This window comes from Nicotiana tabacum, chromosome 6, assembly GCF_000715075.1.
Source record: "Nicotiana tabacum cultivar K326 chromosome 6, ASM71507v2, whole genome shotgun sequence".
Lineage (NCBI taxonomy): Eukaryota > Viridiplantae > Streptophyta > Magnoliopsida > Solanales > Solanaceae > Nicotiana > Nicotiana tabacum.
The window spans coordinates 92,341,867-92,413,955 of record NC_134085.1 but is presented as its reverse complement, the minus strand read 5'-3'; the positions used below and the strand labels follow the sequence as shown (position 1 = coordinate 92,413,955).

The 72,089-nt window shown below is 39.7% G+C and overlaps 1 long non-coding RNA gene across 1 annotated transcript; it reads left to right on the top strand.

Moving 5' to 3' along the window:
• Positions 1 to 27,007: 27,007 nt before the first annotated feature.
• On the top strand, positions 27,008 to 44,798 carry LOC142181479 (uncharacterized). The gene is made up of 3 exons (XR_012710134.1): positions 27,008 to 27,244; positions 27,944 to 28,011; positions 44,582 to 44,798. It is a non-coding gene; the product is annotated as an uncharacterized LOC142181479 (long non-coding RNA).
• The last annotated feature ends 27,291 nt before the right edge of the window (positions 44,799 to 72,089 follow it).

The window sequence follows — 72,089 nt, the reverse complement described above, 5'->3', positions numbered from 1 at the left end:
GGGTGGTTGGACGTGGGGTTTTTCGTTGGTTCGTGGGGATGGCGATGCAGCGAGCAGCAGCTCGACGGAGCTGGTACGTGGGGGGGTTATCGGAGGGGATGAGGGAGCCGATGGGGGAGCTGGTCAGGTGGCGGAGAGGGAGCTGGGGAAGGTGACGGGGGAAGTAGGGTTTTTCCTTCTTCTCCTGAAGAAGATGATCAAACAGTACTTCTTCAGAATTTTTCAAAAAAAGGGTCCCCCTTCCTTTGGCTTTCTGTCCGTGTTTTGTAATGCTTTGCCAAGAAAAATGAGCCCCACGCGTGGTGGGGTTCGAGGCATATGTCCCCCATGCGTGGTGGGGTTCCCCACGTGTCCTGGACACGGTTTATTATGGGCTAGGTCCGAAAATTAGGCCTAAAACCGGGTAGTTTGCACCCGAATATTATTCTTTTGCCCGGACCCGAGAAATAGGAACACGTTGCTTAACTAGTCCTATGTAAGTAAAATAACTACCAAAAATAAGACTAGAATTTAAAAAAAACTATATTTTTTTTTAAATATTTTTCAAGGTTTTAAAATAGCTACAAAATATTAATAAAACTATTTTTTTGTAATTTTCGTTTTTCAATATTAAGATAAAATATGAAGTAATATTTTTTGTATTTTCAAAGTTAAAATGACTATAAAACCTTAATAGAACTATATTTTATTTATTTTTCTGTAATTTTCGAAATTATATAAAGTACAAAAATAAAGTGCAATTTTTGTATTTTTTCAAGCTTATGAGAGATACATAAACTAAAATTTATATATATATATATTTTGAAATTTTCTTTTTGCAACGAAATAAAGTAAAATAGTTAAAATAGCTATACTAGGCCCAATTTCACATATTCACGCTAACAATGTGAAAATTCTCGGGGAGGGTCAAAAATCACGTGCTTACAAACACCACCAGCGTCATTGGGAAAGGTTCGGCCTCAACAAAACCAAACCAAAATCCAAGAAAAAGGAAAAAACCTTTGAAAAACAATCTCGAGCCAAATATGAAAATAAAGATCCTTCAATTGGCTCATTAAGCCGTCCAGGTAAATATGAATTTCTTGTCAGTTACAAACCCCATAAATTGCCAAAATTACCAGAAATATTCACTCCAAGATGGGAGGATAGTGAAACCATACCCAAACCCAAATCACCATCAGCTCATACCCCATAATCCAAATAGCCACCTGAACCTAAAACTTCACCAACTCAAAAAACCACAAATCCCTCACAACCACAGATATTCATGCTAAGTCTTTTAAGCTCCAGTCATACCCAAGACATTCCTTCACTTCAACCTTTTAAAAAGGAGGGTATAAGCCATGCTCCAAAAATCCCCAAGAAAAACATAGTGCTACCTACTGGAGAAAAACCCCCAACAAGTGATAACGAAGCAACAATGAACTGGCAATCAGAAAACTCCATCTGCCGAAACAAGGTGCTGAACAACATTGGCAACACCATAAAGAACGTGGCCCATACACAAAACAAAATGATGAGCAAAGTGGAAACAATTGAGAAAAAGATGGAGCAGACATGGTCTCACCATGCTGGACTAATCAAAGCCTTGAAACTAAGATTGGCAAATTTACAATAAGAGATTTGTCCGCCAGGAACTTCACTTTTCCAATTCTTCCAACAACAATAAAAGGAGACGATTTCCATCAAAGAGCAAATTCAACTTCTGAGAAATGACCACTTTGAGCCACGAAAAACCCCAATTTTCCCCTCAAAACCTACCTTCTTCCCCTATGTCTCTACAAGCATATTCCCCACCTAAATTAGACTACACCTTTTCTACTTTTCCATCTACCTCACAAAATCCAATCTCTTTCACCCAACCCTTAAAAGAAGAACATGATTTTGATATCACAAAAATGGTTTGGGAAAGGAAATATGCCCTTGCAGCACAGAAACAAACCAAGAAAAGGTGAGACCAAGGAGAAAGTTCAAAAGGGTCCAACCCCGAAAATCTGATGATTTCTGACCAGAAGGCTCCAGACCTCTATGTCTCCCAGCCAAGATACATATCATAAGAAGATACTCCATGGTCGGAATCTCTGAATTCATCAAACGATGAAACAATGGAAGATAGCTCTCAATCAAGTAATGAATCCACAATGAACTCTTCCGAAGACGACAATCCCCCAATATTTGTAAACCAGCCATGAGACCCAGAAGTATCTGAAGTAGATGAGGAACAAAAAGGCATGACATATGAGCCAATCCCAGAAAGACGATATGAGCCCATGTCGTCAAAACCAGTTGGAACTGACTTCCACACTTTCACCTTAGATGACGTCAAGGTTTCAAAATGGCCTCAAAGGATCCAAGACTTCTATACTTGGATGGTGACCAAAAATTTGGTGGAATGAGAAAAGTATATCATCCTGTCAGAACTCACTTACCGGTTGTCAGGAATCCTCAGAGATTGGTGGAACTCACTTGGAATTCAAGACAAAAATACTTTTCTTACTTCCCAATATTTTGCCTTCAACATCAGGATCCTACATGAAGTTTTCTGCAGAGATACTGGGCAAAGACAGGAGAAAATGCGAAGACAACTCTTCGAGATGAAGTGTGTCTCATTTGACAGAAATGACATTGACAGGCATTTTAAAAAAATGGAAAAAATATACTTTGAAATCGACGGAGACATCAATTTGAAGCAAGCCTTTGTCTCTTCCATTCCAAAGTTGTTGGCAAGCCGAACCATGACCATCATTGAAGAATTTTTAGTCCATAACAATCCCACAAATTGGTTACATCAGATAAGCTATTTTCGTCGCATTGGATGGCATTTGTACAAAGTGCTCAGCCCTAAAGCAAATTATCCAGCACAATCCAGCGCTTGACAAAGCATGCCACAAATCTGATCTTATCACCAGATCAGGATGTTCCTGCCACATCTAGGCGACGGAGAGAATTTAGGAGGTTCAGATGGCCAAGAATTCCAGATGGAAATCAAGGACCAAGAGACGCACAAAATATTTGAGACGAAGAAAACCAGGAAATTTTCACAAGAAAAACGAATGTTTTATTTGTCATAAGATTGGACATTTCGCAAAAAATTGTCCACAATCAAGAAGATCTGTCAAACTCATTGAAGAGATTGAATATTACACTGGCATACATCTCGGAAAGGAAGAGGACCTTGAATCCATATTCTCTGTGGATGATGAACCTAATGAAGAAACTTTATTCTCTCTTGATATCTATGAAGATCAAGGCAATGATCAATACCAAATTTCAGATCCAGTGATCGAAGCCCGAGAGGAGATCAACGCCCTCGCAGCCATTCCTCAAGTTGAACTCAAAGTTTATTCATCCAAATGGGATAAACCAACTCGAGTTATTACTTTCATCGACACCGGAGTTGCTTCTTCACTCATAAATCCTGTTGTTCTCCCTGAAGATCAATGGGTACCACATTTTAAGGATTTCAACACTGCATCAAATGCAATCTTGACCACAACTGTCGTTACAAAGCACCCGATCACAATTGAGTTCTTTCCAAGATTGAAGTACAGAACCAAGCTGCTAGGGTCTGATGTACCAGGAAAGGATCTTATTATTGGGTTCGACATTTACAAACAACTTAGAGATCAGCTCCTGATCAAGGCTAACGAGATAGCTTTTAAAAAGCAGTTCAGACCTTATTCTGAGATTCCAAGGCTATTCCAAATCACCAACGACGAACAAATCAAAGAGATTGAGCAAAATCTCATTGAACATTCATGTGCTGAACCCCACAAGGATTTCGTGAAGAAAGGGAAATGCCCGTTATGGAAAAATGAAGAGTTTTTTTCAAGCTCCCTTTCAAGAAGAATGAATATATCAATCCAACAAAAGTCATCCATTCAAGCATGAATCCAGATCATCTTCAGCTTGCAAAGAAAGAATGCGAAGAACTTCTGGAATTTAATCTAATAGAGCCGTCGGATTCACAATGGGCATGCAAGGCATTTTATGTCAACAAAAGAGCTAAGCAGAAAAGAGGAAAACTCAGGTTAGTCATTAATTACCAGCCACTCAACCATTTTCTCTAAGATGATAAACTCCCCATCCCAAATAAACTCACTCTTTTCTCACGCTTAGCCAAGGCCAAATATTTTTCCAAGTTTGATTTAAAATATGGATTTTGGAAATTGAGAATCCACCCTGAAGAAAGACCCAAAAAGGGATTTTACATCCCCGATCATCACTTCCAATGGAAAGTCATGCCCCTCGGGTTGAAAACTGCACCCTCCTTGTTCCAAAAAGCCATGATAAAAATCTTCCAACCCATCCTTCATACCTCCTTAGTTTACATTGATGACATCCTATTATTTAATGATACATTGGAGGAATATGTCAACTTGCTTCGTAAATTTGAGGCATTGGTAACACAGTACGGGATCATGCTTTCTGCAAAAAAGATGGTTCTTGCTTAAAAGGAGATCGATTTTCTCGGAATGCATTTTAGCAAATGGGAATACAGTCCAGGACAACATATATGTCAGGAATTACTCAAATTTCCAGATACCAACTTCACAACAAAGAAGATCCAACAGTTCTTGGGTCTAATAAATTATGTAAGAGATTTCATCCCAAATATCTCTACATACATTTCACCGCTCACAGAAATGCTCAAGAAAAATTCCCCATCATGGGGAGGTAAACAGGATGAAGTAGTCAGAAAAATAAAGGAGATATCTAAAAATGTCAAGTCTCTCTACATCCCTTCAGATGGAGAGAAGATACTGCAAACTGATGCCAGCCATGAATATTAGAGTGCTGTTCTATTTGAAGAAAAAGAAGGCCAGAGGAAAATATTTGGATACGCCAGTGGAAAGTTCAAAGATGTCGAGCAACATTATCACTCCACTTTCAAGGAAATTCTTGCAGTAAAGAATGGAATCAAGAAATTCAATTTCTTCCTTATCCATACAGAATTTCTAATAGAGATGGATATGAAGGCCTTCCCAAAGATAATCTGGATAAATTCAAAAATTATTCCCAATCCTCAGATTCTCAGATGGGCTCAATGTTTCTCTCCATACAAGTTTCAAGTCAAGCACCTGAAAGGAAAGTATAATATTCTCGCAGATTTTCTGTCTCGACCGGAAGAATTCTCAAAAAGATTTTCCCCAGCAAAATTGAAGTTAAAGCAATAGCTAATTAGCCACGTCTTCATGCTTTCAAATATACCAGGAACAAGTTCATTAAAGCCAATAGATCATCCACCGGAGTTGTTCAACCTCATGGATCCCTTTGATCCGTCAATTATTATGGAAAGAAAAATTTATTATGAGCTCCAAGTTTTCCGGCAATATGGAGGATCCATTCCCAAGCCTTATGGTGTCAATCCAGAATATCCGTTCTGCCATATATTCATATCTCAAGCCTAGGATTTTCACAAGAACTATTATAGTTTTTCTGGTACCTATGCCATCAGTATTATATTTTCATGGAATTTAAATGCAACGTCTTCAAGGATTTTGATAACATTGCACCAGCTCTTAAAGTATTTTTACTATGGTTCAAGCCTAAACGATATTGGATAAAATGTTTCAGCGATTCCTATGCAGTAAAGATATTCATGTTCCATAGGCCAGTGAAGATCATTATTGGAAAAGTCCAGGCGCAAGCAGAGGCATCATTCTGGTGGAAATTTCCCGTGTCCATTCTATCAATGGAGGAAGAATATAGTGAGGCACAAAGAATCATTTTCCAGTAAAATAGGTGCATCCCGAGAGAGATATGGCCAAAAGATTGGGCAAGATGGAATTATACCAACACTCATCCTCACTGGAAAAGAGTCCAAGAAGCAGCAAAAGAATATCAAACCCCATACGAAGTCATCCAAAAAATGATCACTCACGACATTTCCAGATTAAAGTTACGGATTACATCTCTCAATCCAAAGGAGAAAGAACATAGCGGAGAAGGACCATCAAGTTCTAGGCATTACTACACAAGGTCTTTGAAAAGATGCCTAGAAGACAACCCTAGAATCAATGAAGGATAATTATCTAAATCGCTACTAATCCCTCCATAATCCTACATTACCCACCAAAAAATCCTCAAAAATCATCTACCCATGTCAAGACAAATTTCCACATCTTTCCATACTATCCGGGTGCCACTTCTACTTGTTTTCACATGCTTTGTCACTTGCAGCACCCTACTTTCACATGTAGTCACATGCTCCCTCATACTTTCACATGCTACACCATGTATATTCTACCACTTTCACATGTTTTCAGGAGCTTTTTAGTTGTTTTGCCTAAAGTCCTTCACATTCCAAGAAGGACCCATATGAAGATAAGTTTGCCATGTAAGATAAGTTTATTTTATTATGTAAGTTTGTCTTGTAATAACCTCTTAGTCCTATATAAAGGAGGCCTTGTAGTAGTTGGAAGATCATCTTGTAACCTTTGTAAATCTTTTGTGATATATTACATATGAGTGTTTTCTAAATTTCCCTCTTGTTCTTTCTTTCGAATGGATGGAAAGGCCGGTCCATGTATGAAAATATAGTAAGAATACTCTTTGAAAGTTAGCTTATTGTAGTACGAAAGTTTTTTGAGTTATAAATAGCTAACGTTGGTTATAGTACAAAAGTTTTTTGAGTTGTGTAGCTTGGAAAACCGTCCCTTATGGGTTGTCGAATCCAGCCTCTTTGTAGGAAAACTTTTGCGACTATAAACAAATTAACTGTTTGTGTAGCTTGGCAAGGTATCCCTTATGAGTTGTTGAAGCCAGCCCTTTTGTAAGGAAACTTTCGTATCTATGATTTAGTTTACTTTCTTGGAGTCTCTTACTTTGTTCCTTATACTGTGAACCTGTTAGTATCCGCTAAGCAGTGCTTCCTTAATTAAAGGGAATCACTTGTGTTAATTGATTCTGATTGTGATTATTTCCATGTTTGTGTTAAGACTTCACTCGTTTTAAAAACTATAAATACCTACCATCTCTTCTTTAAAAACACACGAACAATTTGAGTTCAGAACACACACTTATACCTCAAACTTTCTCTCTTTTCTCTACTATTACTTGTGCTACTACTTTGTCTAGCCGGCTGAAAGCCAAGGCTAGACTGTGGAATCTTGCTTACTTTTCTTTCTGCACTTTGCTTCTCTACTGGTATGTCCTAGTTAATTTTTAAAGTCTCAACAACAACATGTTCCTTTGATTTTTCCAACTCCTTTTATTCTTGTCTATTCATGCTTATGTTTCTGCAGTTAAGTTATATTACTAGCATGCTGTAATATGTCCCTTCCCTTTAAGACTAATGCTTCCCTATGTGTGTACTCTGTCAGTCACTTGTTATGTGTTTGCTGACTTATGAATCCCAAACCCCCATGTCCCCTCTATGTGTTTGTATCCTCTGGCTGGTTTGTGTGCATGCCAGCATCAGCTATTGCTGTGCATGACCAAACCTGACCCTTTCTGGGGTCATATGTTGCATACAATGTATTCCAAAAACCCCTTGGCCCCTTTGTGTAACTAGTGATTCTGTGTAGTTTGAGTTTTACTACTACTGTTTTCAAACCACCCTTACCACTTACTATTTTCAACCCAGTTTTTAATACATCTCTTCCAACTATGTTCTCCACTTCCACTATATTCTTAGAACCTAGGTTCTGCCCCTCTTGTGTGAGCCTTGCCTTGGGACCCTTGAGCTCCCTCTAAACTTGGACACATAAGGGCTAGCCCTTCCACACTGCACTCATTTCTGTCTGGTTATGCAAACCTGGGTGTAAGCACTGCCCGGGGTCCCTTGAGACCCTTAGGGAACTTTGACACACCCAGGTATGAGAAAGGCTTTGAAACCACAAATGGCATTTGAGGTGGTTTATTCCATAATTCATAGAGGAAGTCAATATCAAGCTTCCTATGGTTGTAACTTCTTATTTTACACTTTTTTTTATGTAATTCAGTAATTGGTCTGTAATAATTTGTAACTAATATTGGGGTTGGCTATTGAAAGGGATGGGGTGATTATGCATGTTTTAGCTATTAGAAGGGTAGATAACATGCCTATAGGACGTATTTCGATATGATCTGTTAGAGAACATGCCTATACGATCTGCTCTGTTTTAATTAAGTTCTGCATGCTTAGCTTTCACATGAACAGAAACCATGCCTATAGGATCTAAACGGTTCTAATAGAGATCATGCCTATAGGATCTAAATGGTTCTGATAGAAGCCATGACTATAGGAACTTCGCTTTGATCAAACAAATCATGCCTACTTCACTGAATGTTCAATTAGATACCATGCCTATAGGACCAAATCAGCCTTTAATACTTAGAGATCATGCCTATAGGATCTAAAATCAGCTTAGTTAAAATCAGTTTGACTCATGCCTATCTTAATCAAATTAAATAGCTCACTTTTTTCATGTTAATTAATATGGTTTAGAAAGCATGCCTATAGGATCCAAATCGCCTGTTTAAAATTAACCACTGCTCTACTGTATTCCTAATCAGTAATAGACATCATGCTCATAGAACATCACTATTATGCTTAGGCAAGCCTTAAGTAATAATAATAGTAAAACTGAACTCGCCTTTGATTAATTAGCACTGCTACAACCAGCAGACAAGCCTGATTCAGACTTCTTATCTGAGTTATGTAATAAATTTAGTCTGCTTCAACAATCTAAACAACCTGCTTTAGTGTTTTAAAATTCAGACCCCAATTATGTTTAAGTCATGCGGTTTATATGCATTGTCTACGGAAGTGTACATGAGCCTTTTAATTGTTTACATGTTTCCCCTTTAAATGCAGTCCTACATGTTTTGTGTGTCGCCTTAGCTTTTTTACCTTTTAAAACCTAACAGTCAGCCTAAAACCCTCCCTCTTATAGGAATAGAGTCTTAAAATCCTCCAGAATTGATAGGAATGAGGCGGGTAATAGCATGCAATAGAGGTCGAGACTAATCCACGCTCTAATACCTTAACGTGGTGGGAATGGTAGATATGGATATGATGACCGGTGCGCTTGTTGATACCAAATTTCCCCCCATATATTTTTAATATGAAAAATACTTTCAAAATAGCATGTATATGCATATATAAGTATGTCCCAAAGTTTTAATATTTTCCTCTCAATTTTTAAGGATTTTTAAATCAATTTATTGCCCTATTTTATCAAGAAAAACCCAATAATTATTCCCAGAATTATCTTTTTGGTAATTCATTTATTGGATTCTCATATTTGTGCTAAAATATAGCTAACATAATTTTTGCGTATTTTTACAAATTTATTTGACATTTTTAAAGCTAAATTGCATATAATTGCAATATTGGCCTCTTTTAAAATACAAATCGTATTTATGTTTATAAAATTGACTACAGTATTTTTCATTTGATAATTATGTATTATTAATCATTTTAGTGCTTTTAATTTATATCCAGAAATTATTTTACTATTTTTTATAAAGAAAATAAAGAAACAATGGCTATTTAAATGTTAGACCATTTGCATTTCAATTTTAGCCAGATTTGGCACCCAAATTAAACCCAACCTAATGACCCAATTACCCAGCCCAAATCCTAAATCTACCCGACCCACAACCCATTTTAATAACCTGCTCGGATCCCCCTTCTAATCCCAACCGTTGATCACTTAGATCAACGGCTCATATTCACCCCTTCCTTTTTTAACCCGATCTACCCCTAAAACCCTTTGTCATTTTGCTTTTGTATCCGCCCTTGAATCCCCCCCCCCTTTCTCTCAATTCTCTCTCAAAGCTTCTCGAACCCTAGCCGCCTCCCTCCATTTCCACCCTAAAATCACCGGAATCCATGGCTTCCAAGGTTATTGAAGTCCTATACCGGCCTTCTATAACTCCTGCACGCCTGGTTACTAAAGTTTCAAGGCCTAACCATGAAAAAGCAGGGTCCAAACGTTGTTCGATTCGAGTTCCATGGCTGTCTCCGACCTTGCTCCGACCAGCCATGGTTGTTCGAGCCTGATATTGACTTCTCTTGCTTAGATCGATGTTTTCCAAGCCTTTCTCACTCTCTAGGTTTCTTCTGAAACCCTAACTTTAGAGGTTCTTCTGATTCTTTTAGATTCGTTGTATATCTGTGCTTACCCTAAACTTGCAAACGTTTTCTCAAAACTTTCTTTCAAAAACTCTACTTTCAAACCTTCATCTTTTCATATTTAGGATTTTTCTGATCTTTAACATGTTCTACTGTGTTTCTCATGAGTTTCTTCTACTGGTTTCCTTATGTGTACCTTCTACTATGTTTCTTATGTGGTTCTTCTACTATGTTTCTTATGAGTTTCTTCTACTGTGTCTCTTTATGTGCTCTTCTACTGTGTTTATTATGTTTTTTTACTATGTTTCTCATGAGTTTCTTCTAAAGAAAAAGGAAGCTAAGAGTCTTAGTTCTCTTTTGGGATTTTTGAACTCATTTCGTTAGTATTTCTGCCTGATTTACTTGTTTTCGTCTCTATACTCGATTAATGGTAAAAACCCTAGAATTTGGGGGTTCATCCGAGTTATGAGGCTATTTGCTACGTGATTTGTTGGTTGCTCATCTCTGAACTTGTTTGGTTTCAAAACCCTAATCTCTTTAGACCTATTTGGGTTTCTGAAGTTGCTTCATCTGTTGCTCGACTAAGTTTCGAAATCTCTGCTTCAACTTTTGTGCTTTATGTGATTTCGATTTCCTGTTCTCATTGGACCTGGATTACAGTTTTCAGAAAAGCTTTCTACTTGACACTTTTGCATGCTTCTGATACACTCCCCTTTTCTATTACTAAGATGGTGAATTTAACCTATGTGACTGTCGTGTGATTATTCTCTTTTCCATGAGTTCAGCCTTGCATGCCTAAGTTATACACTCCTTTATATGCAAAATTTCCCTGTCAAAATAACCTTTGATTGTGGATTGATTTCAAATCTCTTTGTGTAATTCTGATTGCACTCCTGTCATTGATTCTTTCTGACTTCCTTGCTTCTTGGATTTATTTGAATATTTTCCTTTGAACCTTCGACCCCTACCTTTTCTACTTAAGTCGATTTGATCCCCTTACCTTGATTACATTGGTATGGGATTCTTTCAGGACTTTCCTTGATTAGAGTCTGATGAACCTAGCCTCTATTACCTACTGTGTACTTGTACTATGTTGGAAATTTTTCCTTATTGGTCATATTCAACCCTATATGATTTCTTCCTTTATTTAGCACTTGCATGCTACCGTTTGATTTAATTCCTTAATTAAAGGAAGACTTTGATACTGTTTGATTATAATTGATATATATTTCCTTAATTATTTCTGAACTATAATCCTTACCTTATTTTCTGTCTGTTTTCACAATATAAATACCTGACTCTTTCATTAACACAAGGACACTAGCACTCGTAGCTTTTTCTGAACTCACACTTACACTCAAAAGTATTCTCTCTTGTTACTTGTACTGTGGCCTGTTTGCAAGTTCTGCTGCCTGCTTTTTCTCTATTTTCTTCTTTAAACTGGTATGTTCTGATTAAGATTTTCAGCAATCAAAACAATGTGTTTATTTACTACCTTTACTTGCATGTCTTCCTACTACTTAGGTATAGTTCAATGCACTTACTCTAACATGCTGAAATTTATTTTTGCATGTTCTACTATGAATCCAAAACCCCTACTCCTATGTGTTCATGCTATGGTTTGAGGCATGACAATACTGCAAATTATTGTCCATGAATCAAACTTGATCCCCTGGGATCCTAGCCTCTAATAGTGTGTGTTCTGACAGGCTTATAAGTAAGCTAGCATCCTCCATTGCAGGGCATGCCTAAAGCCTGCCCTTGCCTCAGTAATAGGCTCTTTACAATCTCCCTATTCCCCCTGAACCCCTTTTTTGTGTACTTATTTGTAGTTGCTTCCCTCTCCTTTCCCCCTTTTAGAATTATGTTCTTCACTTGCACACTTTCTTAGTCCTTAAGTTCTGCCCCCCCCCCCCTCTTGTGAGCCTTGCCTTGGGACTCCTTTTGAGATCCCTCTGAACTTGGACACTTGAGGGCTGGCCCTTCCACACTGCACTTGCCCCATTCTAATAACACATTCGGGTGTGAGCATTTTCCGGAGTCCCATTGAGGCTCTTAGGGAACTTTGACACACTCAAATGGGAGAAAGGCTTTGGATCAATGGTCTCTTGAGTTGGTCTATCTCATAACTCAGAGGAAGTCAAGAATCAAGCTTCATCTGGTTGTATTTTTTTTTGTTTCTGATGTATTTTTATTTATTCTAGGTTTTAATAATTTGTAATAAATACTTGGGGATAGTTAGTGAAAAAGAGTGGGTAACTATGTATGCAAAGGGTAGAAATCATGACTATAGGATTACTCTATTCCTGCATATCCAACTTTCATATAGAAACCATGTCTATAGGTGTTCTGAATTCTGCATATTCAAAATGCATATAGAAATCATTCCTATAGGTCCATTCTAAATTCTGCCTATTCAACATCATATAGAAATCATGCCTATAGGTCCATTCTGAATTCTGCGTACTCATCTTCATTTAGAAATCATGCCTATAGGATTGTCAATTCTGCCTATTCAATTACATCAAGATACCATGCTCATAGGTCTTAAACAAATTCTGCAAGCTAGATACCATGTTTCTAGGTTTAAAACCAGTCTTATGCATTTAGATACTATGTCTATAAGGCTTCTGCATTTTTACACCATGTCTACAAGGTTTAAAATCAGCAACACATAGAAAGCATGCCTATAGGAATTCCTAATCGAATCTGATCCACTTCACTTAATCATAAATCTAAAATCAGTAATAATGGGTATTGTCAATTGTAGAGCTTTTAATCAATTCGCTTAAATCCTGCCTCTCTTTAATAATCTGATTCTATCATTTAGCAAGTTTAACGAGTATGCATTCAAACAGTTCATTTGAGCCTTACTGTTTCATTATTTTTTTTTTTCTGAATCCAGTAGATGTCATGCCTATAGGATCCTTGTCTAAAACTTAGGTAGATCTTAGAGTATAATTATAAACTTAATCTGCTTCTGTTAGTTGTTACAACCAGCTGGCATGCCTGATTCGGACTTCTTATCTGAGTTATGTAATAAACTAAAACTGCCTCAGCAACCGCCCTTCTTCGTATATAATACTTATAATCAGACCTAAACAGTATGTGTAATTCATACTGATTACGTGTTTCTTTGTTTAAGGAGGTATATCTGAGCCTCTGCTTGTTATATGCTTTCCCCCAATTTGTAATACGTGTTTTGTATGTCGCTTTAGAGTTTGTACCTTTGTAACTACAAATAAGCCTAATATCCCTCCCTTTTAGTATTAGTAGTCCTAAATGCCTCCGGGACTGATAGGATTGGGACGGGTAATAGGATGCCATAAGTAAACGAGACTAATTTGCTCTTTAAATACCTTAATGGGGTGGGAAGGGTAGATATGGATATGATGACCAGTGCGCTAATACCACGTGTAACCCCTATTTTGAGGAGTGATTACCGGGTATTGAATTGATGTGATCTATATTTTTAATAAACCTAGTATCCCCCCTCCCTTTATTCTTATTTCCTTAGCATTTTTTTACTCCTTATTTTCTAAAATCAGCCTTCTTAAGTGCTCTTCCAAACTTTGTTTATTTTCAAACTTTTATATGTGAAATCCCCTCGTATTTGAGCCTTATTTGTCTATATGTTATTTGCACCCAAATTCACAATAATAGTTTGGCCGGTAACCACACTAGTGGATTCTGAGGGGTGCTTAACACCTTCCCCTTGGAATAATTTCAAGCCCTTACCCAATCTCTGGTTGTTCAAATCAAATTCTTTTGGTGTCCGAACGCACCCTAATCATTAGGTGGCGACTCTTCAAATGCAAACCCAATTTCCAAAAGGAATGAGTTTTCCTCCCAAATGTCATAAACTCGATTTCACGAGAAAAAGGGGGCGCGACTACGTGGCGACTTTGCTGGGGAGTTTTAGGCTTTTACCATTTCAGACTATTATTGTGAATTTATGCTTCTTTATGCATAATTACCTATTATTTCTTTCAATTATTCAATTTTCTTTTCGATTGCAAAACTAACTTGTCTTTTTGTTTATTTCCTTTATTACCTTCCTTTACTGCTTTCCTTTGTTACCGCTTTAAATTATGAAAAACTGTTGTATTTACTGCTATCCTAATGTGCAAATACATGACAACATGCTTTAATTGTTGCATAATCATGCTCAACATCATATTCCACTCGTGTCAAACAAAATACCATAGCAACGCTTATAATGAGTGGTTGCTCTCTTCCGATATTATCACCCCCTAAATTCGGAAAAGGCGTATTTGCGGTAAAACCAGTCGATCAACGGTGTAGTCGATGGTTCTGTGCCTTTCCTCCTTGAGTTGTCCGCTCAAGGGTACCAGTCTAAAACCCCATAAAAACCTTACTTTATTTAACTGTGCATGCATCATGGTCAAACCTAGCCGAGTCAATTATGTTGTCCGCATAATGACTCTTTAAGATAGCCTTGTCCAAAGTCTACTGGGTTTCCCTAAAACCCAAACGAACATCATCACGTTCTGTGCATTTATTTGGAGAACTAGATGCATTTATGCTAATGGTTGATATTAAATAGTCAAGTTTGGTGGGGGTAAGGGCCTAACCCTTTTGTCTTGCAGAAATATGAGGCACGAAGTCCCCAGATTTGGCATGGTCACCAACATCCACCCAAAATTGCTAAGCTGGTGGGAGGATCTTCACTCTAGTGATCAAACCCTTGTCCGTAAATATCTGGGAAACCTACCTTCTCTTATGGAAATCCAACCCGAAAACAAGATGATAGAAGCTGCCACTTTATACTGGGATTGTGAGAGGCCCGTGTTTCGCTTCGGGGACATTGAAATGACACCCTTGCTAGAAGAAATAGGAGGATTGGCTGGTATACCATGGGAAACACCGGGATTGTTAATGCTTGAGAATCGCAAGGGTAGGGGTTTTCTCAAAATGATGGGTCTGAAGAAGAATCCAGAACTGACATGTCTGAAGGAATCTTATATCCCCTTCGACTATTTGTATGAGAGGTACGGTCACAACAAGTCCTACCGTACCTATCCTGACGAATTTGCCATCATATCATTAGGGCATATTCACCAAAGGGTCTTTGTATTTATGTTTTGTTTCCTAGGGTTGATAGTGTTTCCAATGAAGAAAGCAAGGATCCATACTAGGCTGGCTATGGTAACTAAAACTATGATGGAGGACATTGGTGGGCAACCTTTCACCATTGTGCCCATGATTATTGCGGAGATATATCGAGCCTTGGAGAAGTGTCAACCGAGGAGCCAAACACTTCGAGGGCTGCAATTTGCTACTTCAGCTCTGGCTCATAGAGCATCTCCAAAGAGGTGAATACCGACAGGAAATTCAGCGAAGAGACTTGGACGATCATATCTCTATCCATCATCTGAAGCGAATGAATTATATGCCCAACAGGTTCGCCTAGGCGGAAGATGCCAGAGGATGGGTAGAGTTATTTGATAACCTTACCGAAGACTGGGTACAATGGATGTTCAAATGGTTCCCTACTGAGGAGATCATCGCCCGATTCAGGGATGCGCCGTTTCTGATATTAATCGGTCTGAGAGGAACCTACCCTTATGTCCCTCTCCGAGTTATGAGACAGGCTGGTAGGAAGCAGGTTATACCAAGGGTCGACAAGATGAGTCACTTCCGGGCTGACTTCCAAGCTGATGACAGTCCTTATTAGTGCCAAGCTCAGCATATGTGGCATTGCACGATCATCATGGGAAGAGATACTATCGAGCCAGACAGATACCATGCTAGTTGCGCTACCTACTATTCAGGCTGGTTAGAATCTAATCACGATGGTCTGGGTCAGCCAGGACTTGCTAGGGGCCACAAGATCATAGATGAGAGGGCCGAGGCACAGGTCAAATACAATCAACTACGCAAGATGATCCGGGAATTTGAAAGCGAGCACCGTGAGATACAAGAAGCCAACCAAAAGCTGATCGAGGAGTAGAAAGTCATGGCTGTCAGTGCCAACAAATGACTGGGGTACTTGGAGCGCGGCATAGTAGAGTTGGAAAGGAAATTTCTCAAAAGAATCGAGGATTGCCAGAATGCTGAGGGAAATGAGGGCGGACATCTAGCTAGAGCCTACCTATTGCTAGGACTTCACGAGTTGGGAAAGCTGTTCGACGGAGCCAAAGATGCCGAGCCTGGGGAAGTTCCTTCTGGGATCAAGTAGATAGGAATTTACTTTTTTCATTTTATGAATGTAATAAGGCCAACGGCCACTAGTGATATTTTATTTCCTGTTATTTAGTGTCGAATTGGGACTTGTCTACTTTTTATCGATAAATGAGGCATTTAACATTCTAAGTTCTCCAAATCAACTTGTCTCTAGGCCTACCTCGGGTACAAAGAGGTTCCCAAAAAGGACACGATTCACATTCTTGCACTATGTGTTTAAATATCGCAACATTTTCTTATAATCCTCACTAACTTGTTATCTTTTTTTGTTTCTACTTTTATTTTATTATCCCCCTCCCCAAAGGTTAGTTCGTGCACTCTGACAATATCATCTTATTCCACGAGATCCAGGGGCCCTCCACCCACTCCTCCTCTTAGTCCTGTCAAAACAAGAACAAAGGAAAATAGAAGATTCGAACAACGCCAGAAAGGAGAACTCAACTGAATGGGTAGAGGTCACTCATGGTCATGGTGCTCTGGTTCCTAAGGAAAGTGCATCCCAACTTGAACAAAAGCTGCTGAAATTCCAAGAAGAACTTGATCAGGTTCGGAATCGGCGAATCTATCATTTTCCCTCACCACTCCGGATGTTAATTTCCCAAATGCTCAGAACCCCACACCTCCACAAAATATCCCAAAGCCACAAAACCATCCTGCTCCTCACCACCACTACAACACCTGTCATACTTCCAACAAAACTCCGCTGCTCATCCTGAACCTCAAAACTCCACAAATGACCATTTCCACACACCAGGCCACCATAACACTCCTACCTACGTGGGATATGAGTACACCTGGAAATAATTCAACAACTGGAGCAGACCTTCCAACCGGCTGATATTATTTATGTGTCAGATGTAGAGGAAGCACTGGCAGCGGTGAAGAACTTGTTCTTAGAAGACAATGACATGGACTGTTGTGTTGTTCTCGAGGAGGAGGGGGAGGAAGGCCCTTCCATACAGGCTGTAAGCAGAGTAGCACGCCTCAATAACTGGACCATTAGGGCAACCAATGCCCGACGAGCCTCGGGGTAGCAAGGCTAAAACAAGCATCATGCACTATTTTTATTTACTAAATGATTTTCCTTTCGCATTTTAATTCCCGCAATAAGATCTACAATGTTTAAAATGATCATGCAATTTATCAAAGAATTTTGACTTTCCTTATGAATCAACACTTATTACTATTATTTTCTCTCATTACTTTACTTATACAGCATTACTATTACATATATTGATGAACCGATGACTGTGACGTGTGATGAGACAACGCAACAAACGGACACAGATTCAGAGGAAGATGAAATACCAGAAGAGGTTGTTAAGGAAGTTGAGAATTTTGAGAACAGACCTAAGTCCAACCTGGACAAGACCAAGATTTTTAACCTGGGAGATGCAGAGAACGTCAAAGAAACGAGAATCAGTGTCCACTTATCGCCATTAGAAAAGAAGGAATACACAGAATTTCTAAGGTAATATGAAGATATATTCGCTTGGTCGTATGATGACATGACTGGTCTGAGTACATCTATTGTGGCTTACAAACTGCCAACCGATCCAACATGTCCGCCGATAAAGCAAAAGCTCAGAAAGTTTAAGCCTGACATGAGTCTGAAAATCAAGGAAGAAGTCACTAAGCAAGTCAAAGCCAAGGTTCTCAGGGTAGTAGAATACCCAACATAGTTAGCCAACATTGTGCCAGTACCAAAGAAGGACGGGAAGGTCAGAGTCTGTGTCGACTACCGGGATCTCAACCGGGCTAGTCCGAAAGATGACTTCCCCTTGCCAAACATACACATCCTGATCGACAATTGTGCCAAGCATGAATTGCAGTCATTTGTGGATTGTTTTGCTAGGTATCATCAGATCTGGATGGATGAAGAAGATGCTAAGAAAACGGCTTTAGATGGAGCATTCGGTTGTGTTTTGGGGCAGCATGAAGAAACGAGGAGGAAGGAGCAGGCCAATTATTACCTCAGTAAGAAGTTCACCCCGTACGAGGCTCAGCATTCTCTGTTAGAGCGCACCTGCTGTGCTTTGACTTGGGTAACTCAGAAGTTGAGGCATTACTTCTATGCCTATACTACATACCTCATATCGAGGATGAACCACTTGAAGTACATCTTTCAGAAGCCCATGCCCATTGGCAAGCTAGCCAAGTGGCAAATCCTGTTAAGTGAGTTCGACATTGTTCACGTAACTCAGAAAGCGATCAAGGGACAGGCATTGACAGATCACCTTGCTGAAAATCCTGTGGATAGAGAGTACGAACCCCTGAAAACTTATTTTCTTGACGAAGAGGTATCGTTCATAAGAGAGGACATTGTAGAATCCTATGATGGTTGGAGAATGTTTTTCGATGGAGCAACAAATTTCAAAGGAGTTGGCGTAGGAGCGGTCCTAGTATCAGAAACTGGTTAGCATTATCCGATGTCTCCCAAACTCAAGTTCCCGTGCACCAACAACATGGCTGAGTATGAAGCCTGCATCTTAGGGCTCAAGATGGCCATTGACATGAACATTCAAGAGTTACTAGTGATCGAAGATTCGGACCTACTTATGCATCAGGTCCGAGAAGAATGGGCAACGAAAAACTCCAAGATACTCCCGTATCTGCATCATGTATAGGAATTAAGAAAGAGGTTCACAAAGACAGGATTCCAACATGTTCCTAGAATCTAGAATGAGTTCACCGATGCATTGGCTACCCTATTATCCATGATACAACATCCAGACAAGAACTTCGTTGACCCTATTCCAATAAAGATCCATGATCAGCCAGCTTATTGTGCTCATGTTGAGGAAGAAGAAGATGGAAAACCTTGGTTTCATGATATCAAGGAATATTTGACGAAAGGAGAATTCCCAAAGCTCGCAAATCCTACTCAGAAGCGCACACTTCGGAGGTTATCCAACAATTTCTTTCGCAGTGGAGGAATCCTGTATATGAGGACTCATGATTTAGGATTTCTAAGGTGTGTCGACGCAAAAGAAGCATCCAGGTTACTCGAGAAAATTCATGCCGGGATCTGCGGTCCACATATGAACGGTTTCGTCTAAGTAAAGAAAATACTCCGTCCTGGTTACTTTTGGATGACTATGGATTCAGACTGCATCTAGTATGTCCGAAAATGCCACCGCTGTCAAATACATGTAGACATGATCAAGGTACCTCCAAGTGAGCTTAATGCAACAAGCTCACCATGGTCGTTCGCCGCTTGGGTAATGGATGTTATTGGACCAATCGAGCCCACTGCTTCCAACGGGCACAAGTTTATCTTGGTAGCAATTGACTATTTCACCAAATGGGTTGAATCAACATCTTACAGAGCAGTAACCAAGAAGGTCGTGGCAGACTTTATCCGCGACCACATTGTTTGCCGATTCTGGATTCTAGAGTCAATCATTACCGATAATGGCTCCAACCTCAACAGTGACGTGATGAAAGCCATGTGTGAAACCTTCAATATCAGACACAAGAATTCCACAACCTACAGACCTTAGATGAACGGAGCAGTAGAAGCTACTAATAAGAATATCAAGAAGATATTGAGGAAAATGATAGAAGAGCATCAACAGTGGCGCGAGAAGTTATCGTATGCTTTACTGGGATATTGCATTATAGTCTGCACATCGATCGGGGCAACCCCCTATAGGCTGGTTTACGGTATAGAGGCAGTCATTCCCGCCAAAATGGAAATTACCTCCCTAAAGATCATACAAGAAGCTGAGCTCGACGATGCAGAGTGGGTAAAGAGTCATTACGAGCAGCTGGCTCTTATCGAGGGAAAAAGAATTAATGCAGTTTTTCATGGTCAACTTTATCAGAATAGAATGTCCAGAGCCTTCAACAAAAGAGTCAAGCCGAGACAGTTCACACCGAGGCAGCTGGTGTTAAAGAAAATCTTTCCACATCAAGATGAAGCCAAAGGGAAATTCTCTTCCAACTGGCAGGGTCCGTATATGGTTCACCGGTTTCTAACAAAAGGAGCCCTCATATTCGCAGAAATGGACCGAGAAGTCTGGCCGAAGCCGATCAATTCAGATGCAGTCAAGCGTTACTATGTGTAATCTTTATGCTTTCCTCATATGATGTAATTTGAACTATGCTTGACCTGATTCCTGTTTAAGAGGGGATACGTAGGCAGCCCTATGCATTTTGTCACAATTCAATAAAACTTTTATCCCCCCCCCCTCCCCCGCAATTGGAAATTGGGGCAAATTTTGAGGACGACCCTCAAAATTTCGAAGTTAATTTCAGCCAATCATCGCTAGTAGCAGTCAAAAGCATCAATCCATTAAACTGGGGTAGAATTTTGAGGAGGACTTTCAAAATTCCGTAACAAGAAGGGTTGCAATGTCTTGAACTATGTCGCAGTCGTTGGTTCATCAAAAGAAAATAATTCTTAATTATGTATTTATATATGCCTTTACTAAATCATGCATTACCTTGTTTGGCAACGCTACCCCAATGATACATGCAGTATCACCAGATCAAATCCAAGCTGGTCAAGCAGAGCCAGCGGGAATACGAACTAATCTCCCTCTTTACAAAACTCACAATTTTTCTTTGGATGCAGGCACTTGAGTTGCAAAATCATCAAATATACTATACACTCACGAGACTCACATTGCTCAAAACTACAACTCTCAGAATCGTTGCACTTACTCACAGCTGCTATCCGCACGCAGTGTCCCCAGCAGACACAGTATCCCCAGCAGTCACAATATCACAATCCACTATCAGCTAAGAAAGCTCCATTACCATTTGCTATCCTATTTTTTTCATAAGGATACCATTCTACCTTCCGAGACTAAGCTCTGTCTCCATCTGCATTTTCGGATTGCGTAAGGCTACCATTCTACCTTCCGAGACTAAGCTCTGTCTCCATCTGCATTTCTGCATTACATAAGGCTACCATTCTGCCTTCCGAGACTAAGCACTATCTCCATCTGCATTCTTACATTGCATAAGGCTACCATTCTACCTTTCGAGATTAAGGGTTGTCTCCATCTGCATTTCTGTACTGCATAAGGCTACCATTCTGCCTTCTGAGACTAAGCTCTATCTCCATCTGTATTCTTGCATTGCATAACGCTACCATTCTGCCTTCCGAGACTAAGCGTTGTCTCCATCTGCATTTCTGCACTGCATAAGGCTACCATTCTGCCTTCCGAGGTTAAGATCTACCTCCATCTGCATGGCTGAAAGATCACCACCTTGTTTACATTTGCATTAGCTGAAAGATCGCCACTTTATTTTTGCATCGACTGAAAGATCACCACCTTATTTACATTTGCATGGCTGAAAGATCGCCACTTTATTTTTGCATCGGCTGAAAGATCGCCACCTTATTTGCATGGCTAAAAGATCGCCTTATTTACATTTGCATTGGCTGAAAGATCACCGCCTTATTTACATTTGCATTTGCTGAAAGATCGCAACCATATCCGCATTTGCATGGCTGAAAGATCACTGCCTCATTTACATTTTCATGGATGAAAGATCACTGCCTCATTTACATTTGCATTGGCTGAAGATCACCTCCTTATTTACATTTGCATTGGCTGAAAGATCGCCACCTTATTTACATTTGCATGGCTGAAAGATCGCCTCCTCTACATTTGCATGGCTGAAAGATCGCCACTCATTGCATCTCATCGGCTAAAAGATCGCCACCTACTGCATCTCATCGGCTGAAAGATCGCCACCTACTGCATCGTATGGGCTGAAAGATCGCCAAATCATCCGAAGGCATCATTGTTCGGAGGCACCATTTTCATAGCCCGGGAACACCATATCATGGCCTGAGGACCCCTTTTAATCTTTTTGCATATCATTATTCAATGACATCATGGTTCGGAGGCATCATCGTCATAGCCCGAGAGCATTATTTCATGGCTTGTGAATCCTTTATACGCCTCATGGCCCAGGACATCATGATCTAAGGACGTCATCCTAACCATCCGAGGACAACCATTCATGGTCCGACGAGAATTTGCATCATGTTTAAATTTATGCACAATATATGTTTGTGTTGCTTATTTGCAAGTAAATCGGCGAGAAACGGCCATCTCAGCAGGAGCGATCCGGCTCCAGTTCCCGCAGCCATGTTAGACTTTGACCATTCACCTCGTCCTCAATATCGCGTCCGTCTTTGAAAAGTCTCCATCGGCATACTCCGCCGGTGGATCCTGAACAATATATGGCTTGATTCTTGTAAGACCAGGGATATGTAGGCAGCTCAGGAGCTAGAACATGGCCAAACCTCTTCAAACCATTTCGTTCAGTCAAAATTGGCCATCATATCTTTACCCGACAACTCTTTCATCCTTTCCGGGTAAAGAGGGGCAGCTGTTGATACCCAATTTTTTTAGTATATTTTTAATATGAAAAATACTTTTAAAATAGCATGTATATACATATATAAGTATGTCCCAAGATTTTAATATTTTTCTCTCAATTTTTAAGGATTTTAAACCAATTTATTGCCCTATTTTATAAAGAAAACCCCAATAATTATTCCCAAAATTATCTTTTTGGTAATTCATTTATTGGATTCTCATATTTGTGCTAAAATATAGCTAACATAATTTTTGCGTATTTTTACAAATTTATTTGGCATTTTTAAAACTAAATTGCATATAATTGCAATATTGGCCTCTTTAAAAATATAAATCATATTTATGTTTATAAAATTAACTCCAGTATATTTCATTTGATAATTATGTATTACCAATCATTTTAGTGCTTTTAATTTATGTCCTGAAATCATTTTACTATTTTTTATAAAGAAAATAAGGGAAAATGACTATTTAAATGTTAGCCCATTTGCATTTCAATTTTAGCCAGATTTGGCACCCCAATTAAACCCAACCTAATGACCCAATTACCCAGCCCAAATCCTAAATCTACCCGACCCATAACCCATTTTAATAACCCGCCTAGATCCCCCTTTTAATCCTAGCCATTGATCACTTAGATCAACGGCGCATATTCACCCCTTCCTTTTTAACCTGACCTACCCCCCAAACCCTATGTCATTTTGCTTCTGTAACCACCCTTGAATCCCTCCCCCTTCTCTCAATTCTCTCTTAAAGCTTCTCGAACCCTAGCCGCCTCCCTCCACTTCACTCTAAAATCACCGGAATTCATGGCTTTCAAGGCCATTGAAGTCCTATACCGGTCTTCTATAACTTCTACACGCCTGGTTACTGAAGTTTCAAGGCCTAACCGTGAAAAAGCGGTGTTCTCTTGAGGGTACCAGTCTAGACACCCATAGTAACCTTACTCTGATTAAAATTGTGCATGCATCATGGTCAAACCTAGCCGGGTTAATATGTTGTCCACATAATAACCCTTTAAGACAAGCCTTGTCCAAAGTCCGCTGGAATTTTCATAATCCCAATGGACACAATCACCTTATTTGCATTATTTGGAGAAAGATTTGTTAATATGCTAACCGTTGTCTTAAATTTTCAGATTTAGGAGTGGTAGGGCTAAATCAACCTTATCTCTTTTGCCATCCCCATAAAGGCTTATTTACACATTATTAGGTGTATTTATATTCTCTCTTACATATCTCTATTTATTCATTTGCTATTTATTTCAAAGTACTCATGACATATTCTTTTAAAATCACTATATGCCTAATACAATCAATTTTAGGGCATTTCTTTGATTTCTATTCTTAGGTTCAAATCACACGAATCTTGGGTCTGAACAAACTATCTTCCCATCCTAGGGGCATAATCTCCTATTTTGCCTAACGGGAGTATTTCATCCATTGATTACATAATATGACTGACCATCATTATCACCAGCTTTAGTTAATGATGCAATTTCTTTTTCAAATAATGTTGCATCTCAATTTTGCTCATATGGGTATAACTTTTTCAAAATGAGATGTTTTACCCTTCAGTTGATGTTATCTTTTATTCAAGTTAGTCCAGATCATGCTTAGGGCTATTGTCCAACTAATATTATTTTAGGGTTTTTATTTTGTATCCCAACTTATGCAATACTAGAGTCTTCTAGTGACTTTCGCCAAACTGGCATAATATTCTATTTTTTAAAAGATAGGACATTTTCCACGCTCATACAATCAATCTTCCCTCTATCCGATTAATTCAATTCTGTCTTAGCAGCCAAATGTGACCTAATCTTGTTCAGACATTATGGTCTTGTGTCTTTCTCATCTTGCGCCTTTTACATCCATGCCATAAGACTTGAAATCCAAGTATGTTAGACCCTTGTGTTTGCTTCTGGTACTTTATTTGCTCAATTCTAAAATACTCTCACAAGTGTTAGTAATAATCTCCAAGTACCTGTTGAATCATAGAGACCTTCTCGAGAACTGCACTCAATGGTCAATACGACTGAAGCAATACGTGTTACTCTACCAATCTACACCCACCCACCCGTGATACTCTTCTAAAAATTTTATGTTTAAGCTCGATCTTCTAGTCACACTCTATTCTTTTGGAGCATCCACATGAACTTTCAATAGGGGACTACTCGATTACATCAATCTTGCACTCTCTAGCAATTCTATAAGCTTCAAATACGATCTATGTTTTTTTCTGATTTTTGTTTAAAAGGGATACATATGTAACCCATTATTTGGTTCAGTATTATTATAACAAAAACTCTATTTCCCTCCAAACACGAAACTGGGGAAATTTTTTTGAGGAAGTTTCCTCAAAATTTAAGATTGTATCATCAGAGTCTTCAAAAAGGAATGATAGGTACAACAACATCAAGAATTTCTCAACAGACATGCACTGCAAAGCACGAAGATCACCGCCTACATAGGTCCATACACCGCAAAGCGCAAAGTCTTCATCTTCAAAAGGCTAAGAATTGCTTTGTCTTATTTACACAAGGCCAACCACTGCCTTCTTCTCCTTGTATGAGGCTAAGCTCTACCTCCATTCATCGCATGAGGCTAGACTTTGCCTCTATTACATGTATAAGGCTAAACTCTGTCTCCATTACTTGTATAAGGCTAAGCACTGTCTTCATCTCTTACACAAGGCTAAACATTGCCTTCATCTCTTATAAAGGGATAAACGTTGCTTTCATCCCTGCATAAGCCTAAACACTACCTTATATCATCTGCATGGCTAAAAGATCGCCCCATACTGCATATGCATGGCTGAAAGATTGCCTCATACTGCATTGCATAGCTGAAAGATCGCCCCATACTGCATTGCTTGGCTGAAAGATTGTCTCATACTGCATCTGCATGGTTTGAACATCACCCCATACTGCATTGCATGACTGAAAGATTGCCTCATACTGCATTGCATGGCTGAAAAATCGCCTCATACTGCATTGCATCATATTACATCTGCATGGCTAAAAGTTTGCCCCATACTGCATCTGCATGGTTGAAAGATAGTCTGATACTGCATTGCATCATATTGCATTTGCATGGCTAAAAGATTGCCCCATACCACATTGCTTGGCTGAAAGATCGCCTCATATTGCATTGCATGGCTGAAAGATCGCCACATACTGCATTGCATGGCTGAAAAATCGCCACATACTGCATCTGCATGGCTGAAAGATCGCCACATACTGCATTTCACGGCTGAAAGATCGCCACATACTGCATTGCATGGCTGAAAGATCGCTACATACTGCATTTCATGGGCTAAAAGATCGCCTCATACTGCATCTCATGGGCTGGAAGATTGCTCCATACTGGATTTCATGGGCTAAAAGATCGCCAAATTATCCAAAGGCGTCATACTCTAAAGGCACCACTTTCATGGCCGAGGACACCATTTCATGGCCTAAGGATCCGAATTTGCACATCATTATTCAAAGGTGTCATAGTTCAAAGGAATCATCTTCATGGCCTAAGAACACCATTTCATTGCCTGCAAATCCCTTATCATACGCTTCATGGCCCAGGACATCATCCTTATCGTCCGAAGACAACTTTCATAGTCCAAAGGGAATTTGCATCATGTTTAAATATTTTCAGTAAATTACATTCACCCTATTAAGGCTTACATGTGCTCACATAATAATTATCTTTTGTAGCAATACTTGAAGTTTGCAGGTACAAGACGGAAAATATCGTAACAAGTTCTTGTTATCAAACTAGGGCAATTTTCGCATCCAGTATCTCTCTATTTTTGATTTCTACTCAATTCCAACGTCACCGCCACTTGAGATTGGAATAATTTCTATAATTAACATCTCCTTGAAGTAGTAAGTGCGCGTTTATCCTCTTTATAATATTAGTTTTCACTACTTACTTCTCTTTCCTCAATTTTTGCAACCATCTCTACCTTACTCATAACCACATTACTTCCCAGTTCTATTTTCACCGCACAACCTTTCATTTTTATATGATCATAATATCCAGTATGATCATAATTCAATACTGGGCAAATTTTTAGGGATTCATGTCCTTCCCTAATCTAGAACTATATACGGCCTGATTCTCGTAAAGCCCAGGATATGTAGGCAACTCAAAAACCAGAGTTCGGCCACAATATTTTTTGAAAAAACTCTTAGTCCCTTTTGTTCTTAGACAACTATCTCATTAGTCAGACAAAATTGGCTACTACGTTAATTTCTTTGCCCGACAACTCTTTTATCATTTTCGGGCAAAGAGGGGAAACTGTTGCCGGCACATATGCCCCTTTTTGTCAACTTTTTAGTAGTACTTTCATCTAAAATCTTCCGCCAACTTTGTTGCCGGCACATATACCCCTTATCTCGTTCATCAAATCTTTATTTTTAGCCACTTCAATAATTTTTTCTTCTTTTCCTTTTCTATGTTATTTTGTTTCCTTGACTAATTCTCCTATTAAAGTCCTAAGGAAATATTTATTTACCTTGATTTGGAACCGAAATGTTAGCTCTATTTTAGAGATGCTTGAGGATTCTCATACTCTTCTTCCTATTTCGGCATCCGTAGATTCGAACTTATCAGTGAATGTGGACAGGTTTGAGGTAGACATTTCATTTGCTACTGATTGGATTATAATTTTGGAAGTTCAATTACATATGTTTCTCTCATGATTTTCGGTTCAATTACATATAAGTAAGTATTTAGTCCTTTTCTGTTAAAATAGGCACCACCGGCTCTTCTTCCCTATTTTAATACTCAAATCTCGCCCCAATCCTTGAGTTCCTTTTTGACAGAAATTTTGTTTTTATATTCTAAATATTTCTTTATTTGATTCGGGGTTTTTATAATTCTTTTCCATTATAGTGACACGACTTAAGTTTAATTCACTAGTATAAATACCACTAGTTCTATACATTGATGGGGGGGGGGGGGGGGGCTTCAGAATTACTTATTCACAACCATTATAACATTCTTATTAAGATTCATTATACGAGTGGCTTTTTCTATTCTTGCTTTGACGGTTGTAAGTCGAGGCAAAACTTGTTGCTTTTCATTCCTCTCGGCATTCAGATTCTTTCTTGTTGTTATTGTTCAAGTTCATCGCTACAGTTATTGGGTTTATTCTACTGTTGAACTCTATCCGCTAGCTATTTATTTGGATTTATGGTTTTCTTATTTCGGTACTTCGCGAAATGGTTAGTTTTCATGAACAACGCATTATGATTCTTTCATGTGCTAGTTGTTGTTAGAATAGATAGTAATCTTCTTTAATCTTTGTCCCTTTTTACTTTCTTTTGCAGGTTATTTACTTGGTTATGCTGAATGCCGTGCGACATTCCTTTGAAATGCATACCAAGTTGAAGCCCAGGTACGTCTCTTAAACTCTGTATGTGCATAATCTGGTGTGCTTAAACATGTTAACTTTCATAAGCGATTAATGTTTAATTGTCTAGGAGCATATCTATAGGATATTAATCTTTAGATATCATGACAATTCGCAATCAATAACCTGCAATGTTTGAAGCCCTGTTACAGCTATCCTTTGTTTTGGTTGAATGATTAAAGAACCTTAGTTAATTGCTAGAGATCCCACCTTTAGGAATCAATGGCAAATGAAGTCGACAATCTGTTTGTGGAAAAATCTATCTAGATCTATGTTCCTAATGTGCTCTTATATGCGTGATTGGCAAATGTCCTGAATTGTATCTTAGAGATCATGCAATTGAGGGTAATAAAATGGAGACCTTGTTTCTATCCAAGATATATATATATATTTCCTTGTAGTCTGTAAAGATATATGAACTACTTTGTAATAGTGAAGAAAGACTGCTTGGGATGGGGATATTGTGTGCTAAATGCCTATTTGAAGATTTTACTTATATGATTAGAATCTAACAGATAGGTATTGCATATAAGTAATATAAAATTATATTTCTTTACCAATCTTTATGACTTATGAGTAGTTGGGTTTTTAAGTAGACCGAGTCTTTTGTAACTCAATGCTCAAACTTACAAAAGGATTGACATGTTATTGGTAACTAATAAAAGGGTAAGGTATTCTAGATCTACTGAAAGTTAGTACCTAATTGGTTTTTGTCTACTTGAATCTATTCTAGTATTAAAATTATTTTATTAGCATTTGGTTCCATTCTAAAATCATCTGCAACTATTTGTATTTCGTTTTAAACTCATTCCGAAGTTTCAACATTCTCTGTGTGAGTAGCGTTGTCTTTCCTGATACCACTCATATCATCCAATTTGGTTTTTCCTTTGTTTTTGGGATCACTTGGAGGAGGAGGAGGTGGAGGACCTCGGGATCTGGTATGATATGCTGATAATGCAAGTATGCACGAACCAACCTTGGGGAATGGGAATAATCAAAAGAAAAAACAAAAGGTAACCAAGTCAGTAAGGAGTATTAAAAGGATGTTTGCGGTATTGCGGAATTATAAATTCGTGTCCTAATTTTGGGGACCTCATTATTCTCGAGGTAGGCCTAGCGATGCATAAACTTGGAGAAAATTGATGCCAATAATTATGTCATTCCATTAATGTGAAAATAAATCAAATCTTTGCCAAAACGACAAAAATAAGAGAGTTACTAATGGCATGTGCGTTATTACAATTGAAATCTAAACTAAACTAGAAAGCAATAAAACAACATTCTCCTAATCTACTCTGTCTCAGAAAGACCTTTCCCGTGCTTGGCTCGTTTGACTCCATCGATCAGATTCCCCAAATCGCTCATATCCAGGAATAGATAAGCCTTTGCTAGGAGCCCTCCTTCATTGCCATCCATGTTTTGATAGCCTGCAATCCTTTTCCTCATTTTCCCTTCAAGCTTCATCAATCCTTGCTCCAGATATTCCAGTCTTTCTGTTGACTTGGTGGCAATTTGCTTCCATTCGTTGATTGCTTCCATATTCAATTTGTGTTGCTCAAGATGCATAGCTTCAAATTCAAACACTCTCTTGTGTAACCTCCTATACTTAGCTTGTGCTTTAGCAACGTCATTTATGATCTTGTTTTTCAAATTAGTTCTCGGCTTGACGTCTCTTGCTATATCATCCACTAGCCATGATGGGTAGAAATACACATGACTAGCGTGATATTAGTCTGGCTCAATAGTATCCTTTTCCACAATGATTTTCTGGTTCCACATATGTTGTGCCTCAAACTTGAATGGTATAATGTCGCCTTTAAAGTCTATTTTGTACTGGACCATGTTGGAAACTCGAGGTATAACCTGTTTTCTTCCCGCTTTTCTCATTACCCTTATGGGAGCATAAGGATAAATTCCCCTTAACCCGATCAGTACTAGATGAGTAGTCTCTCTTGACCTGATGATGAACTCACAGCTAGGAAACCATTTGAACATCTAATGTACCTGCTTGTCCGTCAGATTGCTGAAGAAGCACACCCAACTCACAGCATTTCCAGGTTGTGCAAACTTGTCTGGGATAAATGTCATTCTCTTTGGGTGATGGTAAGTTTTGTAGTCATTCAATGTTCGACTCAAGATCTCCTGGCGATACTCTCCTCTTTGAAAATGTTCTAGTAACCAAACTTGCAGTAGCAGATTACAACCCTCGAATTGCCCGAACCCCTGCTTGCACCAATCTAGAGTACAGTACATTTTAGCCAAGATCATGGGGATAATAGTGTAGGTTTGCCCTCAATGCCTTCCATTAAGGTTCTAGCAACCATGGCTAGACGAGTATGGATCCTTCCCCCTTTCATTGGAAATATCAGAAACCCCAAGAAGCATATTATGAACATGTAGACTTGACGGTGCATCCAACCTAAGGAATTAATGGCGAGTTCATCATGATAAAGGCGGTATGACTTGATGTGCACATATCGTTCATAAAGAAATTCAAATGGAATGTACGACTTCTTCAGACAAAGCAGTTCATCATTTTTCTTGAAACCTAACATTTTCACAAAACCGCGAGGGGTGCGATTATCTGGCACCAGTAATCCGGGACTATCCCATGGAAAATTAGTGAAACCTCTTATTTCCTCCAAGAAAGGAGTTAGATATGGAAAAATTACCCAGGACCCTTCTTACGTGATTCTTGTTGCAAGGTGCGAGATTTTTCCACCAATCTAGCAGCAAAGGTGGGATGTTTTGGACCATGCCGAATTTAGGGACTTCGTTCTTCATTTTCTACAAACAAATAGAGTTAGCTTTCCCCCCCTTCAGATTTGACTATTTACATACTAATGATCAAAATTTTGGCATATTTTCTCCAAGTAATACATATAACGTGATAGTGTCCACTGGGATTATGGAAATCTCGGCGGACATTGGACAAGGCTTGCCTTAGAGGATTATCACGGGGACAACATTTTAACCCATACTAAGTTTGACATGATGCATGCACAGTTGATATTAGAGTGAGGTTTCTAGAAGAGTCTAGAATGGTACCCTCAAGCGGACAACTTGAGAGGAAAAGGCACGGAACCGTCGACTGCACCGCCGATCGACTAATTTTACCGCAAATAAGCCTTTCCAAATTTAAAGGATGATTTTGGAAGAGTGCTGACACTCATCAAGCGTCGCTATGGTATTAATTAGGCACGAGTGGAATATGATGTGGAGCATGCTTTATGCGAAAATAATTAACACATTGTCAAGTATTTGCATAATAAATAGAAAGCGATAAAGACAATATTAAGGTAAAACATAAAAAATATAAAAGAAAGACAAAGGAAAGAAGTTAGTTTGTGGGATATATGAGAAGGTAATAAAGCAAGCAAGGGAGTAGGGACGGGAGAGGCATAATGTAGCAATCTTTAAACGAATGAAGAGCAATTATAGTAATAAAGGTGAATAGGAGAGAGATATGCATGTTGTAACCAATTTAAGCAAGGAAGGGTGGAGAAGGGAAGGGATTTGCATATTGCCACAAATTCAAATGAAGGGAGAATAGGGAAGGGATGTGTATGCAACAATGAGTTAGACAAATAAGAGGAAAAATGGGAGCGGGATGTGCATGTAGCAACAAATAAAAGAATCACGTTTATCAGAGGAGACTAATTCATATAAGCCAAGTTTGTTATGGTAAGAGCCTAAATATATCCCTGGTAGAGTCGTCATGCTATTGCACCCCGTTTTCTCGCGAAAGCAGGTTTTGATGTGTGACAACTCTTATAAAGGAAGGGTTAAAAGAGAAGAGTCGCCACCTAACAATTTTTAAGGTATGTTAGGGCACTTATTTGCATATGACTCAGGTTTGACTAAATTGCATCACCAAAAATCGGGGTAAGAGCTCAAAATTACCTCGAAGAGAAGGTGTTAGGCACTCTTCGAGGTCCACAACTATGGGTCCCAACCGAACTTGAGTTACAAGAATTAGTCAGATAAACAAAGGTATAGAGAGCAACAAGTTTAAGAAACTTTATTATTATAAAAGACTTTGAATAACTGAGTACAATCACTTGATTAAAAAATAATGGGGAAATAAAATGGGGGTACCTAAGTTTTTTAGCCTAAAGGATCACCCCATGCAACATAAATAATACTTCGTAACTCCCTCAAGATGGGGTGTTACTCGTATTATTCAGCGGGCACATACTATCATCTCCTGTTACCCAATTACTATCTTTAAGTTATTACCTAAAACACATTAGTTAATTCTAAATTGTGAATTAGGCGTACACTACACGTCTCATACCTATGATCCAAAAGGCATTGGACCTCTGCTTTTTAAAGGCTCAAGTTAGCCTCTACAATTACACAAAAATGCACGTGGAAAACAAGTTTTCATGCTAGGAAATTTGAGACTAATGAGCTTAACTCCCTATGGGCATGATTTCTATGTGATAGGCATCAAGGCACGCAAGCAGATTCTGGCACCAGCGAGATTCATAGATGGGATTGCATAGGTTATTACACACTAATCATTGAGAAGGCAAATTCCTCAATTATTAATCCTATAATTGTTGCGACGAGGTGATTATGCAATAGAGAGAGTGGAAAATTAGAATTACTCAGACACTTGATAATGGCCTAGATGAGATACAAACAATGTTAAAGGGGCGTCATTACTAGTTATTAAGACACAGTGGCATCCTACAAGCAGGATTTTTAATGATTAACAATTGGGATTCTGATTTTATTGTTAAACCTTATAGGCATATTCTCTAGATGAAATATGAAATTCCATAATAAATGAAATGATTAGAGTCCTATAGGCATGATCTCTAGTGGATATGTTGTAGTAATGCAAATTAACGGAAAATTCAATACATATATTTCCTACGGGCATGGTTCTCTAATAACACATAGCAACAAAGATATTGGGACATTTGAGCTCATGCTTTACTAATAAACAAATAGTGCAAGTGTGTGTGTTTTCCTAATGGCGTGCTTTCTATAGTGTTCATAGAGAATGGACCATATAAGCAAACGCATCATTCAATCCAATAGATATATTTCCTACCCATTATACATTAATATTAGAATCTACCCCATCTCCTTTTACTACCACCCCAATCGTTTATACAAAGATTGTTATTACATACCCAAATTAATAATACAGTAATAATATTACATGGCAATAGATAGGCCTATAGCAGGCCCAAATAGAATAACTAAATACCCAGCCTTACTAGGCCTTCAAAACTTCTGGCATTGCAGACTTAGGCCTTTATCAAAAGAACCATAAGATCACAGGTCCATAGGGGATTCAGACCCCTTTCAAGGAGCTATAACACCAAGTATTGCATAACTTTGAACAACCAACATGAAACACAACACATGATAGGGAAGTAGAGCATTAGGGATAGTTTGGGCGTTAGAGGAATGACTAAAGCCAAACCCCTAGCATGTCAGAGTTCACAAGGGCCTCAAAATGGACCCTGATTAGTGCTCACACTAGGGGGAAACAAAGAACTTAGGTAGCCTTGGCTTTTAGCCGGCTAAGAATAGGAGTTCAGAATACCAGAGTAACAGGTAGGTAGGATGGATAAAAATTCCCAGAATTATCATACAACACAACTGGTCAAGTAGACCAGCAAATACAAGCCAGGTTCACATAGTCAAAGTACCACATAAACAATCATCATAGGAATTAGAATAAGAAACAGGTTTGCAAAACATAGGTTGCACTAGTTGAAGATTAAATGTCTAAATTAGGTTAAGCCTAACCTAATGTCATATTACTCCATACTTAGACATAATGGAGGGATACATATTTTGATAATTACATAAAGGAGAGAATGGAAAATGAACCAAAGCATACTGAAAACATGTTAACACAGGAGTAAGGTCCCAGTTATCAAAATATAGTGTTTGTCTTTTTAAAAAACCAGAATGGCATGAAACTAGTTTAGAACAATTTTTTAAGCAGCATTAAAGAGCATTCCACAGGACTTAGTAAAAAGTTCATTAAAGTAAAAGGGGATCTCCATATAGTTAAAGTATTATATAAACACAATATGCAGAAACAACATACAACCATAATAGTCAGGCTCATGTTGAAGTGATCCAAAACTAAACATGTTAAAATGCTATAGGGTACAAAACTAGTCTTAGGAGATAAGAGACCACCGAGTGCGAATCATAGTAAAGCATACCACAAGCAGTAGACGGAAAAGCAGATTACCATGACTGGTGAAAAAAGGATTGGGTTAAATATGCTAAAGGGCATGCTGATAGAGAGCAGGGTCAAAACATGTCAGATAATCAAACTATAATAGAAATCTAGAATTGGTTTAGCCATACGGTGAGTGAATACATTCATGCTTTGCACTTAATCCACTAGTTGACTAAAAGAAGTGCAAATTATGTGAGTAAGGCATATTCAAACAAAACACTAAATCAAACACATGAAGAGCCCTAAATAGTAGTAATTTTAACAAATTGAGTAGTCATAATTCAATAGAACCAGGCGTGCTTGAAACTAAAATTAAAGAGACCTAAAGAAGTAAAAAAAATTACACACAAACACAGCCCAGGAAAACATATTAAGTTGACTAATTTCAGGAATGAAAACATGTACAAACCATAGATGCTTAGGACTGAAATTGCAAAGTCTAGTAACTCAACGGTTAAGGGAAGAACAATAAAGAATAAATTTCCCCAGAAAACCCAGAATCCCTAATGCGTCAAAGTTCCCAAGATCTTCGATGAAACCAGGGTAGTGCTCGCAGCAGGAACGAGTTTAAGATGTTAATGGCCTTGGCTTTCAGCCAACCAGTACATTATAGCAAATAACAAAATAGAAAACCTCAAATTTTAGTAAAGGATCAATTTCAAAAGCTGTCCCAGAAGGGAAAATGAGGAGGTTTATATAGTAGTCAGAAATCGGGAAAACATATAAGGAAACAAGTAAAATAAACAATAAACAAGGAAAGAAAACATGCAAATCAGTTTGAAATCGATTTAAGAGAGAATTATGGTAAACCCTAGTTTTTTAGTAAAGGTTTAAATCACAAACATCCAAACAAAATCGGACTCACATAATATAGAATCAAATGCGTGTAGACGAAGTACGGTCTAGATTCAAGAAATAAGGCTCATTCAAACAGAATCGGAGAGGTAGTACTTGCCATATTTAGGCAAGTACTTAGTGATACCATGGAGAATCAACCAGTAGTGATAACACACAAATATGGTAAGTAAATAAGAGGAAAATTCCATTGTAGCCGGGATTAGGGGAAGATTTGGAGAAGGCGACGATTAGGGTTTTGGTGGGGGAGGAGCGTTTGAGGGCGGCTAGTTAGAGACAATGATCTCTAGGGTTTGGGGGTCGGGTTATAAGAGAAGAGGGGTTGATGGTTGTGATCCATTGACAATGTTTTATCAACGCCTGTGGATTAAAGGGTCTACGTCAATTTTGGACTGGGTAGGGTTGCTTGGGATTGGGGTTAGGGGTTATTGGGCTGAGGTTTGGGTTATCAACAATGATTTATAAAAATGCTTAATAAATAAAATAAAATATTGTTTATGCACTGAAAGGGGGGTAGGGCAAGGGCCAGAGGGTGGGACGGGACCCAAATGGGGTAAAAGGAACAAGGTAGCCTGTAGGTTGAGAATTGGATTGTGGAATATAGGGAAGTTTATGGGTAAGTCTATAGAGCTGGCGAAGATTCTCCAGAAGAGAAGGGTCAATATAGCGTACGTGCAAGAGACTAGGTGGGTAGGATTGAAGGCGAGGAATGTAGACGAGTATAAATTGTGGTTCTCCGGAGTCGTGAAGGGGAAGAAAAGAGTGAGCATTTTGGTGGATAGGGAGCTTAGAGAGTCGGTGGTAGAGGTTACATAAGTGAATGACAGATTGATGGCGACTAAGGTAGTAGTTGGAGGGAGCACTCTGAATGTCATTAGCGTTTACGCGCTGCAAACAGGCTTGGACGAGGAGGTTAAGAGGCGCTAGATGAGGTGGCGTGGGGGTATTCCGCCTACAGAGAAGCTATTCATAGAAGGGAATTTCAATGGTCATATTGGGTCATCTACTGGTGGCTATGGTGAGGTGCACGGTGGCTTCGGCTTTGGTGATAGGAACGGGGGTGGTACCTCACTGTTGGATTTTGCTAGAGCTTTCGAGTTGGTGATCGTGAACTCTATGTTCCCGAAGAAGGAGGAACATTTGATTACTTTCCAGAGTATGGTGGCTAAGACTCAGATTGACTATCTCCTCCTCAGTACGAGTGATAGGGGGTTGTGCGAGGATTGCAAGGTGATACCGAGTGAGAACCTCACAACTCAACATAGGCTCCTGGTCATGGACGTCGGTATCTTGTTGAAGAGGAAGAAGAGGTTTGTATGGGGTCAGTCGAGGATCAGGTGGGGAGATTTGTCTAAGGATAAAGCGCAGGATTTAGAGTGGCAGCTGATGAATATGGGTGCCTAGAAGAGTAGTGGGGACGCTAGCGCTATGTGGATGGCGACGGAGAACTGTGTAAGGAAGGCAGCAAGAGAGGTGTTGGGAGTTTAAAAAGGTTACTCTGGTAGACACCAAGGCAACTGGTGGTGGAATGACGTGGTCCAAGGTAAAGTGGAAGCCAAGAAAGCGGCTTACATTAAGTTAGTAAAGAGAACCGACGAGGATCAGAGGAGAGAAAACAGAGGCCAAGATTGCTGCTGTCAGAGGAGAGCAAACAGAGAGCAAAGATATAAGGAGGCTAGGAAGGAGGCGAAATTAGCGGTCACAGAGGCCAAGACTGCTGCTTTTGGTCGGCTTTATGAGGAACTTGAGGGCAAAGGAGGGGACAAGAAGTTATTTTGCCTGGCCAAAACGAGGGAGAAGAAGTCTCGTGACATGGATCAAGTGAGGTGCATCAAAGACGAAGGCGGTCAAGTATTGATGGAAGAGGCCCAAATTAGGCAAAGATGGCAATCGTACTTTCATAAACTTTTGAACAAAGAGGGGAATGGAAACATCGTGTTAGGGCATTTGGGGCACTCCGAGAGTCACCGAGACTTTAGGTATTGTAGCGCATTAAGGTTGAGGAGGTCATGGGTGCAATGGGTAAGATGAGTCGGGGCAAAGCGACCGGACCAGATGAGATTCCAGTAGAGTTTTGGAGATATGTGGGTAGAGCAGGCTTGGAGTAGCTAACTGGGTTGTTTAATGTTATCTTCAGGAAAAAGAGGATGCCTGATTAATGGCGGTGGAGTATAATGGTTCTGGTGTACAAGAACAAAGGGGATATCCAGAATTGTAGCAACTATAGGGGTATCAAGTTACTATGTCATACCATGAATGTTTGTGAGAGGGTGGTGAAAGGGAGGATAAGAAGGGCGGTGTCTATATCGGAAAACCAGTTCAGGTTCATGCCAGGTCGTTCTACCATGGAAGCTATCCACCTTATGAGGAGGTTGGTGGAAATATACAGGGATAGGAAGAGGGATTTGCATATGGTGTTTATTGACCTAGAAAAGGCGTATGACAAGGTCCCTAGAGACGTCCTTTGGAGGTGTCTGGAGGTGAAAGGTGTGTCGATGGCTTACATTAGGGTGAAAAAGGATATGTATGATGGAGTTATGACTCGGGTTAGGACTGTGGGAGGTGACTTAGAGCCTTTCCCGGTTGTTATGGGGTTACACCAAGGATCGACACTCAGCCCGTTCTTATTTGCTCTGGCGATGGACGTACTAACACACCATATCCAAGGAGAGGTTCCATGGTGTATGTTGTTCGCTGATGATATAGTTTTGATTGATGAGATGCGAGGTGGCGTTAATGGGAGACTGGAGGAATGGAGGCACGCCTTGGAGTCTAAAGGTTCCAGAAGATGAAATAGCAGAAATGAGGATATTGGGATGGATGTGTGGGCACACTAGGCTGGATAAGATTAGGAATGAAGATATTCGGGAGAGGGTGGGCGTGGCTCTCGTGGACGACAAGATGCGGGAAGCGCGACTTAGATGGTTCGGACACGTGCGGAGGAGAAGCCTAGATGCATCGATTAGGAGGTGTGAGCGGTTGACTTTGGCAGGTACGAGAAGAGGCAGAGGGCGGACAAAGAAGTATTGGGGCGAGGTGATCAGGCAGGACATGGCGCGACTTCAGATTTCCGAGGACATGGCTCTTGATAGGAACATGTGGAGGTCGAGCATTAGGGTGGTGAGCTAGGGGGTAGTCGAGAGTTCTTCCCTCTTTATACCGGGTAGACTAATAGAGTTTTGTTTAGGTTTGTTAGCGATTTATGTCGTGTTCATCGAAGTTGTTATTTTCTTTCTTGCATCTTTTGTTGTTACATGCCTTTTCTTTTGTTTCTTTTCTGATATTATTGTCTCTCTTGTTGAGCCGAAAGTCTCCTAGAAACAGCCTCTCTACCATTTTCGGGGTAGGTGTAAGGTCTACGTATACTCTACTCTCCCCAGACCCCACTAGTGGGATTTTACTGGGTATGTTATTGTTGTTGTATTATAAAATATAAATATGCTATTTTGGCATAAGATAATATAAAATTTATATGAATATAGGTCATTATTGTGAAATTAGACAAATAGCTTAAAAATTCTAATGTAATTATATATAATGAAATAAAATATTTGAAACATATATTATAGGTGTAAAGATAATTATTTTAGGTAGCTAAGTCGTCACAAAGTGATTTGAGGGATAATTATTAAATATTTATTTAATAAAAATATAAAAGAAATTAATTTTGTGCTTTAAAAATTATGAAAAATTATAGAAAATGCTTGTATAGGTTCGTAAACTAAATAATGATGCAAACATGCTATTTTGAGAGTATATATATATATTTTAAAAATATGAGGGCAAAATTGGGTTTCAATAGCCGAAATGTACTTATAGTACTCGTAATGACACCAAATTTTGCGTGAAAGTATTAAATAATATTATGGAACTATTCACGATCTCGGAATCCTATTTTCACATCGATATTACCAAAACCCGCTCCAAACCAAATTTAAAGAACTTCAAAGTTCTTCAAGAACCAACTTTCGCTATTATGCACCAAAACACTTCCGGGTCATCCAAAACTTGATCCGAACATACGCCCAAGAATGAAATTATCATACAAACCTATTGGAACCGTCAAATACCAATTCTGAGGTTGTTTACTCAAAATGTTGACCAAAGTCAAACTTGGCCTTTTAAGCCAACCTTAAGAAATCAAGTGTCCCGATTTTAACCCAAACTCTTCCAAATCCCCAACCAACATCACCACAAGTCATAAATCAGTAAAAGCAAGTACGAAAAGTCTTATTAAGGAGTATAGGGTTCTAGAAAGGAAAATAATTGGTCGGGTCGTTACAAAATGGATGAAGGCTAATAAATTGAGCCTTATGATCATGAAGTGATTCATTTCTGATCATATAAAAGGTGCAATTAAGGATAATGGAAATGCAAAGGATTTCTTGAATACCATTGGACAGAAATTCGTAGAATCTGATAAAACTGAGATAGGTAGCCTGCCATAAAGCATGACCTTGCGGGTAGTGTCCTTGATCATATTATGAAATTGGTTAATATTGCTACCAAACGGAATAATTTAGGTGCAACTATTATCGATGATTTTCTTGTTCATCAATCCCCAAGGTCCCTTCCTGAGCAATTTGACCAGCTTAAGACAACCTATAATGCACAAAAAGATAAGTGGAGTGTTGATGAGCTTATCACTATTTGTGTGGTAAGGAAGGGAGGATCCGAAAGGAAAAAGTTGAGAATGTAGTGAAACTTGTTAGTTCGTCAAGATCAGCTGATTATCCCTCTTATAAAAGAAAAGGTGGACCCAAATTTTATAAAAAGAAACACCGTCAGTCTCATCATCGAAGAGGTTATAGTGGTCATGCTAGTAAGCCTAGTGGTAACCAAGGTCAGTCTCATAACCTTATTGGTCTTCAAGCTGTAAATAAGAAAGAAATCAAGTGCTGGGATTGCAAACAAGTATGTCATAAGAAAGCTGGTTGTCCTCTGAAAAAGAAATCAAGTAATCTTTTGGTTTTTGTCGACTTTGAAACTAGTCTTATTCATATTCCTTTAAATTCCTGATGGTTGGATAGTGGTGAAACTATTCATGCAACCAATGACTTACAGGATCTAGTAAGCATACAGAAGCCAAAAAATGATGAAGACAGTATTGTTGTGGGCAATGGAATCAAAGCAAAAGTAGAGTTTATAGGGACTGCTATTTTGCCTTTTAAAAATAATTCTAGTATTCTCTTGGAAAATACTATTTTTTAACGTCTATGATAGGGAAATTAGATTCAGTTTCACTTTTGAAAAAATCTGGTTATTCATTTCAACAAAATATTGGTATTATTAAGATTTTTTTATGATTCACATATTGTTGCTGATGCTTTTTTCAAAGATGGTTTGTATCGCTTGAATGTGTTGAATGAATATTTTCCTGCAATGCTTGTTGAAAATATTGCTCACAAAAGGTCTGCTATGAGTAAAACGTCTTATATGTTATGGCATAGGGGTCTTGGTCATATTTCTAAAGCAAGAATTGAACGATTGGTAAAGAAAACTATTTTACTTGTTCTTGATCCAAAAGATTTTAAAACTTATGTGGATTGTGTTAAAGCTAAAATGACCAAGGTTAAGAAAGAGGGTTCCACTAGGAGCTATGAGCTCTTAGAAATTAATTATACTGATATTAGTGGACCTTATGTATCTACTTTGACCAATCATAAGTATTTTTTTACTTTTATTGATGACTTTTCAAGATATTATTACATATATCTTTTAAAAAAGAAGTCCGAATCACATGATAAGTTTAAAATTTACAAGACTAAAGTTGAAAAACAACTTGGAAAGTCCATTAAGGTAGTGAGGTCTGACTGCAGTTGTGAGTACTATGAAAAATACGATGAGTCTAGTCAATGTATGGTACCTTTTGCATTATTTCTGCAAGAATGTGGGATAATAGCACAATACACCATGACAGGTACTCTTGAGCAGAATGGTGTAACTGAAAGGCAAAATCGCACTCTCATGGAAATGGTGAGAAATATGTTGGCAAGAACTTGCCTACTTGAGTATTGGTGAAGCCTTAAAAATAACTACCTACATCGTGAAAGAGTTCCTACAAAATCTGTCTCAAAACTCCTTTTGAACTATGGACAAACCGAAAATCTAACTTGAACCATTTTCACATTTGAGGATGTTCAGCTGAAGTTCATATTTATTCACCCACAGAAAAGAATATTGATCATAAAACTATCAGTTGTTTCTTTTTGGGATATCTTCATCACACTAAAGGTAGGTTTTTCTGTCCTGGGCATGGCACTAGAATCATTGAGTTTGTTAATGCAAAATTCCTAGTGCAAGATGTTTGTGATTGTGAAGTTTATGTAGGAAGAAAATTGTCTTGAAAGAGAAAAAAGTCATTGTCCCTATAGTTGTTGTACATGAAAAGGTGGTAAACCAACCTATTCATGAGGGAGAGAATCAAGGGAACAATGATGGGGATCCCATGATCCTTGAGCATAATGATCTACTCCATAGGTCACAAAGAGAAAGAAGATCGCCATTTCTAATGATTTTATTGTGTTTGTGACTGATAATCTTAGTAATATTAGAGAGTTGGGTGATCCTTTATCATATGTTTATAAATGGTGTGAAACAACGAAAGATAAAATATGCTCTATGGAACACAATGGAGTGTGGGTGTTAATTGAATTGTCTATAGGTTTTAAGCCTATTGGTTGCAATTGGGTATTTAAAACCAAAAGTGACCCTAAGGGAAATATAGAAAATTTTAAAAGCAAGGTTTGTTGCTAAGGGTTACACTCAGAAAGAAGGTATTGATTATAAAGAAATATTTCTCATGTTTCATCTAAGGATGCATTTAGAGTTGTGATGGCTCTTTTGGCTCGTTTACATAGTTCAACATGAAGGGTTTAAAGGAGCGGGTAAAGAACATCTAGTGTGCAAGCTTAATAAATCTATATGTGGGCCTAAACAAGCTTTCAGTCAATCGTACTTGAAACTCGACGAAATCATTACAAGATTCAAATTTTTGAAAAATAATCTTGGTGAATGTGTTTATATCAAAATAAATTATGGTTCTCTATGTTGATGACATTCTGCTTGCCACAAATAATTTGGCCTTGATGAATGTAATGACCTGACCGATCATTTTGAGCTCTAACATGTCATTTGTCGGTTTGAGGCCTTGAGTAGTTTCACTTTATATATTATGACTTGCATGTGTGGTTGGTTTTGATTTTCGAGGAGTTTTGAGTTAATTTTGAAGAATAACTCTCAATTCAAAAGCTTTAAGTTGGAAGAGTTGACCAAGGTTTGAATTTTGAGTAAACGACCTCGAAATCTGGATTTGAAGGTTCTTATTGATTCGTAAGGTGATATTGAACTTGGACATAGGCTCAGGTTAAGTATCGGATGGTAAGGTAGTGTTTCGATGCTTAATATCGGAAGTTAGTATTTTGAAGGTTTTGAAATTTGCTAAGTTTTACTTGGAATGGATTTTGGCGATGTTGGACCCTGGGTGGTGTTCCAGGACCTTGGATAGGTTAATTTTATTGATTGGAACTTTTGCATGAAGTTTGGTTGTGATCCGAAATGTCTAAGTGTGATTGGGACGCATTCGGCGAAGTTTGAATGTTTGAAAATTAAGAGAAGGATTTTCATCGTCAATTCATGGTTTTTATATTTTTTTGTAGCATTTAGAGCCTTTGGATAAATTTGGATAACGTATTGGCACTTTTTGGTGTGACTGGACGGGGTCCCGGGGCCTCGGGTGTATTTCAGACAAAGTTTGGTGATTTGTTGTTGTTGGCGATGGTTTCTAGTGTTGTTCTTTACAAATACGGAGGGATGTACACGTTTGCAAAAAAAGGATTTTGGTTGCTATGATTTGTGCTACGAGTTCGCGATGGAGGCCTCGCGTTCACGAAGGTGTGGGGCGGAGGTTCATCGCGTTAGTGACAAGGGAGTCGCGTTCGCGTAGCTGAAGCTGGCCTGGAGACGTTAGCCTTCACGTTCGCGTAGGAGTGGCCGCATTCGCGAAGGGAGGGCTTGGTAAGCATCACGTTCGCGGGCCTTGTCTTGCGTTCGTGAAGAAGAATTTTGGAGTTGGATCTGGCTTTGATTCGCGAACACAAGGGACATGTTGCATTTGCGAAGAAGGTTCGACTGGACAAAATATTTTTATTTCGGGACTTAGCCCATTCTCACTTGGTTGGGTGATTTTTGGAGCTCTTTGAGGGGATATTTTCATCATCTTTTATGAGGTAAGTTATTCCACTTGTTGTAAGTTAAATACATGGATTATATATGGATTTAAACATGGAAATTGGTAGAAATTGTGGGATTTTGGAAGAAAACCTAGAAATGGTAATGTTGGATTTTTAACCATGAAATTGGATAGGGAATTAGGGACAAATTATGATGTTATGGGTAGTAGTTATCTTCGATAATTTTCGGAATCCGGACACGTGGGCCCGAAGGTTGACTTGGTTGACTTTTCGAGTAGAGTTGCAAATTGTTATAAATTGTTAAATTACAAGTATTGGAGTATATTTTATTTGGTTCGCACGTTGTTTGATTAGTTAGGCTTCGTTTGGCGTCGATTTGAGATGTTAGAGATGTGTTGGAGCCAGCTATCGGATTACAGAGCAAGGTAAGTCTCATGTCTAACCTTCTGAGAGGTAAAATACCCCGTAGGTGTTAAATTTGTTATTTGCAAATAGCTATGGGTGCTACGTACGTATGAGGTGATTAGAGTCCGTACGTAGCTAAAATAATTTTTATGTTCGGGTAGACTTAAGACTTTATCATGTAATATTTGTATTATCTAAACTCAACTTTTTTGTTTAATTACTTAAATTTATAATTGAAATTTGATTAGGGATTATTTTAGGTCGGGCTTCATTCCTTGAGTGTTGGCGGAATACTTGATTGTTGGTAAAAACTATGCTTTCTTTATGTGCCCATCCTTGTGTTGAAATTGTTTAATCCATTGTTCGAAGAGTTTATTTATTCCTATAGATTGGATTGCATGCCTCGACAGTGATATGACATTATTAAGGATCGGGTCGTACGACCTCATCTAGTAATTTTGAGATGCATCCATGGATCGAGCTGTACGACCACGACAGTGCATGTACACGACTATTATGGATCGGGACGTACAACCTTAGCATAATTCTTGCGTAATATCGTTAGGAGTCTGAATATTCATGAGATTTTCCTTTTGATTTGAGACTTGGAATTTATATGATATTTATTATCTATTTGAGATAGCACATGAAATTTGAGGAATTCATACTGTCATTATGTTGGAGGATAATGTTAGTTACAATTTATTACCTCATCATTACCATTATGTTTCATATCTATTTATAATTCATTGTATTGATTTATTGGACCACTAGTAAGTGTCGATGTTGACTGCTCGTTACTTCTTCTCCGGGGTTAGGCTAGATAGTTACTCGTATGCGTTGATTTACGTACTCATACTATGCTTCTGCACTAATTGTGTAGGTACTGGGGCATGTACTTTTGGTGGTCATTTGCGCATGGGCGCAACTGTTGAGGGACTTTACTGTGAGTTTCATTCTATATTACGATCAGTAGCACACAGAGTCTCCAGCATATTCATTTATTTTTTCATGTCTATTTTACATTCCAGACAGATATTGTATTAGTATTGTACCTTCTGGTGGATGATCATGCACTTGTGACACCAGATTTTGAGGATTTTAAATTTTTCTCTTGATTGTATTCCTCTATGATTTTTTTTTTCCGATTTATATTTTTGCCTTATTCGGACATTTAAAATAGTAATATCTATATTTTCTATAAAAATAAGCAATTGCAACTCCTTATTTCTTTAATTTCTTCGAAATCTTTTTTGGATTAACTATTAACGTGTTGAATATATTTGTTGGCTTGCTTAAGGATGGAGTTGGGCGCCATCACGGTCTGTAGTGGGATTTGGGTCGTGACAGTTTAGTATCAGAGCACTAGGTTCACTTAGGTCTCACGAGTTATGAGCAAGTCTAGTAGAATCTTGCAGATCAGTACGGAGACGTCTGTGCTTATCTTTGATAGGCTACAGGACTTTTAGGAGAACTTTCCTTTCTTGATTCATCATCATGCAATTTGATTTCATTTAAGCTTATGTATTCAATTCATTCCTTCTCATTCTTACATGGTGTCGAGCATTCGGTCTCAGTTGGTCACCTACGAGTTGTGGAGATGCTACAAATATGGTGCAGGATGTCTTTCCCTATATTGGCGGGCATATTATTATCTTCGCCTTGTATACGGTGAAATCGGGGAGCCCAATTTCTCGACATCGAGGCACCTCAGAAAACCATCTCAAAGTCTCGAGGTTACAAGGTTATGGTCGAGTCTCCTCCCTCGGGGTTCGTCGAGGCCCGATCTTGGGACAACGTTGACCTCGGCCACGGTATAAATGGGGCTTTCCCAAGGCACGTGGCTAGGACTGACAGGACTACCCTAGCCCTTAGTCAGGATGTCTTCTAGCTGTCCCATTTTCGTTTCATTATCATTAATGTATTTTGTACTATGTTGGGATTCCCCTCCTATATAAAGGGGATCCTTGTCATTTTGTAGAACCCTGTTGCTTCAGTTGCTCCACATAAAATATACAAGAACTTTCTATTTGCTCTCTAACATATTCTCTTTATATTATTGCCTTCATTTATTATCTTCATATTCGTTCATCATTTATTGCTTATCATTGGCCATAAAGAGCCTTCATTGATTTATCTTCAACTGTTAGTCATATCCCCCCTTTATAGCTCATAGTCAAGCTCCGGAATCAACCTTGAGGCTCCGAATCAGCAAGCTCGAGGCCTCGATAATTTACCCATCCGTCTGGTTATCACTTTGCTCCTTGCTCTTATCTCGTTTCCAAACATCACACATAGCATCAACCGCTTAACAAACTAGCATAAAATAGATCATGTATTTTTAGAGTACCATTACCAAATTTAATTGTTATTACCATTTTCACGGTAAACAGTTTGGCGCCCACCGTGGAGCTAAAAATAATAGTGATTATTCAACGCAAGTTATCTTTCACGTTTTTATTGTCCAAGATCTTTGATTTCAGGTCAAAATGTCTAACTCAGTGAATGGAGGCAAAAACAACAATCTTGAGGACCACAGAGAAAATGGTGTGGACGTTCCAGGTGTTTGTGTGCCACCACAACACCCTGGGAATGCGCCAGAACCAATCCCCATAGACGCAGTCTCACGCGACGCCCAACAGGTCGATATAAGCTCGCATACTGACAGGAGTGTGCGTCAGGGAGATCCACAAGAAGCTTAGAAAACCCCGACCAGGGAAGAGCATGAGGTTAGTCTTCATGTTATTTTTGAAATGTTGCAGGCACAACAACTAGCTATTGCTCAGCTGCAAAGTCACCAGAAAACTCCCAGCACGATAGCACTGGGGACAGCTCCCCCAGCCGAACAGGTACCGGAGAGATCGAACAATAACAGCTCGATGACCGATCCCGCCATTGTAAGAATGCTCGAGGACCTCACCAAAAGGATCGAATTGGGCGAGAAAATGAGAGAAGCCAACGATAATAAGGTCAAGACCTACAACTCTAGGGTCGACAAAATTCCGGGCGCACCCCGAGTCCTGAAAAATGTGGATTCGAAAAAGTTCATACAAAGGCCGTTCCCAGGGGCTCCCAAAATACAATGGGACATCAGACCCCAATGAGCACGTTACTGCTTACACTTGAGCAGTGAAGGGTAGCAACATAAAAGACGACGAGATTGAGTCCGTCTTACTGAAGAAGTTCGGGGAAACACTCTCGAAGGGGGACATGATGTGGTATCACAATAGCTCCTAACTCCATAGACTCATTTGCCATGCTGGCAGACTCCTTAATAAAAGCACATGCCAGTGCGATCAAAGTAGCAACAAGGAAATCAGACATCTTCAAGATCAAGCAAAGGGAGAACAAGATGTTGCGAGAATTCGTATCCCACTTTCAAACGGAATGAATGGAACTACCACTGGTCTCCGACGAGTGGGCAGTGCAGGTTTTCATTCATGGTCTGAATGAACGAAGCTCGATGGCTTCGAAACAACTAAAAGAGAATCTGGTCGAATATCCAGTCGTGACCTGGTCGGACATCCACAACCAATACCAGTCAAAAATTAGGGTCGAAGATGACCAGCTAGGAGCCCCCTCAGGCTCAGTATACCCAAGTAGGCTTTTGGCGAAGGAGCCAAAGCCAAACAAAGAAAGATATCAACCATACACTGAAGATAGGACGAACTCCCTGAGGCGCAACCCACCTCGCAATGATCGAAAGATAGACCAAGGACAGGATCCTTGGGGACTCATCAACACAACCAGATTCGATAGGAACATAGGGCCAATGGGGGTGCCTCACTTATCAGAATACAACTTCAATGTCGATGTGTCAGACATCGTGTTCCCATCAGCAAAATCAAAGACGCCAGATGGCCCAGACCTGTACAATCGGATCCTTCAATGAGGAACTATAATCTAGTATGCGAGTTTCACAACACGCACGGACATAGGACCAAAGATTGTCGGCAACTCCGGGAGGAAGTGGCCCAGTTACTCGACAATGGCCATCTTCGGGAATTCCTCAGCGACTGAGCCAAAAACCAGTTTCAAGAAAGGGAAACTACCGAAAATAACAAAGCAGACGAGCCGCAACATGTCATCCACATGATCTTTTGAGATGGCCGCCACTAGCTAAAATGCCAAAGTCCCCTCAAACAGAGGGACTAAAAGATAAATTAACGAAAAAATAGTAGTCGCGACACTATCTCCAAGGTTTGACAGCGTCATCTCCACTAAGGTATAACCATCTCCTTTTATTTTATATTATATTTCATGTTGACCCTTATGCAGGCGCCCGACCGAAGCATTCAAAGCGCTGACCCAACTCAAAGACCTTAAGGTTTTAAAGCATCTGTTGCACTCTTTTCCTTCAACCGGGTTTCATCCCGAGAAGGGTTTGGCAAGATTTTTAACGAGGCAACATCCATATGCTACCTTAGGAAAATCTAACAAGTGTTCAAGGATTTTTTGCAATCAACCTCGAACACTGGGGGCATCCCCCCCGGAAGGCCATCCGCTCGGAAAAGCCAAGAAACACCAAATGGGGTCCCAATCGGAAAATGATGTACCGGGCCAAATGGTCAAACGAACCGTGCCCGTATAGTCGGGCCCCCGACAGTAAAAACATGTACACTTGTACCAAACAATTGAAGAATATCTTTTATCAAAGCATCTCGCACTCCAAAAGAAGCTCGGCACCTCCGCAAAAGTGACTTCTCCACCAAAAACATCCCAAACACTAGGAGACTGGCGTCAACAATTGAACACATGAACGACCTCCGGGCCGGGACTCCAAAATCATATGCCCTCAGATGTGAAACATCTCCAATGCCGAAAGTACCCTAAATATTCGGGGACTGGCATGAAAATCTCAAAAATCCATGACCTCAGGGTCAGGATCTCCAAAATCGTAAGCCCTCGACGAGACAATACAATGTTTGCAAATAATGGCTCCTAAGTCAAGAAACCCTTGATGACTAGGGACTGCCGCCAAGCGCCACCTCCATCGACTTATCAAAACCCGAGGCCATAAGACCCCGAGCGGGCAGACTTGGTCTCGTAAAACCTACATAAGGCAACAACTATATCTATAAGACCTCAACCAAGGCATGAACAATACTTGTACCAAATATCCAAAACTGTAAGACCTCATCAACATGTAAAACTTATAAGACATTACTAAAGGCATAAACCAGATCCTAAAGTTTCGGCTATATATCGAACTTGTAAGACCCCTAAAAAGGCATACCCTTGATATAGATACCGAAACTACTTCGCTGGGGACTCAAAGGCTCCGGCCAAACACAAGTGACTCCGGTCATACGGCTGTACCAGCCGAACTAACCCGACCTGGGGACGCCTGACCGTCGCTACAAAATCACCCAATTACTTCAAATCTACTTTGACAAGAACCGGTTAAACAAGCTACCCTCGATACAGGCAAAAGAGCTTCGACCATCTGAGCTCCTAAACATCGGCTTCGAGATACTCAACCTCTGAGCCAAACCTCCCGAGGTGCTCGATCATTGCCATATAACGATTCACAATCGGGGTTTTTTATTAAGCCGTCGAAGAGGGAGGCAAACACTATTTCAAAATACTTATCGAGGGAAAAATAAAGCCCACATAAATGGTCGCATCGACCAAAGCGTAAGAGCCATTGTCGCCAGCCTAATGAGCCTCAGGGCCACACACATAAAAGGTCGCTTCGACCTAAGGCGTAAGAGCCATTGTCGCCAGCCCACACAAATACAAAACTTGAGGGTCGAATGACCTCGAGTCGTAACCCGATTCAGAGAGTGAACCTAAAATAGTTGACTAAATATGTCTAAGAGCAAGGCGTAAGAGCCATTGTCGTAATCCCACACTAAAAAAGGTCACATCGGCCCAAGGCATAAGAGCCATTGTCGCTAGCCTACATAAAAGGTCACATCAACCAAGTGCGTAAGAGCCTGCAAGCCATCCCAATGAGCCCCAATGCCATATTACAAATCTAAGGATTCCTACCGACTCAAAGGTCGATTGATCTGGCCGGAATCTCGGCAAAAAAGAACCCGAAAGATACAAAAATCGCGGGTTTCCCTCGTGTACATACATGTAATAAAATACAAGCTCCATTTATAGTGTACTATGGAAGAACTATATACAAAGACAAAGAAAGAAAATAGACGTCCCCTTGGGGACTACGGCCCGATGGCCTCGTCCTCGTCATCTTCGGCATCAGACAAAAGGAACTTGGCATCATACTCCTCCGCCTTGGCTTGCTCGATCTCCTACGAAAGATCGAAACCCCTGGCATGAACTTCCTCGAGAGTTTCCCTCCGAGATTTGCACTTTGCGTACTCTTTACTGCTGCTCGCACGACCAAGAGTTCTCCTTAGCTCAGCTCTAGCAGTGGTAGCACTCTTCAAATAGGCCGTCACTCTCTGATCCTCCCTAGTGCTGCTCATCACAACCTCGGCCCAGGTATTCACCACCTGGGCTTTCGCCTTCGAGAGCTCAGACTCGAGCCTCGCGATCATGTTTGTCCGCACACAATCGCTCTCATGAGCAGTCCGTATTTGCATTTCCAGGCTGGAAACTTTAGCCAAAGCACTCTCTTTATCCGCAACTTGGGCATCTACATGGGCCTGCAGCTCGTCGAACTCACATTTGGCCCTATCAACTTCTCCTCAAAGTCATTTCAGCTCCTCCATTTTGCTCTCCAACTGAAATATCAAAACATTAATCTCCGAAAATGAAAGAAGGGGCATACGTCAACATGAAATAAAAGATACCTGTCTCTCGAGACAGCTCTCGCGGCTCCGGCTTCGATCCGCCTCACACCGCAGAAATACCAGCTCGCTTTCTTTTTTCACACAAAGAAGCTTAAGGGATTTCTCCCTATACGAAGCTTTCCTCAACCGAGCCTCATAGCGAAGTAGTTAGGATTTGAGTCTGTCAAAGGCCTGTGAAAGAAAATTTAATGAGAAAAGGAAGGGTGAAGCCGGAATGGTCCTATGCCGATTACCAAACTTACCATAAAACCGAGCTGCTAAGCCTCACTAAAGGCCGAGCCAATGTCTGATGGCTTAGTATCCCCCGAAGCACCTTTATCAGAAGAAGAAGAAGAAGAAGGCACCACACGCTCTTCACTCTTTGAAATGCCATCAGTAGAAATGAGGAATGTTCTTTTGAGAATGAAAGCCTCCGAAACCGAATGATCAGTCAAATCGCCTCTCGTGAACTGTTGAGAAGGACTCGCCCCACTGCGAGCCTCCTCACACCCCGGAGATTCTTTTCATTTATTAACGACCCTAGACCCTGAGGTCAGAAGTCTCTCCTTCTCCCCTAGAGGACATGTCCTCATCTGGAAAAATCTCCAATACCTGCGGTAGCTAAGTTAGTACGCTAAAAAGAAAAGTACTATTCTGGGGAAATAAGCCACTAAGCGCCTACCATGATGCTTTGCCTCCCATCTCCCCTTAGACAGGTCTCGCCACCTACGCTTATCATAGGTCGAACAAGCGGCCAGCTTACGAGACCACTCGGCCAAATCCTGGACCTCGTTTGGCAACCAAGGAGTCACTACAAAAAATATATATGCAGAAAAATGTTGTTATGGAGCCCGCCTCCAAACAAAGTGATAAAAATACAGGTATGACACTTACGTGTGAAATTCAATTTCTTGGGAAAGGGCAAAAACTCTCCAGGAATGATATCAATCGTCCGAACTCGAATGAATCGGCTCATCCATCCTCGGTCTTCGTTCTCTTCACCGTCAATGGTAGGAGACCGAGTAGATCGATGTTGTAGAGTAATCAAACCTCAATAACGCAGCGGCCGATATAACCTTACAAGATGATTGAGGGTAAAGTCGAGCCCAGCCTTCTCTGCAAAGTATCTTATCGTCTGCACTATCTTCCAAAGGGATGGGTGAGCATGCGCCAAAGTAACCTGATATCTCCAACAAAACTCAAACATGACCCGGTCAGGGGACCCGATGTAAAAGTGTGCATATACACGTTCAAAATCCCCTCGACGTAGGTCATGATGCTCTCCTCAGAGGAAGGTACTTGTAGCACCACCCCTTCTCCCCATCTACAGTGTTTTCTGATCATTTCGAGGTGCTCCTCCCCTACTGATGAGATGAACCTCGACGCGTGCTCCCGATGTCCTTGGACATTGGGAGGTCTCTCCAACATAAAGTCTTTCCTCGAGACAAAGCACCTCGAGACCCGCTCACCGGGCACCGGCAGTGTACTCCGACCGGACACGGAATAGAGGCAGAACTCCCCTCTCCTTGATGGGCGGATATCGACATATCAGTCATGGCTACGATAGAATAAGAGGAGGAGGATATAGATTTGGGAAATTTTTTTGAGTTATAGCAACGAGAGAACTAGCGCAAAGCACCAAGTTCTATAGGAGAAATGGTTACTCAAAGTAGCAGAATCTCAACTGAGGAAGCAAGTGAATGAATATATATGGGCAAAGCAGCGGCTGCTCGCCTACCTAGAGGGCCAATTAATCCTGGCCATAGTAACGTTACTTTTTCCTTGGGAAATATATTGGCGGAATCACCTGGGGCCCCGTTTATCAAATCGCATGAATGATACTACCCCCACAAGAGTCGAGAGGTATCGAGACCTTGGGGGCTTCTTGCTATTACAAGCATCGTCCCGAAAGAAGCTATCAACCTAACTTTGATATAGGACCCGATTTTAGGGGTCCCGATTACTCCAACAATGGGCTCTAAAGGATTAATATTACAATTCAAATATTAGCTCTGCAAGAGTAGCAAGATATAAAGAATGGAAAGGCTGGGGGCATAAAAACCCCTTTTTCATTGCCAAAAATATATTTACAAGGGACGTCTTTACAAGACACACTCCCCCGGGAGTACATGCACAAAAAGAAAAAAGGAAAAAAGAAAAAAGCGACACAAGGCCTACTCTTCATTGCCACTGCCCTCCGAACCATCTCCAGGATCCTCATCTGAGACGATCAAAAACGCCAACTTTCTCTCCAACTCCCGGGCCTCCTCAATTCCAACTGACAGATCGACGCCTCCGGCCTCGATCTCCTCCTAGGTTTTCCTCCTTGCCTCCGCCCTAGCATGTTCGATGGCCCGACCCAGTTTCTGCTCGGCCTTTATCGATACATCGCGGGCTATTTTATTCAGCGTGGCTGCGTCCTTTAGGTAAGTAGCAACATTTCCTTCATTATCGGACTTGGCCGCAACCAGCACTGCAATCTCCTTTCGAGCATCCTTGAGAAGATCATGGGTCGACGCCAACTCCGAGGTCACTACGTTGTTTTGTATCCTCAACCCGAAGATCTCCATATTCAGTCACCCAATCTGCAAGTCATTTTGCTCAACCTACAAAAAGAAAAGTAAACCAGTCAGTATCGAATTATGGGAGCGAAGGAAATACTCATGCATAACAAAATACTTGCTCGACAAGGGCAGCTCTTTCTCATAGTGCTCCCTCCAAAGTAGCCCGGAGCTCGCCTAACTCCTTCTCCTTCCGGGCAGAATGAGCCTCCGACTCTCGCAGTCTCAAGGACAGCTTCTCAAGCTCCTTTCATGGCATGAAAGCTCCTAGTTAAGCTTGGAGAAGGCATGATCAGACATATCCTTGCACTACAACAAAATAGAAGAGTTAGAAGAATGAGGGAAGATGCTCAAGACTAAAATAAATATACTTAAAGAATCTATCACCTGCTGCATGAACCTCTCTGCCGCCTTGACAGAGCCGGGAGCATCAAGATCGACGTTCTTGCTAACATCATCAAGAATATTGCCAAGCGTGCCCACCCCCTTAAGAGGACCACCGGCTTTGGTGGTGTTCGCATCTTGAGCATCCCTTAGTTCCCCTGACGAGAACTAAAAACTTAAAATGAAATCATCTATGTCACCGATGTCTTCGAGGGGCAACCCTTACTCCTGTAAAGCTCTGGGTCCCGACCCTTCAGGGTCAGCGGTAATGGTCTCCCCAGCGGAAACTGCACCAAACCCGGTCATGGGATCCGAGGCCATATTGACACCCTCCTTGAGGGTCTTCGGCCTACAAGACCGACCTAAGTCGGCCGTTCCCGATTCAGCAGCCTCCAGTTGAGGCACCTGCGAGGCTCCCGCGCTCGACCTCGTCCTCCATGCCAACCGGCACTCGTCATCATCATCATTATCATCCTCATCCTTAGCCGAAGTCTCTGCCTCGCCACCAGGCAGCGGCCTCATTAGCATATTTCACCAAGGCTTGCACGAGCGCAGTAACCGTAATTTATCAGCACAAAGGATATGGGAGAAACATTAATCTAAGGCATAGGTGGTAAGGAAGCTTACCATGATTCTTGGCGACCTATAGCTTCTTAGTTAGGTCAGTCCAAGACCAAACAAGATATGGGAACATGGTGTCCAACCATTCGATCCACCCCAGCAAATCCGAGACCGCTTTGGGGCACCAAGCGGTGGCTGCAGGAAACACAAAGATGTCATTGTTTCGGAAGAAAGGAAAGAAGATCAAAAAAGATGACTTAGGAAAAAATGCTTACGCTGTGTGTTCCACTTCTTCAGGAAAGGATCCTCCCGTCCGAAATTATGTCCGAGGTTCTCACCCGGACAAACCTACTGATCCACCCTCTATCCTTCCCCTCATCGAAGCTCGAGAAAAATGATTTTTGGATTGGTGGTGAAGCCTAATCTAACCTCGATAAAATCGAGGGTTGTACGAACTAATCAAATGGTTGAGGGTAAAGGTCTTGCCCACAACCCCTTCGGAGAAAGGGCGGAGCATCAAGACTATCCTTAAGAAAGAAGGATAAATTTGACCGAGCGTCACTTGATATTTGTCACAAATATCAAGGATAACCGGATCTATCTTTGGGGGAGAGGATTCAGAAGAATCGACAGTACCCAAAGTGAACGGGTAAGTATACACATAAAGGAAGCCAGCCTTGTGATCCATTATATTTTTATCAGGGCTGGGAATCTCCACCTCCACTACCCCGTTCCATCGGCAGTCTATCTCCATCGTCTCTATGGTGGTCACAACACTAATGTATCGGGACACATGTTTATTATTAAAAGGTAGGTATCGCTTCACCATCTGTCTTCACTGTCTCTATGTTCGACATGTCAATCCTGGAGGGAGTACATTATTAAAAGGTAGGTATCGCTTTGGGTTTCCCTTTAGATTTCCGAAATGATGAGGCAGCCTCGTTTTTCCGGGGAACCTTCTTGGAGGTTCTAGCCATGATGATGGTAAAATTCCTCTGAGGTATCCAACAATTGGGAAGCGAAAGCGGAAAGTGAAAGTTATCCAACAATTGGTGCCCTTATAGGAACTGTATGAGAAGCGGAAGGGACAAACTGGTAGCGGTTCATGGGCTTCTCGATAGTCGCATCTGACGGCGACCCTCATGCAGTTTTTTGGACATGAAATTTAATGCTCTGATAGGCTGACATCACAATGATGACGCCCTCAGGTTAAAATCTCATAATCATTTCTCATCTCTCCTCTCTAAGAAATGCAGGGACTATCTGTAAACGGTGAAATCAGGGAGCCCAATTTCTCGACATCGAGGCACCTCAAAACCATCTTGAAGTCTCGAGGCTACAAGGTTATGGTCGAGTCTCCTCTCTCAGGGTTCGTCGAGGCCCGATCTTGGGACAACATTGACCTCGGCCATGGTAGAAATGGGGCATTCCCAAGGCACGTGGCTAGGGCTGACAGGACTACCCTAGCCCTTAGTCAGGATGTCTTCTAGTTGTTCCATCTTCATTTCTTTATAATTAATGTATTTTGTACTATGTTGGGATTCCCGTCCTATATCAACGGGATCCTTTCATTTTGTAGAACCCTGTTGCTTCAGTTGCTCCATATGAAATATACAAGAACTTTCTATTTGCTATAAAACATATTCTCTTGATATTATTGCTTTCATTTATTATCTTCATATTCGTTCATAATTTATTGCTTATCATTGTCCATAAAGAGCCTCCATTGATTTATCTTCAACAGTTAGTCATATTTCAACCCTCCTCGATAGATCACAGTCAAGCTTCGGAATCGATTTCGAGGCCCCGAATCAGCAAGCTCAAGGCCCCGATAATTGACCCATCAGTCTGGTTATCACTTTGCTCCTTGCTCTTATCTCATTTCCAAACTTCACACATAGCAACAACTACTTAACAACTAGCATAAAAATAGATCACGTATTTTTAGAGTTCCATCAACAAATTTAATTGTTATTACCATTTTCATGGTAAACACGCCTTGTGGAGGGGTGTTCTGTCGTTTCAGCCCAGAGTTAGTGTTGCCCATGGTTTTGAGGTTGTACACAGTGTGTCTTGATGATCATGCATTGTTATCATGCAGTGTTGGTGTGAATGGTAGGGTGCTTGCTTATGTGTCGCTACAGTGAATGATTCCTAGGAGGATTATTCGGTGCATGAGTGGGAGATGCAGCATTTAATTCTAGCAAACGAGTAGCAAGTGGACTATGGATGTTCAGGTTTTGGTCGGCGGAGTAGCTAGACTTGATATTTCCGAACTTGGTGGAATTTTTATCTGTTTTGTGGTGTTGTTGTCCTTGTTTGAACATACTAAGGCTCATCGGTATGGTGGTCTTCATTATTTTTCCATTGGGCATGGTGTTGTGAAATAGTACCTAAGAAATGGTTATCAGAGATGACGGTATGTGGTAGCTTCAGGGTTGAATCGGTGTCTCCATTGCTAATGTTTAGAAGGAGATAATCCTCGAGAAGGCTCGAAGGTTGTGGTATTTTATTCGTTCGTGCGCTACAGAGATGGATCATGATTAAAGGCAGCATATTTAGCAGCGAATGATTAGAATGAACATGGTGGATAGAATATTAAGTCTATGTATTTCGTTTAAGACGGTAGCTTATATACTTAGGAAGTTTGAATATTACGGAAAGGAGTTTTCTTGGAATGAATAGGGACATGAATGATTCATTATCGTTTTGGGATGCAATGCAACTTTGATTTTCAAACGTATTGTTTGGCCTTCAGTGGATGTTAATGGAATGAACGGATTCTTATGGTTGGTAGGTGAGTGTGAACCCATGAGAATTAATTAATTTCATAGTAAATGTAACTATGGAAATGTTGTTGGGGGATGTCGCTATAAGGTTACACAGGTGCGATATCTCCTGTGAGAAGGTTAGGGATCGTATGATTCCTTATGAAGTTCCTATGAAGAGTTCTACTTTTTATCTAACATGAGGTATGTACTACGATGTGGGCTTGGATCGCTTGAATAAGATGGTGCGGCTGTCAGAAGGTCGAGTGTGCATTTAGAGATGATAATTCAGGATATGTTATGAAACGTTTAATAAGAGATGGTGGGAAATTTGGCTGGGTAACAATGTGGGATCCTGGTAGCTAGTTGGAGAAGTCATTGTGAGTCCTTGGAGTTTGCAAGTGTGGCTTAAAGCTAAGTGGAGGAGCCTACCATCTATGATTGGGTCATGTGGTTATGTGCCTTTGTAGTTTCTAGTTATCGATACATTGGTGGATTAGTTATGACTAAGAGAAGAAAACATCAGGGGTAATTCGAGCAAGGGATTTGATGCATGTGTGCTACGTTTAACCTTATTGATATTTTAAGGGTTTGGAATAAATCAGATATTATACTTCTTGTGGATGTAATGTACAAGGGATATGATTCATCTGGTTGCTTATTTGGAGTGTTCACGTGCTAACAAAGCACTTGTTTTTTGGTTATATAATCGGGACTGGATTAGAGTAGGCGTGTCACAATCCTAAACCTAGACCCGGTTGTGATGGTGCCTTTCGTGAAGACAAGGCCAGCCGACACACTCCCAATTTATTTTAAGAAATTAAATAATACAAATTAAGTCTTAATCATAATAATAATCTCAAAATAAAGTGGAATAATACAGTTGCGGAATATACAAAGCCCAACATCGGGGTGTCACCAGCCATGAGCATCTATCATAAAAACTACAAGTCTGAAAGAGTTTACACAACTATTACATAACTAAAACAGGAGAAAATAAGATAGAGGGAGAAGCACTGGGTTGCGAACGCCGAGTAGCTACCTAGTGAATCTCCAGAATCTACTGGAAGCTCTCAACCCTCGCAAGCAGGACCTGAAGCGCCTGAATCTGCACACAGGGTGTAGGGAGTAAAGTGAGTACTCAAACTCAGTGAGTAATAATAATAAATGAAGGCTGAGCGATAAGAAAACACGTGAAAACACATCAACATACTATAAAGAAGCAGTATAAAACCAATAAAAGTAATGAAACAGTGAAAACATGCAAAGACACTCAGTTCAGAAGAAGCTTCTTTACTACACATTTTTAACAGTTAAATAATTAAATGAGAAGCAGCTAGAACAGATAAACACATAAAAATCCGCCCCTCGGGCAATATCATGGAACAACACCAGCCCCTTGGGCTATATCTCATATCACAATGGGTACCCGAGCTCACCGGGGTATACAGACTCAAGGAGGGGCCCCTTACGGCCCAAGCGCAATATCAAGCCATCTCGTGGCATAATCAATAGGCTCTCGGCCTCATATCAACAAGCCATCTCATGGCGTACAAATCTCAGGCCCTCAGCCGCATAATCATAAATTAGTGTATCCTCACAACACAAGCGCTCGGCCTTACTCAGTCAAAATCTCATAAGTCACTCGGGCAACAGTAAAACATGATGCTCAGCCCAAATTATCATGTAAAATATCATTTAATGTATTAAAAACGGAGTAAACATGGCTGAGTTATGAAGACAGTAGAATATAGCACGACTGAGTACAAGTATAAAGTCAAAACAGTGAGGAAATATTAGTAAAAATCTCCTAAGGGTTCAAATAGTTGGCACGAGGCCCAAATATGGCATTTAGCCCAAAACATGATGATAGCAAACAGTTTTCAGTCAAATACGCGGTAAAATAGTCATTCAATACGGACTAAGTCACAATCCCCAACGGTGCACGACCTCACACTTGTCATCAAGCATGTGTGTTACCTCAATATAGCACAACAATGTGAAATCCAGGGTTTCATACCCTCAGGACAACATTTACAATCATTACTCACCTCTATCCCGTCCAAATCTCTAGCTCGCGATGCCTTTGCCTCTCGTATCGACCTCCGGATGCTCCAAATCTAACAAAAATCAATGCAAAACCATCAAAATATGCTAAGGTAACAAATCCCACTAGAAAGAAATCAAATTACAACACAAATCCCGAAATTGGCCAAACCCGACCCCCAGGCCCACGTCTCGGATTCCGATAAAATTTACATCAATAGACTCCTTATCACTCTCCGAGTTCATTCATATCAAAAACATCAAAATCCAACGACAAACGACCCCTAAAATCCTAAATTTTAGGTCTCCAATTACAAGCCCTAGTTCTTCAATATTAGGCTTATATTCCATGATTAATTAGGTAGAATCCAAAATCGCTCAAAAATGGTGGAAGTTAGCCCTAAAATCACGGACAAATTGCTATTTAAACATTCTGCCCAAGTATTAAATCCTTCTACGCGAACATTGTCAAAGACTCACGTTCGTGAAGCAAAAACTGACATTGACCACATTTCCCTCTTTTGCGAACGCAACCACAACCTCGCGAACGCGATGACACCATAGCTCAACCTTCGCAAATGTGACTCCCCTTCTCGCGAACGCGATGCCCAATGGCCCAGCCCTTTACGAACGCGGGATCTCCCTCGCGAACGCGAAGGCCAAAAATCCAAACTCACCTGCTAACCCTTCGCGAATGAGAGGGCCAACTTGCGAATGCGAGGTCCAACTCGCGGACATGAAGGCCAATTCTCTGCAACACTCAACAACAATTTTCTACAATCTCCAACAACTTGAAATAGTCTGATTAACCACCCGAAACTCACCCGAACCCCCCGGGACCATAACCAAACATCCCAACATATCCCATAACATCAATAAAACTTGTTCCAACCTTTGGAACGCTCAAAACAATATCAAACACCAAATTCGCATCAGATTCTAGCCTAAGAATTCCAAAATCTTCTAAATTACACTTTTGATCAAAAGGTCTACCAAACCATGTCCGAATGACCTGAAATTTTGCACACACATCCCAAATGAGCAAACAGAACTACTGCAACTCCCAAATTCCATTACAACCCCTATATCAAAATCTCACTTATCAACCGGAAAACTCCAAAATTCCAATTTCGCCAATTCAAGCCTTAATCTACTCCGGAACTCCAAAAAACATTCCTATCATGATCCTAAGTCCCAAATCACCTACCGAAGCTATTCGAACTATCAAAACTCACATCCGAGCCCTTTAATATATAAGTCAACATCCAGTTGACTTTTCCAACTTAAGCTTCCTCAAAAGAGACTAAATGTCTCAAACCTTACCAAAACATCTCCGAACCCGAGCCAACCAATCCGATCACACATAGAACTGATAAACAAAGCAATAAGAAGAAAAAATAGTGGAAATGGAGTGGTAACTCATAAAATGACCGGTCGGGTCGTTATAGGGCGACTCTGAATAATGGTTCTCGTGGATTCAAGATATAAGGTATGTTAAAGATTTTTCGGTTCATTGTAAGGCTGAGGATTGGGTTTTGCAGTAGAGTGTGAAAGGTACTTGGAGTATTTCTATGTTATCATTAGGTCTGCAGTGCAGTGTTAGAATGATGGGAGAGACGGCTTTGGGTTCGCAAGAGGTCTCATCGAAACGCGTGTAGAAGTTGGAAGTACTATTGAGTGTATGAAAAAGTATAAAATAGCTTATGGGTATTGAGATAACATGATCACGTAATTTGGGGTCACTCGAGATGAGTGTTGATTGAGGTCTATTATATGTTTGAAAAGAGGTATTACTTTGAAGGCAAGTTAAGAGTAAATCAAAAGAAGTTAAGTCAGCCAGTAGTGGTTTAGATCAGCATGGTTAAGGAAATGATCGGTTCCTTCCGTGTGGTAAGGCTGAACAGGTGTTCATGGCTATATTGGCGGGCTTTGCAGTATCCCTAGTTTGATTGATTTGGAGATATTTAGTTCTGATGGTTTTGTTATGTGTGAGTGGATCCCGAAATAATTATGGCGGTTTAGGCTGCGACTTGAGGTTTGTGTCTTCTGCAGTTATGGGAATCTGGCTGCGTGATGAGAGTTTTCTTCTGAAATGAGTTAAGTGAAGAGTTCTAGCCAATGGAGTATTTGTTCTACTAGTGGTTCAGTATTTATGTTGGAATTCTTGTACTCTCGCGTAATAGCATAATAGATGCCGTGAGCGGTATGGAATTGAAGGATCAAGTTTGTGGCTCAGTTTTGACAGTGATATCACAATTTCGAAGAAGCGGCAGAGATTTTAGATGTTCATATATGGCGGCACTATTTTGGTATCACCGGAGAATGGTGTCATTTGGGGAAAAGGCTTTCATGTTTTGACTTGTGGATTTTAATTAGCATTACAGAAATAGCATGGCCGGTAGCCATCGATGTTCAGATTTTGCTACCTGGTGCGGAAGGTTGTGGGATTATCTCCTATGGGATGATTACATAATTGTGATGTGTCAGTCATTTAAGTGGTAAGGATTGAAATCAAGCATGAAGACTCTGGTATTGTTACTGATTGGAGAGTCTATTCATAAGAGACGCTCTGTTCCTTTGGTCGGTGTGTGAAAGTTTGTTCTTGATTTGATGGTTGATCGTATGCGCATGGATAGGGTCATTGTGGATCTTTGGAAGGTTATTGACCTATTTTGGGATGATCAGAATCGGCTTTGAGGTGCATTGGTAGGCCTAATGTGAATGTATATTCTGTATCAGATCAAATATGCTTTTCAGCATAGCATTACTTATAGATGGGTCATCAGGCGTGATGTTATTCCTGCCTTCGTCTATTTCAGGTTCTACTCTTTTATGCCATGTGGGTTGTGAGATGTCTTGGTTATTCACATGTGTGTTCTGATCATGTGTAGTTATGGTGTTATATGAGCAAGATGGATCATGAAATGCAGGTTGTTTATTGCACCTTAGTCATGCTTGGCCTTTTGTAGCGCATGGCACTATCGTCTCCCTAGTGTTATGTCTACGCACTTGGAATGCTCGTGGTCGAGATACAGGCATCTAGTGGATATGAGAATTTTGGCTTGATGGGTATTTTCTTATTGTTTGTTATGTGTGGATCGGGTGGCACGATGCCACAGGTACGATGTTAGGATCGAGTTGCGTGCTGAAACGGTATCATGTGTGGATCGAGTTGCACCCATAATAGTGAGATGTTGAGTACGGTTCCTATGCTTATTTTGTATCTTTTGTTTCTCATAACTGAGATAGGCTCATAACATTTATTAGGCAATTTTATTTGTTACGCAGGCCGGATAGTCTTGTATTCGGGTTTGCTTTCCTTATTGGTCATATTTGAGTTGTGGCTTATTGGCGCTTTGATGGCGTCGTATGATATTTTGTATGGTGTTTGAGGTGACTTATTTCCCGAGCAGCTTGTACTGGGCGAGACGAGGTTGTTGGACCTGAAATTAGTGCAATCAGATTTAGGTATTGGAAGGAAAATGTCACTAATTAGCTCAGAATGAGGCAATGGTTTTTGTCGAGTGGAGAGACTTCATGAGTTATTGTTTTGGCGGGTGGATATGAGTTTCTACACATCTCTTTCATCGTTGCAGTATCGCGAGGATTGGAACAAGGCTTGTATGCGTTATGAGGTATATTACGGGCATTTGTTTCATAAATCTGTAGCTATTGTGGTCGGAGTATATTACTATAGGCAAATGAATTATCCAGTGCATTGTGTGATTACAACATGGGTGTACAATCATGTTTTAGTACAAATTGTTGAGATTGATACGATGTACGAATGCTGGAATTAGACCTTGTTGAGAATTCCATATGTTGGAATTTAGTTTCAAGGTTTATAGGCTAAGGTAGCAAAAAAGATCTTCAGTCTGGCTTAAGCTAATGTGAACCTATGGATTATGGTGGCCCGGGTAGGTGCGGAGGTGTTATACAATGATTTCGGTGACTTTGGAATAGTTTTCGGCACGCTTGAGGACGAACGTAAGTTTAAGTGGTAGAGAATATAACTATCCAACCGGTTGTTTTGAGCTCTAGCGCGTCGTTTGGCGGTTTGAAACCTTGAGTAGCTTCACTTTATGTATTATGACTTGCACGTGTGGTTGGTTTCAGTTTTTGAGGAGTTCGGAGTTGATTTAGAAGAATAACCCTTAATTCGGAAGCTTTAAGTTGGAAAAGTTGACAAGGTTTAAATTTTGAGTAAACAACCTCAGAATTTGGATTTATAGGTTCGTAAGGTTATTTGGTACTTGGGCATATATCCGGGCTGAGTGTTGGATGGTCCGGGAGCGTTTCAATGCTTAATATCGGAAGTTGGTATTTTGAAGGTTTTGAAATTTTTTAAGTTTGACTTGGAATAGATTTTAGTGTTATTGAACTCCAGGCGGTGTTCCGAGACTTTGGATAGGTTCATTTTATAGATTGGAACTTGTGCGTGAAGTTTGGTTGTGATCTGGAATGTCTAAGCATGATTCGGACAAATTCGGCAAAGTTTGAATGTTTGAAAGTTAAGAGAAGGATTTTGATCATCGATTCGTGGTTTTGATGTTATTCATGGCATTTCGAGCCTTTGGATAAGTTTGGATAATGCATTGGGACTTGTTGGTGTGATTGGACGGGATCTCGGGAGGCCTCGGGTGTGATTCGAGATGGTTTCGGACCAAGTTTGGATGATTTGTTGTTGTTGGTGATGGTTTCTAGTGTTGTTCTTCTCAAATGCGGAAGGATATATGCATTTATGAAGATGAATTTTGGTTGCTGGGGATTTGTGCTACGCGTTAGCGATTGAGGCCTCGCGTTCGTGAAGGTGAGAACAAAGGTGCATCGCATTCGTGACAAGAGCATCGTGCGTAGGTGAAGCTAGCCTAGAGACGTTGGTTTTCACATTCGAGTAGGAGTGGCCACATTCGCAAAGGGCTGACTTGGTAAGCATCGCATTCACGGGCCTTGTTTCATGTTTCTAAAGAAGAATTTTGTAGCTAGAGTTGGCTATACTTCGCAAACGCGAGGGACATGTCGCGTTCGCGAAGAAGGTTCGACTGGGCAGGATGCTTTTTAATTCAGCTCTTTGCCCATTTCTCTCACATTTTTGCTTGGTTGGGCGATTTTTGAAGCTCTTTGAGGGGAGTTTTCATCATCTATCATGAGGTAAGTTATTCCCACTTGTTGTAAGTTAAATAAATGGATTATATATGGATTGAAACATGGAAATTGGTAGAATTTGTGGGATTTTTGAAGAAAAACTAGAATAATAATTTTGGATTTAGACTATGAAATTAGATAAGGAATTAGGGATGAATTATACATTTGAGTTCATGGTATTATGGGTAGTAGTTATCTTCGAGAATTTTTTGAATCCGGGCACGTGGGCCCGGGATTGACTTTGTTAGCTTTTCTAGTAAAGTTGCGAATTGTTATAAATTGTTAAATTATGAGTATTGGCGTATATTTTTATTTGTTTACACATTGTTTGATTAGTTTCAGATTGTTTGCCATTGGTTTGAGATGTTAGAGAGGCGTTGTAGTCGGTTATCGGATTTCGGAGCAAGGTAAATCTCATGTCTAACCTTATGAGGAGGAAACTACCCCGTAAGTGTTAAATTTGTTATTTCTTGCTAGTTGTGGGTGTTACATATGCACGAGGTGACGAGGGTCCATACGTAGCTAAAATTATGTTTATGTCCGGGTAGACTTAGGACTTTATCATGCAATATTTGTATTATTTGAACTCAACTTGTTAGTTTAGTTTCTTAAATTTATAATTGAAACTTGATTAGGGATTATGTTAGGACGAGCTTCATTACCTTGAGTTTTGGAATAATACTTGATTGTTGGTAAAAACTATGCTTTCTAAATGTGCCCATCCATGTATTGAAATTGTTTGATCCATAGTTCGAAGAGTTTCTCTATTCATATGGATCGGTTCGTAGGCCTCAGCAGTGTTATGAATTAGCATTATGGATCGGGCCATATGACTACAGTTGTAATTTTGAGATACATCCATGGATCGGGTTGTACGACCTCGGCAATGTATGTACACAATTATTATGGATAGGGTCATCCGACCTCAGGATAATTCGTGCGTAATATCTTTAGGAGTCCGAATATTCATGAGATTTCCTTTTTGATTTGAGACTTGTCATTTACATGATATTTCTTATCTATTCGAGATAACACATGACATTTGAGGAATTCATACTGTCATTATGTTGGAGGATTATGTTAGTTACAATTTCTTACCAGATCATTACCGTTGTATTTCATATCTGTTTATAATTTTTTGTACCGATTTATTGGACCACTAGTAAGTGTCGATGTCGACCCCTCATTACTACTTCTCCGGGATTAGGCTAGATACTTACTGGGTACACGTACATTTACGTACTCATGCTACAATTCTGCACTGATTGTGTAGGTACCAGGACAGGTACTTTCGGTGGTCATTTGGGCGCATGGGCGCTGCTGTTGAGAGGACTTTATAGTGAGCTGCATTCCATGTTACGATACACGGAGCCTCCACCATATTCATTTATTTTGTCCTGTCTATTTTACATTCTAGACGGATGTTATATTAGTATTGTACCTCTTAGTAGATGCTCATGCACTTGTGACACTGGATTTTAAAGATTTAGAATTTTTCTCTTGCTTGTATTCCTCTATGATTTTTTTTTTGCTCTTGATTGTATTCGGCTATGATTTTTTGATTTATATTTTGGCCCTATTCGAACATTTAAAATAATAATAATAATAATAATAATAATATCTATATTTTCTATAAAAACGAATAATTTCACTCTTTATTTCTCTAATTGTTTCGAAATGCATTTGGATTAGCTTTTGTTATGATAATTTATTTGTTAGATTGCCTAATGATGGTGTTGGGTGTCATCACTGCCTATAGTGGGATTTGGATCATGACAATGAATGGGACCAATTAAATTTTTTCTAGGTCTTTTGATATGAAAGAACTTGGTGAAGCCTCTTTTGTTATTGGGATAGAAATTAAAAGAGATAGGTCACGTGGTTTATTGGATTTATCACCGCGTTCTTACATTGAGAGTATTCTTAAAACTTTCATGAAAGGACTATAGACCTGATGTTGCACCTGTTGTAAAAGGGGACAAACTAAGCATAGATCAATGTCCGAAAAATAATGTTGAAAAGAGAACCATGAAAGATGTGACATATGCACGTGTTGGTGGCTTCTTAATGTATATATAGGTTTGTACAAGGCCTGATATATCATTTGCTATTAATATATTGGAAAGATTTTCTTCTAATCATGGGTGGGCATATTGGGTGGTTGTAAAGAAAGTGATGAGGTATCTACAATGCACCAAAGACTTCATGCGTGTGTACAAAAAGGTTGATAATCTAGACTTGCTAGTATCTTCAGATTCTGATTTTGTAGGTTATCAAGACACTATGAAATCAACTTCTGGATAAATTTTGTGTTGGTTGGAGGTGCTATTTTTTGGAAAAGTGTGAAATAGTGTATTACTGCTACATCCATAATGGAACCTGAGTTTATTGTTGGTTTTGACACCGCTTCACGTGATGTCTGGATGAAGAATTTTCTTACTAAATTATAAATTGTGGATTTTATATCTAAGTCGATGACTATTTTCTATGACAACAGTGCAGTTGTGTTCTTCTCTAAGAATAACAAGAGAACAAGAGGCTCTAAGCATATTAGCCTTACGTTTCTTTAAGTTAGAGACATGGTAAAAGAAGGTGATATATGTATTGAGCATAATAACACGGAATCTATGTGGTTGATCCTTTAACTAAATGTCTTAGGCCTGTAGTGTTTGATGAACATGCTCAAAACATGGGTATTTTAGAATATTTATATGTGCTTTAGTCAGTGGGAGTTACTTTATAATTGCTCACTGAGATATTGTTTTTAATAAATTGTATTTTATGCAAGCTTGTGTTACTTTATATTTGTTATGCATATTGACTAATATGATAGTTTTTGTTATTTTCAATTGGATATTGCATAAACTCATGGTATCTTTAAGTTTTGCTTCTTGTTGCCTTGATTATCCCGGGTTGGCACAAGGGAAACCTCTTGAGGTGATATGAATTTTGTGTCACATGGAGGCTCCTGAGGTGATAGGTTATTATATCACTAGGAGGATTATTTCTTTCTAAGAGGTGTGACTCTATTCACCTTTATTAGAAAGATAATATGAATAGCACACATATTTGATCTATGTTGATAAATATTCTAGCACATGTCATCATAGATAGAATTCATACCTTGATATGATGTGATGCCTGCAAAGATTCATTATTAGTGTTCTCTATTGAGACTGCATGGATTGTTATATGGGTCATTCTATCCTTGGCTATGTGATTAGTGTGGACACTATAGAGTCTAAAATATTTTTTAAAATACTTTTCTCAAAAACACAGAATTTAAAATCATTTTCTTGTCCTCATTTAACATTAGCATCCAAGTAGGAGAATGTTGGAATTTGGACTTACGTTAATTGGTTATAGCCTGAAAGGATAGTGACGTGGACCAAGTGGGGATAAATAAAAGGTCTAATATTAAATGCTCCGTGTAGATAAGTGACGCCCAATAATAATTGGCTGGTGATGGGTCACTCTTTATAAATAGAGGCCAACCCCATTTCCCTAGCTATTAGAAAACTCTAGTGTATTCTGCCTTTTAAATACATGGTAACAGTCGACGTCCCCTCAGTCAAGTTCTCCGGGCCGTGAGAGTGCGTGACTAGTGGATCGTGGAAGTTGGTCTCAGGCTTAATCGCCGGTCATATTATTGTTACTGTGCCAATAGAGTTGAACGGTACGCTTTCGTGATGACCCGATAGATTATCTTATGTTTTAGAACTCAATTTTGCACTTTTAGTCCTTAAAATCATGTCTAGGCCCTCCTCGATTTCCGTGCAAAGTTCGGACGTGTTTCCAGAAAGCTCTTATGTTAAAAATTAATGAAAATAAGAAATTTTTCCTAAAAACTTCATTTGAGTTGACTTCGGTCAATACTTTGGTAAACGGACCTGGATTCATGATTTGACGGTGTCGGTCGGTCCGTATCGTAATTTCGGACTTGGTCACATGCCCGGAATCAAAATTGAATGTCCCTAGCCTGAGAATCGGATTTTGTCGAAATTTGAAAGTAAGAGTCTTAATGAAATGGAAGTGTTTGAACAAGGTTTGACTTTTTGGATATCGGGTTCGTATTTTGGTTCCAGACCCGGTATAGGTCCAATACTCGATTTACGACTTGTCAATGAATTTGGTGAGAAACGGAGTTAGTTTGGCGTGATTCAGACGTCCGATTGATAAATTACAAGTTTCGAAGGTTTCTTGAAAATTTTATTTGATTTGGTGCTAAATCCGTAGTTTCAGGTGTTATTTTGGCGATTTGATGGCGCGAGCAAGTTCGTATGACGTTTTAAAACTTGTGTGCATGTTTGGTTTGGATCCCCCAAGGGCTCGGGTGAGTTTCGGATAGGCTACGGAGTGAAAATAGGACTTAGAATATTGCTGGTGTTTCAGTTGCTGGTGTAGGCCTCTAATCTCGCAAATGCGAGATCAGTAATCGCATATGCGACCTCTGCAGGTTCCGCATTTGCGAGGAGTAGCTGGGCCACACAGTCTTCGCAATTGTGAAGACTTCTTCGCATTTGTAAAGTAAACCTGGGTAGGCAGTGATCGCAAATGCGATCCTATAGTCGCAATTGCAGAGGTCCATGTTCGCAATTGCGAACAAACCTTCGCATTTGCGAAAGAAGCAGAGGTGTGAAGGACTTCGCATTTGCAATGGTCCCTTCACATTTGCGGGCTTCCATTTGCGAAGCCCAGGTCGCAAATGCCACATCTGCAGTTGTGTAAATGGGACTTAGACGGGATTTTTCTCCCATTCTTCCAATTTTTAAAGCCTAAAACACACGAGGCGATTTTCTGAAGACCATTTCTTCCCAAAACATTGGTAAGTGATTCTAAACTAGTTTCTTTCAATCTTTCACTTCATTTTACAAGATTTCAACTTAAAATCTAAGGTATTTATGGTGGAATTGGGGATTTTTGGGTAGAAACTAGGGATTTAGAAATTTGGGGATTTAGACCTCAAATTTGGGTTGGATTCCAAAACCAATTATATATCCGGGCTCGGGGGTGAATGGATTATCGGTTTTGGTCCGAATTTCGGCTTTGGACCAAGCGAGCCTGGATGTTGACTTTTTCAATAATGACCTAAATTGAATTTTTGTTATCGTGGGATAAGGGTGGCATGTGGGTCGGTCCAGGGCCCAATTTAAACAGGCTTTGCGGTCCCGGTCTTAGTGGTCCTTTTGTAGGAACCGGCCCGGGATCGGGCCCACGAACTAATGGTCCCGGGCTAAGTGGGCTAGTTCTGGGCCTAAGTGGGCTCAAGTGGGCCCACCAGAATTTATTTTTTAATTTTATAGAAGTTAGAGAAAAAAATCGTAATAAAAATATCAAAGGCAATTCCTTGTTAATTATATTATAGAATTGTGACTAAATTTTTTAATTCAAATTTAAAGAAAAAAATATTGTAAAGAGATATTCAAAGTAATGCGATATAATTTTATTATAGAATTAAAAAATATGGCGATATTTTTCTTAGTCTTCCTCCCCTCTATGGAATGAGCACAACAAGGTGCTAATACCACCATTAAGAAGAAAAAGAAACTAATCAAGATGTACCAAAATACAAGTTGCATAATACATACTCCCTCTGTTCAAGTTTATGTGAACCTATTTCCTTTTTAGTATGTTCCAAAAAGAATGAACCCTTTCTAAATTTGGTAACAATTTTGCTTAAACTTACAATTCTATCCTTAATGAGAAGCTTTTATAACCACACAAATACTCTGGGCCCCTTTTTGACTTGTTTAGACCACAAATTCCAAAAGCCTTCATTTTTTCTTAAACTTTGTGCCCAGTCAAACAGGTTCACATAAATTGGAACGGAGGGAGTACTAATTTTTGTTCATACAAGTTACATGGTATCTCTTTCAAACTTCATAAATCCATTAAGGTCCGGAAGAATTTCCGTTGGTGGTGGCGGAAAAGAAGCTTGGTCATCACCGCTTCCTGACGAAGCAGAATCCTCCGCAAGTTCAGTTAGCATTTCTTCGTAAGCTTCATCTGCCTCTGGTTGTGATTCATCAAGTCCAATATTTCTTCTTTCCGAACGGATCCAATCTCTGAAAAGTACTGATTTTTTCAAGCTCTCCCTCATAGACGCTCTATAATCACCGAGTTGAAGTCTTACTTGACTGAAAGCCCTCTTCGATGCCACTATTGAAACTTGAATAGTTAAACTGTCTTGGGCCATCCTTGAAAGAACCGGAACGTGTTTTTCTTTGTCCTTCCACCATTCCAAAATATTAAAGGAGCCGTCGGGATTCACTTCCTCAATTCCCTTTGACAAATAAACTTCAAGCTCATTTAGTTGTGAAAAATCACTAGTAGTATAACCTTGAGAACCCCTGAACCCCAACCAAGCACTAAGTGCTTTTACTCCCACAGTTCTTTTAGATGATTGAGAATCAAAAGTATAAGGAGTTGGAACATTTGGTCTAGCCTGATCTAATGCAACTTGATAAGCATTATAAATAGTTTGAGCATTTATTTAATTGAGGCTATTGCTTTCGGAAGTTTAGACAACTCCTCATCTTCAAGTGCTAAATCATTATAAACAGTTTCATACCAAAATTGAGGACCTCCTAATTTCAGAGTATGATTTAACAAGGCAGCAACACCATAAATAGGGGGAATAGGGATAAAATATTTTCAAAACTTTTTTCTCATAAAATCAATGGCAAGTTAAAATTTCCCCATCCTTTAAAAAATGAGGAAACAAATTTGCAAGTTCTGCAATATAACTAAATAGTTAGAAATGGTAGGATAATATTGCCTAGAAAATTCATTTGTAGCAATATGAATTTTTTCTTAAAAAATCTACAAGCATTTTAACATTAGCTCAATCCGCATTTGTAAGGTGCTTATCATCATCACTTACATGAGCATTAAACGTTGAGTTTATGGGGTTTCTATATTCATATGCAACAACTAAACTTTCATACATGTAATTCCATCTAATTGGACAAGCTTTAGTAACCTTTCTTTCTCTTAGGCCAAATTCACCGCATCTTTTAAAATATTCTCTAAGTCTACTTCTACGGTTTGAATAAAAAAACCAGTTAAGAGCCATTTTAACCTTTTCAATTTCAATATTTAAAATTCTCACACCATCACCCACAATTAAATGGTAAATATGGCAAATACATCTAATATGAAAAATGTTACTAAATGTAGGACTTAGTGTAGTAGTAACCAAGGCTACAACATTTGTGTTACTAGTAGCATTATCCATTGAAATTGACATTATTTTATCAATAATGCAAAAATATCTACAAATATCCGTAATTGTGCTAGCAATAAACTGCCCACGTGTGACGTGAATTAATTATTCTATAAGCAATAATGCGCTTTTGCATTACCCAATCCTCATCAATCCAATGACTAGTAAGAGTAAGGTAATCACAGTCGTTACCACTTCTACCAATATCAGTTGTAATAGCAACACGACAATCTATATGAGTAAATAAATAGCGCAAATATTGTTCATATTCATGTTTATATTTATAAATATCGCTCTTTACGGCTGTGCGAGGAAAACCTTTATAAATGGGATTAAAAAAAATTCTAATATAATGCATAAAGTGAGGGTTAGAAGGAAAACCATAGGGTAAACACATAACAGTAACCATTTTTGCCAATTTTTTCCAATCATTTTTTTTTGGATCATAATATAAAATACCACAGGTAATTCTTGGTTGAAATTGATTTGACCCGGTACTAGGGTTAGCCTGACTAGGAATAGGTAAACTTGTTCCCTCGGCCAAAGCTTTCATACGAAGATATTTGACTTTATCTTGAGGGTGTATCAATATGTGTCTAGCCAAAGTTTCCCCCCTCCCCCCACCTCCAACATATTTCAAACTAACTCCTTGCCACAAGTTTTACACTTAGCCTTATTTTTTCAATTAGTTGAGTAAAAATGGTCAAATAATAGATGTTTCTGTCCGTTTGGTACGTTGTCTAGAAAAAGTAGGGGCAGTAACAAGGGTATCACACGGGGAATCATTTGGATTATCACTAGTTGGGTGTATCGGCATCCGGTTGCGTTTCATCAAAATCTATTTCCTCCTCATCATTTGCATCAATAGTTAGATTAGAATAAAGAGCATTCATTAATTCATGGGTTTATTGTTCACCAGCCCCAACATTATGGTAAAATTGACTCTTAGAAAATTATA